This window comes from Gobio gobio (assembly GCF_949357685.1).
Source record: "Gobio gobio genome assembly, chromosome: 5".
Classification (NCBI taxonomy): domain Eukaryota; kingdom Metazoa; phylum Chordata; class Actinopteri; order Cypriniformes; family Gobionidae; genus Gobio; species Gobio gobio.
In genome coordinates, this window is record NC_137101.1 from 54,661,007 (window position 1) to 54,733,095 (window position 72,089).

At 41.3% G+C, this 72,089-nt stretch overlaps 2 protein-coding genes across 2 annotated transcripts; both read right to left on the minus strand.

Moving 5' to 3' along the window:
- Positions 1-9,302: 9,302 nt before the first annotated feature.
- Positions 9,303-10,328, minus strand: LOC307126657 (putative nuclease HARBI1; the record flags this gene model as incomplete). The annotated part of the gene is made up of 1 exon (XM_079817292.1): positions 9,303-10,328. One exon carries the CDS (start codon positions 10,326-10,328, stop codon positions 9,303-9,305), a length of 1,026 nt encoding a protein of 341 aa, XP_079673418.1.
- Positions 10,329-20,502: 10,174 nt separating this feature from the next.
- On the minus strand, positions 20,503-34,107 carry LOC307126476 (uncharacterized protein). Its single transcript, XM_079816993.1, has 3 exons — positions 34,046-34,107; positions 30,218-30,770; positions 20,503-23,865 (listed from the first exon to the last, which is right to left on the minus strand). The coding sequence occupies exons 2-3, from the start codon at positions 30,705-30,707 to the stop codon at positions 23,111-23,113; spliced, it is 1,245 nt and encodes a 414-aa protein (XP_079673119.1). The 5' UTR covers positions 30,708-30,770; positions 34,046-34,107; the 3' UTR covers positions 20,503-23,110.
- Positions 34,108-72,089: the final 37,982 nt, after the last annotated feature.

Genomic DNA, 72,089 nt, shown 5'->3' on the forward strand with positions numbered 1-72,089 from the left:
GTGGACCTGTCCAAAAATGTAACACGTCAATTCTACACAGTCTCACGCTGTCTGCTGTCTGACACACACACCTTGGTAATACATCACATAACAAATTTAAGTCTAATGTGATGTCTTGAAATAATTTCTATGCAAGTTTCCTAAACATCTCATTTATTTTAGGTCACCTCCCTGACCCTGCAGTACTGGCTGTTGGAGAAGCTGTGAAAGGACTCACTCCCCAACCTCTGATTTCCTGCGTACTTAATAACCTATCAGAACTGTCTTTGGTGGACTCCAGATTTGGTCCTGTGCCACGAGGTTCGGTGCTCTCCTACCAGTGCCCTCCTCTTGTGACCAAAAGCAACGTGAAACACCCAGCTGCTCCTGTGTTCCCAAAACTCCCTATTGATGGCTCTACATTTCCAGGGAGCTTGCACTTCGTCCCAAACTGCCACCAGTTCTTCCATTTGGAGAGCCTAAGTGTCACACAGGAGTTGGCAGCTATAATAGAGGAGCGTACTCAGGAGCAATCAGAGTGTCCACTGTGGAAGGAAATGCGCTAGCCTAGAGTGATTGCTAGCAGATTTTATGAGGTTTCTCATGTGCGAGGGGAGACATCTGGCCAGGCACTGGCAAGGCGGATACTCAAGGGCATAAAACAAACCAGGGCAATGAAAGCAGGCCTTGACAGGGAACCTGAGGTGCTGGAACGTTACTCTGAACTGTTCAATGTGAATGTCTCACCTTGTGGTTTTGTTGTACACTCAGATGCATCCTACCTTGGTGCCAGTCCTGATGCCAAAGTTTATGATCCTAATGCAGATCCCTGTTTCGGGCTTGCTGAGGTGAAATGCCCAGATGTTTCAACAGTTTCTGAGGCTGGGCATATTAACATTGTGGATGGACAGGCAACCCTGAAAAAATCTCACAAATATTACTGGCAAGTTCAAGGTCAGTTAGCCATAACTGGACTCAGTTGGTGTGACTTCATCACTAACACTGAAGAGGACATAACAGTTGAAAGAGTGTGGAGGGACAGTGCCATGATAAGTCAGATGAGAGTAAATCTTGATCTTTATTACTTTTGTACTTACATGGATGAATATCTTAGGGGTGGTATCTATTAGGCCTAATTGCAATATGTATAAATTGTTAATACTGTTAAAAAAGAGTCTGGAATTGTGTATATAATTAAATTTTTATTGTTCTAATGATTATACGTCTTATACAAATATAAAGTCTTAGTTTAAGTAACAATTGTTCCTTTATTTCAACCGTGCAAAAATATAATACAAGAGGTGTAACATAAAAGGTATAATTCATTATATTTCTAATTCACATATAAAGGTAGAATACATTATATTTCTAATTCACATATAAAGGTATAATACATTATATTTCTAATTCACATATAAAGGTATAATACATTATATTTCTAATTCACATATAAAGGTATAATACATTATATTTCTAATTCACATATAAAAGGTATAATACAATATATTACATAAAAGGCACTCACTAAAATAAAAGGACTATACTCCTTTGTGACCTTTAACATCAAGCGGCCACTGAAAATTACTCATCAAGCAGCAGTTAGTCCACAGCTGGTTAACCGTTCCAGACAAGGTTAAAGGTACAGTGGTGTACCAGATGTGAAACTCCTTCACTCTTCTGATGGCTCTCTCAACAAGAATTCGAAGACGAGCTATGGCTTGTGTTCTCTCTGCATTTTCTTTGCTGAATTGAGCTGCTGTTTTGAAAGGTGGTATAATGAGTCTGGCCCCATGTTCTGCCAGCAGCTTCTCAATGGTGAATCCTTTGTCAGCCATGCAAGCATCACCTGGCTCCAGCAAATCAAGAATCCCTGAGTGTTTCGTCAGCTCTTGATCAGAGATGGAACCTGTGTACAAGCTGGATACAAAAGTAACTGCACCACATGGAGCAATGCCGATCAACCCCTTGAATGTAATGGTGTTTTTATAGGAAGAGAAGATGGATTTTGGCACCTGATCTCTGTGCAGTCAATGATGACCCTCACCTCTGGACAAAACTGCCTAAATTTGTCTGGTATGGTAGAATTCACTTGCTCTCTGCTCATCCATATGGGCAATGATCCAAGGACGAGGTAAAAATAATTAGCCCAAGTTATGATGATGCGGCTAACAGTGGAGACACTTACTTTGAAAATGTCAGCTAACACTTTTTCTTTCAGTCCTGCAGCAACACGACAGCAGTACAAATAAAACTCGTCAATCAGTGGCAAGCTGCGGTGACGACATTGAGAAGCTTCCATTACAGTTGCCTGTCCTTTCTTCTGGGCCTTAGACCAGTAAACGAGCATGGACGCAGAGGGTTCAATCACCTTCCAGAATGCTTGGAAGACCTCTTCAGATGAAAACCTGGTGTAAAAGCGTATGTCTTCATCTGAAGTACAGAATCTCTGGAACTGGGACAGAGAGTGGCCTATTCTGAGCTGCATGAGCTCACTTTCCAGTTTTCTGACTTCAGCTTCCAATTCCTGTATACGTGCAGCTGCTGCATCCTGTGCACCTAGATTCACAAAAAAGTAACAGTTTAACATAATAGCAATACAATTAAAAATTTAGTTATATTACAATTATATTATAACATTATACCCAAATAAAATAACTTTCCCACTCAGACCCTGTGTCCATATCTCAACAATGCTTATATAATGACATTCAACTTGGTATGTCTCTATGGAAACGTGCAAAGTTGTGAGAGATATGCAATGATATAACCTGGCTGATTTACAAATTCATATGTATAATTATCTGTATTTTGATTAAAAACAAATTATATGAGTGAATATGATTAAAACATTTATTCTAATAGTCATTTTAAATAATGTTATGAATTTGTTAATCTTAATTTTATTATGCTCATTAATGGCAGCATTTAGGATATAAATGAAGTAAGATATGTTTTTGTTTCAAAATGAATTAAAATTATATTAAGACATGAAAGTGGACATAAATGTAATAAAGGCTTCAATAATAGATTTAATTAAGTATAAGGGAAATGTGTTTTCAGGAATGCATAAAAATACCTAGAAGAGGAGTGACTGCATAGTCATGATCTACTCCAGCTGCTACCTCAGGAACTATGTCGTCTTCTTGGGTGTCATCAGAGGAAAGGACAGGAAAAGTGTAAAGTGTGGATCGAGCTCTTACTCTTTCGTAAACCGACTCTAGTGAAGTTTCTCCCCAGTTGTTCCAAATAAATCGGGACGGGACGGTCCCTTTTTTGAGGCACTTACGACCAGTAGCGGCAGTGTAATCAGCGTCGCTGAAGTGTCGGCTACAAACAAATGTGCTACCTCTAAGGATCGTAAACGTCGGTCCTTCTTCACGTCGAATAACATGCACCCACTTCTTTCTCAGATAACCGTCTGTGCTACACGCTACAGTGACACTTCGATTTTGCTTCAGCCATTGTTGTTTAGACCGGAAGTCGCTTACAGCAACAGCGCTGAAACGGAAGTGCGTTCTGTGAAAAAGGCCTATAATGCTTTTATTGTCTTAGGTGAATCCCTCCATGCGACTCAGCCAGAAGCCCCTACAGCCATGGGTCATACTTACAGCATGTGGGGAAGTGGAGAGCGCTCACTGCACTTGTATGGCTGGCGTGGCAGAGAAGTGCGCACATGTGGCAGCCCTCCTGTACAAGATCGATACAGCTGTGTGTCTGCGGGGAAATGTGACCCCAACAGATGTTGAAGCGTACTGGGTGATGCCCTCCAATATAACCAAAGTGCAGGGAGTGCCTGGACATACATATTGACTTTACAACAAGCTCAGCCCAAAAAAAGGCGCTTGATCGGTCAGTCTGTGGAGACACCAGCACAGCACCCAAGATCCGGACCCGCTCAGGTGGCACATGTTTACCGCAGAAAACACTTGCCGATTTAAAACCCCTCACAGAGCTCATGCATGCACACAGGTCCGGACTGTGCTCTGTAATGGAGGAATTCTGCCACCTCTATGCTGATCCCATTCAGCCATGTGTCCTGCCGAAGTCACTGCTGCGTCTTCGCGACCCATGAATGGATGGCTGTGACTTGTCTGTCCTGCTTCAACACTGTGAGGGCCTGACACACCTTGTGGCAGTGACAGTCACAGAGGCAGCTGTACTGGAAAAGAACACAAGACAGCAGCACAAGTCTGACATGGCACAGCACACGGGCTGGAAGGATAACCGCCTCCATCATACACGCTGTTGTCTCCACCTCCATAACCAGACCAGCAAAGTCAACTGTGGAGAAGGTGTGCTATCCACAGAAACCTTCACTGAGACAGACTGACAATTGCCCAGAGGCCATTAAATGGGGGAGAGAAAAAGAGGATACGGCAAGGGTCTCCTACATCAAACAGACAGAGCTGCGGCACAGGGACATGAAAGTGGAACCCTGTGGATTCATAATCAACCCTTCTTTCTCTGAAATAGGCGCGATTCCTGATGCACTTGTCCATTGTGCATGTTGCGGGAAAGGATGTGTGGAGATTAAATGCCCTTTTAAGCACCAGGACCATAACATTCTGCAGGCATGTACTGACAAGGACTTTTGTCTGCTGTTCACAGAGGGAAGGATGGAGTTGAAGCAAACCCACAAGTACTACAAACAGGTACAAACTCAGATCTTTGTCACCGAGTCACAGTTCTGTGACTTTGTTGTTTGGACGACCAAAAGCCTTGTAACTGTCCGTGTCATGCCTGACATAGAACTTTGGGAGACACTTTTGCCAACCGCACAACATTTTTTTTACAAGGTTGTCCTACCTGAGCTTGTAGCCCGTCACTACACTCAACCCCCACCCCCTGTGCCTTCAGCTGAGATACCCGTGCCATCAGCCGATTTCCAGCCCACAGACAAACCCAGAAAACGAGCACAGAACACAGTCAGAAAAACATTGGCCACATTACAGCCAGGTAAATCACCCAAGCACAAGATTGTTCCACCAGCCCCCATCAGCACCCCCCCTTCAGCTGACCTACCTGTGCCATTATTTGATTCACAGCCCACCGACAAAAACAAAAAACGAGCACGATAAAACAATCAAAATACCATTGGCCACACTGCAGCCAGGTAACACCCCCCAGCCCAAAAGAAGGGCATGTGAAAAGGCTGTGTTGTGGTGTTTTTGCAGACAGCCTGAAGAAATTTCTCATCCAGGGCCTTTTTGGAGAGCTCTCCCTTCAGTTTTCAATTCTCCTTCTGCAAGCGTATTATTTCATTGAGTCTGAGGCCACACATGGTGCAGTTCTGCTATTCTTCTACATTCCCCATTGGAGCACCATCATCCCCTGATGTTTCAGTTTCCATATCTTCCTCTCTCCCTGAGTCTCTTGTCCTTCCATCTCTGCCACAGGTGCAGGTGTAGTCTAATTGTAATAACAATAATAAGAATAAACTGTACATTTCTGTATACTTGCCTGTTAGCCCTACTTGCCCAGGGCCCACTGTTTTCAAAACAGTCCAATCTGGTTATAAATGATCCCGATTTGAAAATTCCATGTTTGTCCAGTCAAAACTAGGATAAGGGATTAAGTCGGGATATCTTGGTGATCCTGGCTCAATTTATCCGTGATCCGGTTGCACTAAAGCTGGATAGGGTGGCAGTTGGATGTTATGGTATAAATTACCATGGAGATTTATTCTGTGGAGCTAGCCTGCTCCAGACCAGGCTAAATTCCAGGATCTATTTAATCTCATCCCTTATGTCAGTCAGCAGTCACCACAAACGGAAACCAATAGTTATTCTACTGCCCACTATACATTGTTATCACATATAACTAGACCCACTGTCATTATTTAAACGTTTGTGATCATAACTTTAATCATTTTGGATAAATTATGATTTTTAGATGATGTTGCTATCATTAGATAATTTACGATTTCCCATAGACTATAAGGCTATAAAAATGATAGAATATTAGGGCCACAGAGGAAAAAAAGAAAATTCACAGACTTCGATAAATTAAGTCATAATATTGTAACCCGTTGTTTTAGAGGAGGACGGTTGTTCAAATGACAGCTGTGGGGCATTTTGTGGAATTGTTCTTCAGTATGGTTTCACAAACAAGGAAATACTTAATCTTTTGGCACATCAGCGTCACATTGTCATAAGTATCAGGACTGTAAAAAGAATATGCATCTTTTCCGCAAAAAGAACCAGCCTCATAAATGTATGACTTTTTCCTTCTTCCTCAGTGTGGCCCTAATACTCTGTCGTGTAAAATACACATTCCATATAAATATAAAAACACAAAGTGTAACATTAGGTTCCTTTATTGAATAAGGATAAAACAAAGCAGGTAAACCATCAGCTCCTTTCGAAACTGATGTCACAGTGACTCTACAAGATGGAAAGCACAGAATCAAAGCATATTATACAACAAAAGGATAAATACACATTCAAAGGTCTGTATATAACACACCCCGCATATCTGCACACTGAAATAAATGCAGGACAAATCCATACACATCAACTGAACAGACAAATTAATGGATGCAGTAGCCTCCCTGCAAGCTTGTATTACACACAGTATACAGCACAAACAATAAAATCAATAAGCCAAATCAATAAAAAAAGGAACACAAAAAAACCCTAATTCCTCTGCCACCGCAGGACATATTTAACCAAAAATGAATGCACACATACTTAAAAAAATAATTCAACACATATTGGTCCCTTAGCAGCCGACCACTGTCGTCATCAGGGAAGATGGCTGGATTGTCCCAGTCCATGGCCTCTCCTTCCTCAGGCAGGCCACATTGTGGAGGACAGCACAAGCCACAGTAATGTCACATGCCCTCACAGGGCTGACCCTTTATTTGTGAAGACAGTGAAAGCGTGCCTTCAGGAGGCCAAAGGTCATTTCAACCCTAGCATGGGCATGGTTGTAGGCCTGCTGTGCTTCCTGGGGGTCCTTTGAAAGGCGCTATATAAATTAAAGTGATTATTATTATTAGCTCATCTATTCAATTCAATTCAATTTTATTTATATAGCGCTTTTCACAATTGTTTCATTGTTTCAAAGCAGCTTTACATTAATAAAAGCAGGAGAACACACAGAAAAATCGTTGGACAACATAAGAAGCAGAGTACAACGGCTAAGATTAAACCGTACTACTGAGCGTAGTAATAATGTAAGGCTTTGATAATAATTTATCAAAGCCTTATACAGTGTGATGGAGTTACTTTACACAATTTCACTCATATCTGCAGTCCATTTCAATTAAAAATTAAACTGTTTCATAATCAGAGTACAACTGCTTTTTTGGAGATGTGAATGAACTATTTGGATTGTAATTGTGATGTTTCAGCGGAGCGGTGAGTGTGTAATTGTGCACTACTTACGCATTCAGGCGGTCTGCAATACTTTGCCATGATTTTTCTCTTTGCTTTATCACTGTGAATAATATATTTGACGCAAATTAATGCAAATATTGTTTACAAATAGTCCCAAAAAGATTATTTCCCAACTAGAATTAGACCTAGAATTTCGCTCACTGTTCTGTTTGACCTGGTTACGGCCTTGCTGTGAATTAGTCTATTATTTAAAATAAAATTAAAATCATTCATCATTTCATTTTATATTATTTAATTTCTATAGGCTATATTTAGTTCAAATTCAGAGAAACAGTTCATGTTCAGAAGAAACATTCATGTTGAAGAACTGTTAATAATAAAGATTGAGAAGATTTGATGCGGCCCAGCCTGACCCAGAGTCTACCTCCAGCGGCCCCCAGGTAAAATGAGTTTGAGACCCCTGATATGGATTATTATTTATATGTTCACAGGAGCTTGTTGTACTCAGTGCAGTGTCAAGCCAGTTTAAGATCCCTCAAGCAGAGTATCATGCCCTTACAGAGTTACAACACCTAGGCCCGGTTTCACAGACATGGCTTAGCATAAGCCAGGAGTAGGCCTTAATGTGTACTAGTTAAACTGGGGCATTTAAGTACCTTTCATGAACGTGGCTTAAAATAAGCTTAGTTAGTCTGAGACTACAGAGTCCTGGAGTAAATTAAGTAAGCTTAAATGAGAACACCTGGGATAGGCCTGATTAAGTTGAGTATAAGCACATGCCGTTGGGCTGATGGTGCTCATAAAAACCTGGAATGGACCAGAAAACATTATTATCGGTGTACATTTTGACACAAAGCATTGGCAGATGCAAAAAGAATTCGTTCCAAAAACTTCAGTGAGTATGAAAAAACACTACTGAAACAAATTTTGACCAACCATCCAGTTATTGAAAGTAAAATCCACACTACTGCTAGTGAGCAAAAGAAAAGGAGTGCTTGGAATGCAATTTGCAATGAATTTAATGCAAATGAAAATGCAACCACTTCAGGTGAGATTTCTTCATTATTATCATTGCTCATTTCTCATATTCATATTTTTGGGACAATTTATAATGAATGATTTTTGCCTGTATAGACTCTGTGGAAGAACCTTAAACTGGCTTTAAAACGACAGAATGCAGAGATCAGAAGACAGCGATTTACTACTGGTGGTGGACCACCAAATAAAGACAAAACTGATGAATTGAGTGACTTGCTGTCTGGAATAATACAGCACTAGAAACCTCTGGATGGTATACCAGATGATGATCACTTGAACAGTTCAGATGAAGATCTGACCACAAATGGTATGTTAGAAAGAAATTGATTTCTTCCTTTGGTACATATATTCCACTCTGTCAATTTTTATTCTTCTTTCATTGTAAGGATCATGTGAATTTATTTGTGCCTCTGTTTTTCCCCACAGAAGAAAGGAATCTGAATGGGTTGGAAAAGCCAGAGCACAGTGAGTGTGTGCCTTCCACATCTGCTCCTGCATCCCTGAGAAAAGATGCTGCCACCACCTTTCAGCAGAGAACAAGCAAGATGACCATCCATGAAAAGTTAGCCAGAGAATTTCATGAGGAAAAAATTAAATATCTGAAGGAAGAACATGAAATGAAAATGAGAATTCTACAGGTTGAATTGGATATGAAGTTGGAAGAAAGAGGTATGATCCAAAAACGATACAGTAAGGAGGCAATTGTGATTACCAGCCATGGTGAACAATATGATGTATAAACAATAAAAACAAAAATAAACCTTTTGTCATTTAGATATTCATGACTGAGTGTATTTAAACAACCACAAACTACATTTTCAACCAGTATTGGTTTAGTAATTTTTTTTTAATTTTGCTGCACGCTATTTTAATTTTGTACAGAACAAAAATTATCATGGCAAAATAAGGCATAATGAATACATTCCATATTGAAATGCATCTCATCTAGCTGAAGTGCTGCAATGTGAAAGCAACTCTGTGTGCAAGTCCTCGTTGGTCACTGGCTGCCTCAGTCATGGGCACATCTGCTTCATCGTCATCTTCCATTGGAGGATCAGGACAGCAGCGCTGCTTCAGGTAGTTGTGCAGCACCGCTGTAGCAATGATGACCTTGCAGCATCTCCTTGGCCTGAAGCGAAGTGTATTACGTAAACACTGGAATCGATTTTTCCATATTCCAAACATGCGTTCAACCATGCCTCTTGTTCGGATATGAGCTCTGTTGTATCTTTGCTGCTCAGCTGTTGTGGGATTTATGTATGGAGTGAATAAAAAGTTACTCTGACCACATCCACTGTCACCAAGTAGAAGTCCACTATACTGTCCACTCTGAAACTGAGCACATAATGAAGAGTTGACAAAAATCCTTGAATCGTGAGTTGAACCTTTCCAGCGCGCAACAATGTTTGAAAACTCTAAATTAGGTGTGCATACACCCTGAACGTTGATAGAAAACCAGTTCTTACGGTTCCTGTACTCCTCAGCATCAGGGGTTGATGGACACTTGACAGGAACATGACATCCATCTATACAGCCAATGACACCTGGGAAGTGCCCATATTCATAGAATTGCACTTTATATTTGGCTTGGTCAGCAGCATCAGGAAACTTTATGTAAAGACTCCTCAGTTCACAAATGGCTCTGCTGACTTTGTGAACTATTCTACACACAGTTGCTTCACTGGCACCACACAAATCACCAGTTTCACGGTGAAAGGTCCCGGACGCAAAAAACCTCAGTGTGAGCAGAACTTGGAGAGAAATGGGTAAAGGCCTTCCTCTCAGAGACAGACAGGAAAGTTTAGGCTCAAGCAAAGATATTATCTCCACTGCATTTTCCTTGGACATACGAAAGCGGTCTTGAAAAGCTGTGTCATCAAAGTAATGTAATGGATCACTCCTATCCACAAGTACTCTGGCTGGCCTCTGTTGTGCATGTTGGTTTTCATTTAGATATTCCAAATATTCCATTCTCCCTCACAAACAGTACTAAGCAGGAGTTAAACCTGCCTCTTTGAAGGATTAATTTAAGATTCAATTTAGTCATAGACTAGCTATAATCCTACCTCTTGCAATCGGCTTTGTTTAATCCAGAACAGGCTAAATCTTTGACTATTTTAATATATATCTGTGTCGCTTTGAGTTAAGACAGCTCATATATTGCATTAACATACAGTACCATATAAAAAGTCATCACATAAATCATTTTAATATATGTATATATAATAATTATTTTATGGGTATTTCATACATGGTATAAACCTATATCTTCATATATCGTGAGGATGTATATATGTGCTATAATGTACTGGCTTATATGAAATGTATATATTCATTCAAATTTCTTAATTCAAATTTGGCTGGGTGGTTAATAACACATTTTTCTGTGGTGTGACAAACTCAGAACACATACTTCATTTTGACTTTACAGGGACTTTAAGGAAAATTTGATGTATTGTCACAAGGCCTCATTTAATCATTGTTACATTTCCTGAATTGGCATTAAGGTCTGGATGGTGTAAGAATATGGTGTATGAAATATACATATCTATTTAAATAGAATCCCCAAATCTTTTTATTGTAAACAGAAACAGGAGATGAGACGCCCATTTTTAGAGGCACAGGACAAGAGTTGACTACAGGTAAATGTTACTTTGAAAAATATAACACTTAATGACTTATTTGGTTGAAGTAAAACAATACTGCATTCATATAACCTTGGTTGCATTATAGGCAATTGAAGACAGACAGAAGAGGAACTGAATCACGAGGAACCCATTGATGGTGTGCCCATCAAATTCAAGTTTCCAAATGGAATGGAAAAAATTCGAAAATTCATCTTGTCAGAGACAATTCAAGTAAATGACTGAGGATATTTAATTAAAGAATAGACAATAATGATATAAAACACTATTGTTTTAAAATCTGTTTGGGAAATAATATAGTAAATAGCCTTGATGAAGAAAAATATTTGTATAATAATGTCACCAAGTGTAATCTACCTATATTTCATGTACTTCTTTTCAGATCTTGTTTGACTTTGTTGGTCAGGATGACCTGTCCAGTGAAGTGTTCAATGTTCAAGATGCGACATCATCTACACCTCTTGAAAATAACCTTTCAGGAACACTTAATGATTACAACATCCAGGGTCATTCAACACTTTATGTTGTTTGGGTGAGTAACCCTTAGATTTACCGATGTAAATGTTCTTTTAGGAGACTTCCTGTCAGCCTGGCAAGGGATGAAACAGTCACTGACACATCGACACTAGACTCCGATGATGAAAATAATGAAGTTGGTAGAGGCAAAAGAACACCTAAACCTATGTAAGAGAGAATCATGTTTATGATATTTGTCAGATTTAAATGGATATAATACAAGGATACAAGGATTTTATTTGTCACATACATAGAAATACTAATGTAAGACATGAATTAACATTTGAATGTTCAACTTTTCTGTACATGGGGTGAAAGAAAGAAGGATCAGGAAAGTAATTGAATAAGTAGCAAAATAGGGGCGTATAATTGTAAAGTGTTCACAGTGTTAGTGTAAGAGGTGCTAGTGTGTGAAAGTTCAAGTGCCAATTGATGTGATTTATGTAGTTTTGTGTGTGTTCTGTGTGAAAGTGCAAGTGTCAGTCTCAGTGAAATGTGCCCCACCATTATGGTGATACAGAAGACAGCGACAGAGATCCTGCACCCAAGATGGCACCAACACCATCAGATCAAAATCGCCTATCTTCAGGACCCTCATTAATGTCACGATGGTAAATATAACCAGTATTTGTCCGATTGTGGAAATCAATTGTTAAACTATTAAATTGCTGTTTTTTTTAGAACTCTTCTGTTCCAAATGTCACTAAAATATCTCCCTTACAACCCTTTCCTTATGTTTTATGATTATTGTTTAGCAACCGACCAGCTCGAGGGCCATCCTACTTTGCCCAACCTCCACTACCACCCCCTCCAGGGCCATCCTCCCTTTCTCAACCACCACTCACCCCTCAAGGGCCATCCTCCTGTTCTCCTCCTTCATCACTCGACCCTCCAGTGCCATCCCTCCACCATGCTCCCCTTCTAGGCCTCCCGCATTTTTCTATACCTCCTCAGCAGTTATTCCAATCTCCTTACACCTTTTCATCTCAGAACAACTACACAGATCTGTCTCTACGCCATCCACCTCCCTCTCCTCTGATGGTTTGGCAACTAGCTACAGAGAAAGAGCCACTGAAGTATTTGTGCCCAGCCTGAATATGGGGCGTTCTGGGAAGGATTCAAAGAAGAATTGTGCGCACATCCAAAAAACATTTAAAAGGTGCTAGATTAGATGAAGCATTTAACTTGGTGAACAAGAATCTGCACACTGCTGTTGCTGCTCCCAAAGATTTATTAAAGCTGGGTTTTCACTGCCTTTGACGTTTTATTGGAACCCACAGGTCTCATTGAGGTCTTTTAAGCCATATTAAAACCGATTCATGGTACAAAATATGTTTTGCTGTTATTATTACATCAGTAATACATTAAGTTAACAATGTTGAGAGAAATGACTCATTTACCAAGATCCTAACCCTAAGCATGACTGCACACTTCAATGAACTACAAATAGCAGCGCCATATTTTTCCGTTCCATCGTTAGAATGATAAAGGCTTATGGGTAATGTAGTTTAAAATGTTTAGCAAAGAAGTTAAATAAACACTATCTTTAATAAACAATGGGATGCTTAAATATGTTCATTGTGCAAACCTCTATGACATATTTGAGAGGCAGGCTGAAATTTGTTGTTTTACTGTGAGCACTGTTTGAAATTCCTTTATACCACATTTCATGTAAAAAAAAAAAATTGTCCAACATTATTTTGTAAACAGCAAAATTAGTTAAAGGGGCTATATGCAACTTTTTCCCCAAAATAAACGTAACAATAGCCTTTTTATTTTACCATTTATGACTCAAACATCTCCTGATGAGCATACTGACACCTGGGGCCCGTTCTTCGTACGTCGCTAACTCAGTTAGCTGGATTTGATTGTTGAGGATTTGACATGATCTCGGATTGTTCGGTTCTTCGAAGCTCATCCTGGACTTGCTGTCATAGTAACAGGTCCGTAAGCTTAAACCTGCTCATGAGCAGCTTATTTTATGTAAACAGGATTAGATTGCATCTTGAGGTGATACTTAAAATCTGTCCCAGCCACTGCTACTTTACAAGAGTTCATTACTGAACCAGGGGCAATAATAATAATTTTAAATAAGAATAATAATATAAAAATGTTATATTGTAGGCTATATGTATATGAGAATGTATATAATATTATAATGTTGTTTATAATAATATAGACACAGCCACTTGATTGAGCGATTTATTTGTGATGGAATAATTACTTTATAATTTTATTGGAGGTTTACACACATGTTGTACAGTTACTCTGAGCCATGCATTAATTTAAGTGATGACAGATATTATGGGATGGCTTGATGCAGCGCAAGAGATGTAGAGAATTTGACCCTTAAGAAACTTTAATACTGTCACGTTACAAATCTGCTCCAAATTGAAGTAAAAATTAAATTACAACATTTAAATAAAAATGTAAAGGGTGTGCAAATACTGTATAAAATCGTGAATATAATTAATTGGTAATCATGTTAAAAAAACAAAAAACATTTATCATTTATCTATCATAACTTTTATGTTGGTTTGGTGGTTTGGCTGTTTCCTTATAAAAGTCCAGAAATTCGTGGGGTTTTTAATGTATAATTTGTCAAGTTTTTTTGCCAGGTGGCTTTTTTAATTATATGATGTCATTGCTGTCTTGACGCCAGCCAATCGCTGCATTGCTGATCGTGGTTTCGAGTATCGATGCATCTGCCCTCTTCAGGGAACACAAGAACGCTCTGTGATCTTAGATCATTTAATCCAGATATTTTAATCCAATCCGCAAATTCGTCTGAAGAACCAAATTAGCCAGAGATCAGTTATCACAATTAAAAGATCTGGGATCTGTCAAATCATCTTAGATGTATTAAGCGAGGTACGAAGAACGGGCCCCTTGTCCGCTCACAGTGGGTGCACCTATAAGCCTGTATCCTATTTTTCCTATTTTCTGGCGGGTCGTTTTTTCCCGCGCTGTCTGCGGATGTGACGTCACCACCGCTGCGAGAGCGAGCAGAAAATAAGAGCAGTTCTGTTTTTTGGCCACAGGTGTCAGTCACGAGTTTAAATTTCAGAAAAACGCATATAGCCCCTTTAAACTTTGATTTAGAATAATTTGAAATGTGCCCTTGTTCTCCCTGGGGGTGTAAAGACAGTAAAACATATGCATACACAAACATCCCCCTTTTGCTGCCAAAACAGCCCTGACCCATCAGGTCAGGTGTGCCAAGGTGTGCTGTGGTATATGACACCAAGATGTTAGCAGCAGATCCTTTAAGTCCTGTAAGTTGCGAGGTGGGGCCTCCATGGATCAGACTTGTTTGTTCAGCTCGTCCCACAGATGCTCGATTGGATTGAGATCTGGGGAATCTACACCTCAAACTTAAAATTTTTATAGATTTGTAATTTTATCCAAACATTTTAATAAATATTGATTGTTTTGTTTGTTCAGAAAAGTGATGAAATTAAATGTTCACAGAAAAATTGTAACATTGAAAAAAAATGATGCTATACTATTTTTATTTTAAGAATTTTTGAAATTAAAAGTGAGAAAATAAATGGCATTTGTGACTGTGTCTTTATTTTACAGTACACAAAATTAATGCAGTAATCCCCATTACAGTAGTAGTTATGAAATACTTAACTTTCAACTGTTCAACTTTTTTTTCTACACTATTTAGACAAGGCAATCCTGATTTTAGCCACACAGCCTAGGACCCAGCAAGTAGTGATGGGCAGACCGAGGCTTCGTGAAGCACTGAAACAGTTGAAGCAAATGTGCCATATTGTGTCGAAGCTTTGAATCAATCTGACACCCGTCTCTACGGCGACACCTAGTGGTCACTTGCATGTGTTGATCTGAAATAACCTGACAATGATCCATGGAGAGAAATAGTTTTTAACATCTGTCTGACAACTACATGATCTTGGTTATGTAACCTGTAGCCTTCTCATTCTGAAGAACTATAGGTTTTTTTTTTTTTGGTCATGAAAAAGGAAGATTAATAAAATAAATAAAGCCACAATGTGTCACATTTGTTACATAACATTTGTATTCAAAAGTATTATTTTCTCTGCTGCTGAAGGACTTAGCTGACTTCTTTTTTTACATATAATTTCTCCAGCCTTTGAAAAAATGCTCTCACAAGGGACACTTGTTCCGTTTTTTTCAGCTACAGTAGACAACTGTAATTTAACTGTTAAATTACAGAGGTCTACTGTAGCTGAAAATACGGAATTTAGCTGTTAATTTCAAAAACAGTAGTGCTTCGTATTTTTACGGTATCATGCTGGCAACCACAGCTGCCAGTAGATTACCGTTTTTTTTTACAGGGAAATGTTTTACATTGATATCTGTTAAATGACATACTAGTCACAACCAAATAACTCAGCATTTTATATTTGTCTATGGGTATCAAAAAGGAATAAAGCTAAGTTAGTCTTTTTTTTATTATGATAAAAATGTAAAGGTATTCAAGTAATATTCAGTGCATATAAAAAATAAACACCCATCAACATATCAAAATACAAAAATGGCTAATGAAAAAGCAAACATACAAACAAAAACAAACAATATATAGACAATCTTCCAGTATATAAAATACAAATCGAATCAGGCTTCACCAAACATTACATAACTATTGAAAAAAAAAAAATTATTAAAAAAAAAAAAACACTCGAACAGGCTTTAACAAAGCATCAGCATTTTTAATACCTAAATAACTTGGTATAAACAAAGTATAACTCACCAGGCCAGCACATTTTTCAGAAACCAACCTGCAAGTCCCACTCAAAGTCCATGAGTCTCTTTAAAAGGTCTGACACTTTGGTGTTGACAGTTATGGTTTTCTTTTGCACCGTTTCCCCAGTTTTTTTGGATGTAACTTTTCCCCGTACAACCTTGGTCCCCTTTTCAGGATTTATTCCAACAAAACGTCTTTAAAATAAGAGAGAGATATTTTCAGTGAACAATGATTTTATATAGTATTATTTTGATTATCAAAGTTTTGGTAACACTTTACAATAAAATGTCATTTGTTAAAGGAACACACCGACTTTTGGGGACTTTATCTAATTCACTGTATCCCCCAGAGTTAGTCCATACATACCATTCTCATCTCCGCGCGTGCCATAACTCTTTCTTACGCACCCACCGCTAGCCTAGCTTAGCACAAAGACTGGACCGGCTCCAGCTAGCCTACTGCTCAATAAGTGACAAAATAACACCAACATTTTCCTATTTACATGTTGTGATGTGTGTAGTAACATCGTGTTCTATGGCTAGGAACTATACTCTCATTCCTGCGTAATGATCAAGGAACTTTGAGCCATCCCATGATTGCAGCGGCGCAATGATATTACATAGTGCCTGAAAATCCCCAGTAGAGGTCTTCTCGGGTCCTAAAAACTGTACCCGACCCGAATCGACCCGAATAACTACTTACCCGAACCCGACGTGCATAAATAATTTTTTTTTAAAGAAAAACCCGACCCGAGACAGACCCTATAAAATTAGACCCGAGTCCGACCCGACGCCATTTCCTTTAGAACCCAACTGGACCCGAACGTAAACGGCATTTACATTGTGCACAACTGTAAAGTAATTTTTTTTTAATCATGAATAAACTTAATGCATTTAACAAATAATAAAGCATTAATGCATTTAATCAAATAATCGAAATGTTGACTTTTTAAAGTTTAAAATAAATTAATTTAGGCTTGGTATTTAAACTAGGCTAAATGTTGTTTGTAATAAATGGCACAATATATAGACTATTTTTATGGGCTTCTGTGTATATTTTTTATTATATGGCTACTTATATTTTTCATTCTTCTTGTTTTCTGAATACCATTCATTTAAGGATGTCATACAGTGAGGAGAAGTATAATTTGCATAGCCTACATGTTAATAGTGTTAATAATGTTAATGTTGTATTTTATTTACCGGTGTTTTACACTAGCTACTTCTAAAAGAAGGCTAATAATAAAATGCAGATTTTACTACAATGCAACGTTCGCGTGTTTCTCTCTCAACATGACCCGATGTCATGTGAATTACACTCGGTCCGACTTTTCTGGCAAATATGGTCAATTATAAAAATGTGCTTTATTATTACAAAATGCATAGGAAGCATTATAGTTTTTTTCGTTTTCTGTTTTTTAATTGAAAACGGATTTGGAATGGACGGAAGATACCCTGATTATACATCAATCATTAGTTTAATATTTCATCTTAGAACGAACAGGGGTAATTTACTTTAATAAATCAATAAATAACTTTAAACATTTGATGATAATATTATGAAGCCAAATTTATGTCAACACAAAATCTTTGTTATCATCATATAATGCAAACAAATAGCCTACACCACAATGCATGCAAAACAGACACGCATCTTCCAAAAATCTTTTTTTTTTTTTTACATCATAGACCTATGGTCGCACTATATACATTTCATCGCAGAGTAATAAATTGGCCAAAACATTTTAAAATAACAATCCGAAGCCTAACTATTAGGCTAACTGTTATATTTAAAACTTGAACTTTTAACACCAAAGCATCAAAAATAATATTGCCTCGATTTACAGGCAGATTAGCGCAGAACAGAACAGAGATAACCCTATTTAACATGCTGGTTTATCCTATATAGGTTTTGAAATAAAGTCAGTTAAATGTCACAGTGTACACTGTACAGTTCTCATCTCAGCCTACTTGTCGTTGCTGTTCAGGAAGAGCAAAGCATTGACACTTGCTGTACCAAGACAGTTACGTCGGTTCTCCAGAGTGCGCCCAGACACACTGAAAGCACACTCGCAACTAACACTGGAGGCTGGAACACACAGAATCTTCCGTGCAAGAGTTGCCATCTTTGGGAAGAGGTGTTCTGTGTTTTTCCATACACCTAAAATGTCTCTGTCACTATCGTGCATGACCATTTTTTTATTCAAGTAGGCATTCAACTCATCCACTGCCATGTCTTGGTCATCCACATCCTCCCACTGGCTGAACTTCGCTGACGGACCAGCAACTACAGCACGTTCTGTGGCTGCGGTTGTAATATTTGGAACTGGAGGGTCCGTGTCTGTTGGGCTGGGAAGGCCGTCCCAACTTGTTCCAGGCACTTTGGTATATTTCGTCTCTCTCTTAGGCCACAAAAGCACTGCAAGCTTTGCTTGTTGGTCGAGTAGTATTCGTTCACTCAGAAGGTCTTTGGCTCTGCTTTTCAGAATCTCCAGTGCTTTAGGGTCGGCCGGTGTAACCACGCAGTGCTCAAGTAGTGTAGATTTCCATAAAGCCAGCAGATGGATTGTAGGATAGTTTGATTCGCTCAGTTCATCGCTTGCCATTTTGAATGGGGTCAAAAAATTTACTAGTATTTGGAGAACATCTTTTGAGATGTGACTCATTTTGTGTATTTCCCCTCTTGCCATAAGAAGTCTTTGCACATCATCGAAAGAACCGAGTACTGATTCAACCATAGCGAGCTAAGTGTTCCAGCGAGTCTCACATTCCTGTTTGAGGGTGCGTGTCAGGTGGAGCTGCAAACCAGAATGCTTAAAATATGTCGTCAGTGACTTACACTGATTAATACATTCTCTCACGGGCTGTAACGAATCTTCCTCCTCCTCATCAATTCCCTTCTTGAAAGTGTGTTTCAGCACAGTGTTGAGAACGTGTGCATTACAGCTTCTGTGTTTCCAGCTGCTGAGAGCAGCCTTTATATTAGCGCCTTGATCGCTAACAAACACAAGTTTGTCTATTTCAGCTTGTGATAGTCCGATAGTTCCAGGCATTTCCGTGTTGTAAATAAAATAATTTTTCAAATATTAAATGTGTCATTCTCTTTAAGTCACGCTCAGAAATGTGTCATTTGCATATTAAAATATAATATATTATTTCAGGTCTGCCCCAAAAACTTTTCCAATTGTCTATGAACCCTGTTATTCTGCGGACACCATTTCAACAACCAGCCATTGAGTGAGGAGAGTCTGATAAGTATTTCATCACTCCGGCGAACAGGAAGCAGGCCAGAGCAAATTTATGAGTCTGACATCATACTTGCTCATTTACACACTTCTTTAAATGTTAATTTTAGTGATCTCCAAACATCAGTAGTGCCGATGTGAATAATAATAATAATTTACGATTAGCATTAGCCAGCACTTTTGAATTTGCTTTGTCTAAGCGTTCGGCTCCTGGCAAACATCTGACTATGGACGGCTGGTGTCTCTATTTTTACGTTCCGTGTAATATAATCACCAGTCACTAGGGCACTTTCAACAGGATTCTCAGTGGGTGCGTCACTGAGCTGGGAGGAACATGATGTTCAACCATGTTTTGAACAGAACAGTGTTTTGTCCCGTGACTATGCCATCTCACAGTCACCCAGTTGCTCTACTGCATGGGCTTGTGAAGCCCTCGCCGCTGACAGAGTTGGCTATGCTAGGCAGTGCATGTGACAATAACAGGGGAAGATGACATGACTCAAATGTGGTGAGTTGGATCAGTCAACAAACACTGTGTTTTATGGACTCAACGCGATCGCACGGCAGAAAAAAAAAGACTGTAAGCATGGATGGCAGGTTAACAGGCTAGTGAACAGGCTAGGAAAGATAGAAAATAGAGCTTTATGGAGCTACAGACCCAATTCACTCATGCAGACAGGAAACCACTGTGCAACAGTGAAAATGGCCCATTTGTGTATTGTGTCTGTGTATTGTGTGTGTGTTGAGCCACGTTTCAGCCGCTATAGCAACGGACGCAACCCGGAAAATAAAATCTACCGCTGTTGTGCGTGCAGTTGTTTGCAAAAAAATTTTTGCAGTCTGTTTCAAATGTATTTTGTTTTAAGTAACGAATATGCTTTGGGGAAATGTATCAGAGTAAAAGTTGACAGAAATATAAAAACACAAGTACAGATTCTCTCCAAAAATAGTCATAAAGTATTATTTCTTCACTACATTACACAACTGCATGCATGCAAGTGTTTTAAAGAAGAGTAATTTATTTGTTTTCAAGTCGATAAACATTTATAAATGACTTGTAGTCAGGGGATTACAGTTGGTTAAAGGTGCTCTAGAATGGAAAACTGTATTTACTTTGGCACAGTTGAACACAGTTGGTAATTGGAAGAGGAGCTTTAAAGCGTTCATGATTGTGGTTGCCAGATTTTAGTCATTTAAATCCCCAATCAGGGCTTTTCTTTTAAAAGAATACGTATTATATACGGTGTTTAACTTAAAATGTGCAATCTGGCAACCATGTGCACGTTCTCTCTCTCTCTCGTGCGTGTAAGATCTGAAAACAGCAATAGACAAGTAAGCTGCATTTCAGCAATCTCCATTTGAGATTTTCTGCTTAAAGTGTCATTCAGTCGGTCTGTGTTATGTCACGAGTCACAAGCCGCTTGTGCTGTTTGCGATTGTGTTTGCTGAATAACTGCACTTGTGTGAGCTACTGAAATGAGCCAATCAGAGCAGAGCTCAACATTATTATTCGCTTCCAAATAAGGCAATAACAGCTCATTTCATTCTAGGGACAATTTCTTGGGTTGTAAATGGACATGTAAAACTGTATCATGTAAAACATGTAAAACTCTAAAATGGATACTGGATAAAAAAACATAATTAAAACAGTGCTGAACTTTGAAAATGCGCTAAATTAAAAACATATATAATATGAATATTAAAATGAGAAGTTCTAACAGAACAAATTCTTCAGAAAATAATTTAAACATTAAAATATTACAGGTCAAATTTGTTTCTTTACTAATAATCTAGAAACATGCATGTACATTTCATAGGTAACACTATGCAAGTCCCTATGCAACAAGGATGTATTAGCTTACATTAACTATAGGCATTGTGCATACATTTTTACAGCATGTATTAAAGCTACACTATGTAACTTTTCCGTCCACTAGAGGTCGCCTGTTCTAAACAAAGGCGTAGTTTGATGACGCCACGTTTGAGCGCAGAATCTTGGGACATGTGGTCTTCAGCTCACAGCCGGAGGAAAAGAGTCAGTAAAGGACTCGGGCAGAAATCATGGTCATGGATGCGATTATTAACATTACTGTAGTGAAGCAGAGCAAGACCGAGTGTTGTGGAGCTGAGCAAGGCCGCAGGAGCGATTGAAGAGCGGGACTGTTATTATTGCATAGGTCAACTTTTATTATGACACGGTCGCCGGCGCCACTTCCTCTTTTCCAGTCATGAGTATGAGGTAACGCAACTCTGTTTATCGTATTAGATATATCTGAGTGTATTGAAAAGGAAGTTATGACGTTCGCTCTGCGGCTGCTATGACACTTGTTTACACTGCAGTGAGAGTAAAGCGTTTCTGCTAAATAAAACCGGAAACCGAGGGTAACGCAGATATGACGCAATCGACAGGCGACTCCCTCAAACGCATAGCTCACACGTCCCGGTTCCTTGGTTAAAATAGCAATTTCTCACGATTTACAAATAGTTGGAAACATTTGGGATATTCTCAATACTCAACTGAGCAAAATATATAACACTGGCCTAGTGGTTTCTGGATATTTTAATGCAAAAATCTTACATAGTTCACCTTTAATATGAGCAATACAATTGTACCTTGATCATTCATGTTAGTTCATAGTGCATTAACCAAGGTTAACAGTTAAAAAATTCAAACAATTAAATGTTGAAATTAACATACTACAATGAACAATACTTCCACAGCATTTATTAACCTTAGTCAATGTTACAAATGGAATCTTATTATGTTACCATTTCATACAAATCCAAACAGTCTGCTTTTTTAGAAGGAGATTATCTACTGAAAAAACGAATGCTCTGCTTTGTTTATGTTTCTGTCTGCAGCATGACGATACAGTTTGCTTTCTCACATCACAAATTTTATATGTGCAACATTTGGGTCGGACTTGCATGTGTTTTTATCACATTGTTTTAAATGCTTGAGGTACTGCTATTAGCGTCCTCTCAGCCTCGTCGACAAACATACACACTGCTGTTATTTACCTGTTAATGCAGCATCTAGTCAAGAAATTAATTACTTTATAATGATTTGGCAACAAGTACTGTTGTGCTCTGTATTCATACCGTTTCGCTGGTGTTTTAAACATCTGAAGTGTTCATGCTCTCCGTTCAGCGTGCAGTCTCACGTGGTAATGTAAACAACACACGTGAGGTTTTTTTCGCCTCTAGGCCGCTCTCCTGCTATATCATGCCAACAGACCCTTCTCAGAGCTCCTAATGACAGCGCACCCTTCTCAGCCGCTCCAGCAATGGACGCAACACGGGAAAACTATCGGTGAGGATTTTTGCTGATAACCGATTGTTCCACCAAACAACTATCGGTGCCGATTAATCGGCAAAACCGATGAACCGGTCGACCTCTAGTCTAAACTATTCATCACACATAAACAAGTTTCATATCACTTAAAGATCTTCCTGTTACAAGTTATGCATCTAACATGATCTCATGAGCTTATTAGTACGCAAAGTCAGTCTGACACACTTGTGTTTGCATAAACACTAATGGGCGTATGTACAGCTTCTAAATCAGTTGTACATATAAATACTTTTGGAAAGTACAAATGTTTCCTTTATTCTACTTCTCCCCAGAATGAATTCTCATGTGGACTTTAAGGTTTCCATCTTGACTGAAACTGTCTCCACAGTGAGGGCAGGTGAAACGGTTATTTCCATTGTGAATATTCATGTGTATTTTAAGGGTTCCTTTCTGAGTGAAAGTTGTTCCACACTGTTGGCAGGTGTAAGGCTTCTCTCCAGTGTGAGTTTTCATGTGGTAATTAAGATGTTCTTTTTGCCTGAAACTCATTTCACACTGTTGGCAGGAGTAAGGCTTCTCTCCAGTGTGAATTCTCATATGGATGATAAGGGCTCCTTTTTGATTGAAAGTTACTCCACACTGTTGGCAGGTGTAGGGCTTCTCTCCAGTGTGAGATCTCATATGGTTTTTAAGATTTCCTTTTTGCCTGAAACTCATTCCACACAGTTGGCAGGTGAAAAGGCTCTCTCCAGTGTGAGTTCTCATGTGTTTTTTAAGGTTTTCTTTTTGATTGAAAGTTACTCCACACTGTTGGCAGGGGTAAAGCTTCCTTCTAGTGTGAACTCTCATGTGGACTTCACGGTATCCATGCTTTTTGAAACTTCGCCCACACAGATGGCAGGTGAAATTACCGACAGTCCCTGTCTTCTGAACCCTTTTTCCTGAAGTAGTTTTTTCAGTCTGCGAGACACTCAAAGATTTTACATCAATTATGAAATCATGATGTGTCTTGTCCTGATCTTTCTCTTCCATTTCATTCAGATCTTGACTCTCCTCTTTCAACGGCATCAGGTCTAAGGCGAAAAAATACATACAAGTTAAAAGTTAATCCCAGTTTAATGCCACAAAAAAAAAAAAAAAAAAACATTTTGACACACAAAACATTAATAACATGTATACTGGATCATATACACCAGGGGTGGCAAACTCAGTTCTTGGAGGGATTCCTGGTTGCATTCGCACCGCCATATATGAACGCTGAAGCGCCATCACAAAAGTCAGAGATTACTTAATAAGCACACAGTAACTTTAATTGATTTTATTGTAAAGCATGTTCAGGACTCTTACGTAAGGGAACTTTTTATTGATTTCACCTCAGCTTTTAATAGAATGCAGGTTCACTCGCTTCTATCACGTCTACAATGTGCATATAAATTCTGCTGTAGGTTGAGAAAATATGCCAACAAAGACACGTGGATACGTTTGCTGAGCCCTGGGGGTTATAAGCCACAGTAGCTCAGCAATCTGCCTCGCAAACACCTTTCTCGCGCATTCCGAGTGATTAAGGCGGTCATCCAGAATTCAATGACACATACTAACATAGTCATGAGGAATGCCCTCCACCTGATGTAAAATTGAGCAGTATATGGTCTAAATTGAGCAGTGGAGTTCACATAACACTTCAAGACATCCAGCAACCAACGCAAGCACAATTGGCAGGAAAGTGAGGATTCCGAGCAAGGTTCAGACAGTGTGCATCCTTCAGAAAACTGCAGTCAAGACTGCGAGATACAAGAGGACATCCACCAACTGGAACATGAGATGCAGAAATCACAGCATGTACACTCGTCCAGTAAACGTTGAAAAAAGTTGAAGATGCTCAGCATGTCACATTTTAGAAATCCTGTGTAATGTCTCCCATAACAGAGGGATAGGTGGAAACGCATATATAGGCATTTTGGCCATTCGTGAGATCCTGGCCCAAGGGACTGGACACTTCCATCCTTGCGAACCATAAGCGACAGTGAGTGGTCATCTCTGAAGCAAAAAGAGCCACACGGAGAACATGGAGGCCTGTCAGGACCAGCATGAAATACTTTAGAGAGAACACTGCACGCAGTTCCAGCCGGTTGATATGTTCTGTGGCCTGGGTCAGTGTCCAAATACCCCTCAGACTCCATGCTGTCCCCCATCCTGTGGGAAGCGTCTGTCGTGACCAACTCCCGACAAGAGGGAAAACAGGGCACACCTCCCTTCAGAAACGACCTGTCTCCACCACCTCGACGCACGTATGCAACGGTGAGAAACTACAATCAGTCAATGCCAATGTCTGGTGGGATCTAGCAACAAACCAGTGTTCCATAACTGGAGTGGTCTGAGGTGGAGTAAACCCAGGGGAATCACCACTGTAGCTGCCATTAGCATTCCTATTAGTTGTAGGACCACCTCATACGGCAAAGACACACCCGGGTGAAAGAGAATGTTTGTCACACATTCCTTAGACAGGGAGGCAGACATTAGGTGGGAATTCAGGGTCATTCCTATGAACGTAATGGTCTGTGTTGGAATCAGACAGCTCTTTTTTTCAGGTTCATGGAAAAGCACAACTTCTGCACGTCTCAAAAGCAGTCTGGAGTCTTGCTCAGCCTGCCGTCTCGTGGGGGCACAAGGAAGCCAGTTGGTAGCACTTTGAACTGGTAGGATTGATTCAGGAAACTGTTGTTCATCACAGAAAGTTTCTGTGTTTCAATCGTGACGTGAAAGTATGCATCTTTCAGGTCGATAGGTCGGAAACCACCATCCTTCTTGGGAGCAAGAAGATACATTGAATAGAACCCGTCTCCCTGAATGAGGGTATGAACTCTGTCTATGGTTCCCTTCTGTAACAGTGAACACATTTCCTGACAGAGAACCATTGCATGAACTGACAACCATAGGAACAATTCTTGAAAACCTGGGAGGCCGGTATTGAAACTGTAGAGTATATCCCCTGCTCAGAGTCGTCAAAGCCCAGGGGTCTGATGTGTTGGTCCTCCAGTACTCCAGCTCTATAGTTCTATAGTAAAACGATCGCCCACCGGCCTGAGTATCTCAGGCTTTATGTGTGCGCTTTTTAGTGGTTGCGCTGGGACGCTGACGGGATCCTCCTGGCAACTGTCGATGAGGTGGCCGGAAAACTGTAGCAGTAACATGAGGTCTTTGAGGGGGCTGTGTCTGAGGTGTAACATGCCACGGAAACGTTGCTCCCATGTGGCATAGTGAAGCCGTGTCTGAACTAGGCATCCTAAAAGGTTGGGTTTTGCTGCACCTGCGTCAGTTGACGAGTGGCTTCAGACTGCTGAGTAACCAGTGAAAACCGAGGGGCAGAGAGTATAACATTACTTTGAGGGGAAAAAACACTCAGAACAGCTAATGGATGATCAAGTCAATGAGAGACCATTAACTTATAAATGCTGAAAACACCAGCAACCAGATTGCACCGAGAGGCACAGAGTGTTAATTACATGAGCAATATAAACACATTAGTCTCACTGTGTTGTGCTTGGAAAACTGCCACATCACCAAAAAAAAAGAAAAAAAAAAGATTAATAATGTATAGGTATCTGCATCACCGAGTACCAGAAAAAAAATATCAGTACTCATACTCGGTCCTTAAAAAAATGGTGTCGGTACATCCCTAATATATATATATATATATTAGCTGCAAATTACTATATAAAAGTACATTTCTATAAATTCCCTTGTTTGAGGTGTAACATAAAGCTCACATTATAAATGTTAGTAATACGTATGTAACTTTCTGTCATAGATTAATTTGCCAAACAACGGCAATTTTCTTAAAATCTTCAGTTCTGGGTATGCCGACCCACAGCAGCTTTGGTTTCTCCGCTCTGTTGTTATGTATCGTCATCACTGTCCTGCGTTCTCATTGGTTCGCTGGCATATGAGGGATTTAATGAGCAGGGTAAGCTGTGAGCGAATCGCTCGCCCAAGAGGAAAAATGAGCTGTTACTGCCAGATACAGCAAATACTGTAAATATGTTCATAATCGGTAAATGTCTATTCTGACTAAACATAACTGTGACCTTATATTTTTTTATACTATTTTCATATTTTTATTCTTAGAATTTGTATTACTATGTTCTTGTTGTGTTTGTATTGTATATGTGCACTGGAAGCTTCAGCACCAAGAGAGCTAGAGGTCTTCACGGGTCCAAAAATTCATACCCGAACCCGAAGAGACCCGTAATGTGCTTAACGGAACCAACCCGGACCCGTCTATTATTTCAAAAGCTGGATCCGGACCCGTGCAGAACCGAGAAATGCCAAAAATGTAGTACCCGGAACCGACCTGGACCCGTCTATTATTTAAAAGCTGGAACCGAACCCGGCGCGAAGACACAGACCCGACTGGATCCGATTGTCACATATTCCACAATAACTGATATTAACAAGTCAATAAACAAGTTATGAAAAATATAACTTTTTGTCTTACCTATAGCCGTCGTCTCCCTTCCTTGTAACGTTACTTGACTTGATGTATTACATCCTTGCCAAAAAGTTAAATCCATGTTATTCCTCTCTTGTTATCCCAAGCATGCTTAATTCACTCATCATTTCAGCTTTAAAAGTCCACTTCATGTCACGGTGACGGATGACAAATGCGTCTTTGCAGATTTGCATTTCGCCAAGTTAACTCACTTAATAAATTTGACTGTTTACCTTTTTGAACTATAATAACGATTGCTCGTTCGGTGGCTGCTGACGTCAGCATTATTTATTTGCTATCATCCCTGTGAGCCGAGTCTGACCACCAAAACTTTAAGAAATAAGACGGTTCATTCATATTATTATTAAAGTCAATCACAGCGGAAGCTCGGGTTGCCATAGAAGCATGACACGCGCTTGAGACTGCACATGCACGGTGGCTGGAGCAACCTGAAATATGAGCTTTTTTACGCCTGATGGGGTTTTGGTTTCCTTGCCACTGTTGCCTCTGGCTTGGCGTACTCAGTTGGGGACACTCAATTTTTCAACCAAATATCGAAATAAATCTAATTATTAAACTAAATTAACCATATAAACTAAATTACTGATTTAATTACTGATCTAAAGCCCACACTGTCATTGTATGATAATTGAAATGAACTGATGACTTTTTTTCTCCAGAATGGCTAGACGGCTGAATAAAATTATGCTGCATTATTTTCCTGTTTAACACTGTAAAGCTGCTTTGAAACAATCTGTATTGTTAAAAGCGCTATATAAATAAAGTTGACTTGACTTGACTTACGCAATTTGAGCATCATAGAAAACGTTTGTGACAGTTCACCTGAGATTTTGTAGCCGATTTGAAATATATTATTTAAATATAAAGTTCAAATCAAACTTCAACAGTGCGTCACACGTAGGCTGTTTGTCCAAAATAGCCAAAAAATAGCCAATGCATGAAGGACGCCCAGACAGAAGAGGTGCCCGTGGGTTTAACTTCTTGATATTCGTTATTTTTTAGCTTTTTTCGCACATCACTCATGAAGGTAACCATTATTATTACCGTGCGCTTGCAAAGAGAGAGAGAGAGAGATAGAGAGCGTGAGGCGAGCGAGCGAGCAAGAGAGAGAGAGAGAGAGAGAGAGAGATCGCTCGTGTTTTTTCTTCTTTCTTTTTTTTTTAAACCTTATTTCCCGGCTCACACTTTTCTTATCCTAATTTTACAAGTTGCAAGTTACAAAAAAACACACAAGCAGTGCTGACTGACTCTAAACACCGGCAGTGTTGCACGTCCGGATCGACTCGGGTATTAGACACGCATGTTAAACAGACCCGGGACCCGAAGTAATAGATTGGGACCCGACCCGGACCCGGCTGATCATTTAAAATACAGACCCGAACCCGTATGAGTCCCGGGTCCACGGGTCTCAGGGGCTCCGTGAAGACCTCTAGTGCAAGCACACTTGGCAATAAAGCTCTTTCTGATTCAGATCTCAATCACTGAAAATCACATTGTGTTTGATACAAAACTAAATAGACTGAATCCAGTGAAAAAAAGTCATAACTGAAAATATTTTCATAGCATTTTATTTTGAATGAAAACTGTTAACTGTTAAAGACTGACCTCCTGTAAGCTGACCTGTAACTATCCGAGTTAATCGTAGTCTGTGTGTTTGTTAAAGTCATCAATTGCATTATTTCAACTTATTTAAAAGAATAAATATATTTTTACTACTTACATTTATTCTAGTGATATTTTACTTCATAATAGGCTACTATATTTATTATATAATTTTTTTAGACACTTCTGACACGCATTTAAATTGACACCTGTCATGGTGTCTCTGATTTAGATGTGTGTCCTCAGCCGATGTGCTGTACCGTTTAAAGGTGAAGCATTTAGTTTATGTGACATTAGTGCCACCTAGCAGAATTACACAAATACAGCATATTTTGCAAACGTTCTTTCTGTGCATCACGCCAGACTCAACTCAAACAACTCAACAGCTTTTACGTGTGCTTGTGAAGGAATCAACAGGTAAATGTAGGCCACTTTCAATAAATGGACAAATATATTAGGAAACTTTTAACTGTGAGATTAAGCAACTGATCAGCAAACACACTGACTAGAGCGACAGCGAACACGTTTATTTTAAACTCATCCAACGTACAGGTGCATTTTTGACACAACATGTCACTCAGCACACCCGGGTTAAAACCGCTCGCCACTGATCTATATATATGTACTTGCAACAAAAACATGTGAGAATACACATCCTTTCTGCTTAAAATAAACCTTAATTAGCCCAATGAAGGACAGTAAGAGTTTTTTTCAAGCACAAACGTAACAAAACATTTGAAGTAAAAAAAAGTAATTTATATAGTATAAACTTGTGAAAATTAAAATATTAAATACAATTATAAAATGTTAAAATATTTGTTGAATAGTTTTATTTATATTTATGTTGTTTTATTTTTGTAATGTGTTTTTGTTGAGTCGTGTTATAATATTGTTTTGAACTGCTTGTTATTTACAATGGTTAGGCTTCTATTAATTGTTTTCATTGTTTTGTTTTTTTGTTTTTACGGTTGCGTTGAATTGTATTAAATCCAGACCAAAAATCCTAATAATCAAACTTAAATCATAATAATTATTAATGTTAATAATAATAATACAGGGAGACCACAACAACAACTCAAATATATTGTCCCTGTTTTTTAATTAAAAGACAACAACAAATGAGATTTTGACCACTCAAATAGGAAATGTCCCCGGTTTCCATTTCAGAAATCTGGTCACCTTAAGGGGATTTTTAGTAAAATATTAAAGGGAAAATATTATTGAAATTCTTCAAAAATATCCTTAATTTCTGTAGAGCTGGAGATTTGAATAATGATCAAATGACTGAGTTCAGATTTGAGAATGAAACCAACCTGTTTGTTCCTCAGTTTCCTCAATCTTCAGTTCTTCTCTCTCCTCTTTCTCTGTTTGCTCCTCAGTTTCTTCATGTTTCAAACTGAATGTTTCTTCAATCTTCAGTTCTTCAGTCTCCTCTTTCTCTGTTTGTTCCTCAGTTTCCTCAATCTTCAGTTCTTCTCTCTCCTCTTTCTCTGTTTGTTCTTCAGTTTCTTCAATCTTCAGTTCTTCTCTCTCCTCTTTCTCTGTTTGTTCCTCAGTTTCTTCAATCTTCAGTTCTTCTCTCTCCTCTTTCTCTGTTTGCTCCTCAGTTTCTTCATGTTTCAAACTGAATGTTTCTTCAATCTTCAGTTCTTCAGTCTCCTCTTTCTCTGTTTGTTCCTCAGTTTCCTCAATCTTCAGTTCTTCTCTCTCCTCTTTCTCTGTTTGTTCTTCAGTTTCTTCATGTTTCAAACTGAATGTTTCTTCAATCTTCATGTCTTCACTCTCCTCTTTAATAAACGCCATCTTTATAATAGTGTGTCATGTGGATCTCAGTCACTCCAGCAGGAGTTTTTCTGTGTGTTTGTCCTGTTTAAGATGAGAATAATTAACAGAAAGAAAAATAAATCCACACTAAATAATTTCAGTAGTTCATCGCACAAGTAATGGAGTCAGTCAGAGGGATAGTTTTTTTTCAAAACTACAGAATTCAAATTATTATTCAACTCAGCTACCGATGTATCGGCCAATGATTGGTAGCGGCTGATAAAAGCTGTTATTTTCACCATTGGCCTCTGCTGACTGTTTAAAACAGATCAGGGATGCGGAAAAAAGGTGTCCGACTGCAAATCATACTGTGTGTGAATAAAATGCCTCGTGTTAAATTTAGGTCAAGATAACGCGACAATAACGCAGACAGTTAGAAATAGCAACATAAAAGCGTCTCTATTTGACCCTATGAATCACCCGTAGCTCAAGACAGGGTTGCAGGTCTGTGTTTTTCCCTACACTAAACATGATCTGTAGCGCCTCTCATCCAATAATCACAAATAAATTGCTTTGTTACTTATAAAAAGAATCAACATCATCTTTCCAATTCTGTCCATTTTATCAGGAAATTCAAAGAATAAATGCAGTTTTGTCGCTCCTACATGTGCCGTGACAGATCGCTGTAGCGCCTCAGTTCAAGCAGAGCACGAGTCCTCTCTAACACTTTAAAGAGGTCATGAACTGAGAAATCAACTTCCCCTTGAGCTTTTGATATATAAAAGGTAGGGGTGCACCGAAATTTCAGCCGCCGAAAATGTTCGGCCGAAAATGCATTATCGGTTTTGGGCCGAAATAAAAAAACAGCCGAAAACATAAACCGAAAATGAATGTCACCCGCCCCTCCCATCCGCGCTTAGGTTTCACTCACGTTCCAGCCGTTATCACGCGTATGCCTATCAAAGATTAAGCATGTCAGCGGTATGAGAACAAATAGAGACGTATTCAGCTGAACTACCCATTGCCAGAAGCGACAATCCCCTTGACTACTGGCGTGCGAACAAAGGCTGCTTTCCATTGCTTGCGCGGAAAAACCTTTACTTAAACTTAAAACTTTACTTTAAAAAAACCCTTGTACACATTCCTAGTGTATTGTATAATATATATATATATATATATATATATATATATATATATATATATATATATATATATATATATATATATATGATTTACACTGGCAGCTCAGAGCTTTGAGCAGCGTTTAAGTATGAAATTGAATGAATAAATGTAAAAATAAAACACTAGACTTCACTATAAAATATACACTGATTCATATTAAAGCTACAGTACTAAAGTTTTTCAGTAAAGAGCAGTAAGTGATTTTCTCTTTGTCTTTTTTTGTTGTATTAACATTAAATGGATAGTTCACTCAAAAATGAGAAATTAATACAGGTTTGGAACAATATTAGAGTGAGTAAATAATGACATAATTTTAGAGGTGAACTGTCCCTTTAAGGACCGCATGTTCACTATAGGCTGCGCTGCTGTCAATTTAAGACCTGCATCTGATATACAGACCCACCGATTTTACTTTCACTTTAGACATAACCGACTGTGTTTATGTTAACCTTGTGTGTATTTGACAGTATTAGCGCAGTAAGACGACTTAGTCCAGTAATCACGTGTTTGACAAGCGTTTAGTGCGCGCGCTCGGAAAAGCGCATGTTAAAACCGTGCACGCGAATGAACCGGCAAGGCTTTAAAACGCATGCAAATAATGAACGTTCGTGATTGTGAATAACTATAGTGTTCCGTGAGTATAACTCTACCACTAACATGTGATGTGAATGTATGTCGCGTTGTTCAGTATATTGGGATAGAGGCAAATTATTGAATTTGTAGAAAAATAATTAATTAAATGCGAAACCGAAAAAACCGCAATTCACAGGCGCGTATTGAACCGTGAATGCCGTACCGAACGGTTCAATATTATATTGAGAATTGTGGCATCCCTAGTATATATATATATATATATATATATATATATATATATATATATATATATATATATATGTTTTTAAAAGAAGCCATTTTCAGTTTCAGTTTCGGTTTTCGGCCAAGTGCATCCTAAATTTTTGGTTTCGGCCCAGAATTTTAATTTCGGTCCAGAATTTTAATTTCGGTCCAACACGTTTGTGTGTCACGTGAAAAATAGGCTTCGGTTCTATTTCTAGCACGTTCCCAGCTTTGCTATTGCCTGAGACATGATAATAATCAGGACAGTGTTGTGATCTGAGCACAGTGTTCATATCATTAGCTAGCGTATAAACAGTATATATATCTATAAGCTAAAACTGTTCTCTCTCCGACACCTGCCGTTCTCCACTGGTTCTCCTCACACAATGTGTCTCCTCTAATCGTTGATCCGTCTAATCCTGGCCTGTCCCTAATTGTGTGTCACTATTGTATGGCTGTGGTCTGCCATATGAGTATTAATAAACATTTATAATTTCCTCAGCGTTTTTTATTCAATTTTCCAACAAAACATACAATGACATTTCACATCAAACAAAAAACAGAAGGTTAATCAACAGAAGTTGGGGAATACGCACAACAGATCTTAAACATTACATTTTGCTAATTACTTTTTTCAATATGAGAGATGTTTTAATACACTTCTTATTTCTAGAAATTGAGTTCAATGAGTCATAAAATATTTTAAGTAATAAAAAGATATAAAAAAAAATAAATGCAGGTGTGATAGACATTACTTTATCTTTATGAATATGAAACTTCCCAAGAAGAAGAATTAACATTAATGTGTTATCAATTATTTTGTAAAATATTTCAAAAACCACCACAGATATCCGCTTCCAGAATATTTACAATTACAAAATAAATGTATAAGAGTTTCAGATTTGTTTCAGATAGTCTTCTTTAAACTGGTTAAGAAACACATTACATGGATAAGACATGTGCATTATTTTAACATTAATGACCTTTAGTTTATTTGGCAGTAAAAACATTACTTACTGACCAACTTTCTCAATTGAAAGTAAAGAGAAATATTGTTTCCATTTCAAAACTGCCTTTGGGCAACAACTGATATCTCGAGAAATGCAATTTCTGATGTAAGCGTTATTACACTTCATATCTTTATATTAACACATCAATAACAGTTTTGGAGTCTGCAGACAAACTGTAACTGAGATGATCTTTCATAAGAGCCGCTGCTTCTGTTACTCACGAGTTTATTCTGTTACTTTACTTACACAGCGCTGATACATGTTAGATAAAGCAATGCAGTGTTACATTTAATAATACATCATTCATTCTGCGTTGCTTTAAACACTTTAAACGCTTAAAACACAAACCTTTCTGCAGCTGAATCACAGCAGATGCACGAGCGCGGCGCAGCCTTATGACGTCATAAACCAAGACCAAAATAAAAGTCCTGCTCAACCAGGCCTGAGTCTAAAACCACAGAAGTGCAAACATTTATGTTCATAAAATATATTAATACAAATAAGATGACAAAATTCTGATTTTCAATGTATTGATGAAATATATTTAATAGCACAATGGTAAGTTAATAATACAGTTCACATTAAGTGTTAAAAAAAAAAATTAAAGCAATATAACTTTTTTTTTCTTAATGATGTACTTCTTATTACTTACTTTTCCATGTAGACTCACATCTAAAGTCACAGTATTTATGTTCATTGTCCAATCCAGACGCTTCAGCCACTACCCATACGGAAATATAATAAATATGTGTATGAAATATCAATATATAAAAACATGAAACCTATTAGAAATTGGAACAATTCCATATTTTTACATATAAATGTATCCCATATATTATATATGTTTATGTATGTATAATATATGTCTCATATATGAAATATCCTAATATGCTCATATAGAGTAAAATCATAAATGCACAGCTTTCAGAAATGCCATATATTGACATATAGCTCTATTCCACATATTATATATGTTTAAATTATATATGTGACAAATCACTATCACTGACAAATGTCGTAGAGTTTTAGTAAAGATTTTATATATAAAACAAATTATATTTTTAATGTTATTTTAATACTTCACAAACCTGTTAATCACAAACACTTTAATTTACTTAAGTTTATACATTTATAACATACTTATGTTAATGACATGAACGTTGCAAGTTGATATAAATAATAATAATAATAATAATAATAATAATAATAATGTGTGTGATATTCTTACCTTCCATAATATCGAGGCTGTGTGGCTACACGACCTTCCCAAACCTGTGATGCTGAGCCTCCAGTCGTCTCCACTGACCCCTGGTTACTAACTGGCCCCCACACCGAGGGGTTTGGCCTGCTCCACTGGCCCCTGGTTACTAACTGGCCCCCACACCGAGGGGTTTGGCCTGCTTCACTGGCCCCTGGTCACTAACTGGCCCCCACACCGAGGGGTTTGGCCTGCTCCACTGGCCCCTGGTTACTAACTGGCCCCCACACCGAGGGGTTTGGCCTGCTTCACTGGCCCCTGGTTACTAACTGGCCCCCACACCGAGGGGTTTGGCCTGCTCCACTGGCCCCTGGTTACTAACTGGCCCCCACACCGAGGGGTTTGGCCTGCTCCACTGACCCCTGGTTACTAACTGGCCCCCACACCGAGGGGTTTGGCCTGCTCCACTGGCCCCTGGTTACTAACTGGCCCCCACACCGAGGGGTTTGGCCTGCTTCACTGGCCCCTGGTTACTAACTGGCCCCCACACCGAGGGGTTTGGCCTGCTCCACTGGCCCCTGGTTACTAACTGGCCCCCACACCGAGGGGTTTGGCCTGCTCCACTGGCCCCTGGTTACTAACTGGCCCCCACACCGAGGGGTTTGGCCTGCTCCACTGGCCCCTGGTCACTAACTGGCCCCCACACCGAGGGGTTTAGCCTGCTCCACTGGCCCCTGGTCACTAACTGGCCCCCACACCGAGGGGTTTGGCCTGCTCCACTGACCCCTGGTCACTAACTGGCCCGCACACCGAGGGGTTTGGCCTGCTTCACTGGCCCCTGGTCACTAACTGGCCCCCACACAGAGGGGTTTGGCCTGCTCCACTGACCCCTGGTTACTAACTGGCCCCCACACCGAGGGGTTTGGCCTGCTCCACTGACCCCTGGTTACTAGCTGGCCCCCACACCGAGGGGTTTGGCCTGCTCCACTGGCCCCTGGTTACTAACTGGCCCCCACACCGAGGGGTTTGGCCTGCTCCACTGGCCCCTGGTTACTAACTGGCCCCCACACCGAGGGGTTTGGCCTGCTCCACTGGCCCCTGGTCACTAACTGGCCCCCACACCGAGGGGTTTAGCCTGCTCCACTGGCCCCTGGTCACTAACTGGCCCCCACACCGAGGGGTTTGGCCTGCTCCACTGACCCCTGGTTACTAACTGGCCCCAACACCGAGGGGTTTGGCCTGCTCCACTGGCCCCTGGTCACTAACTGGCCCCTACACCGAGGGGTTTGGCCTGCTCCACTGACCCCTGGTTACTAACTGGCCCCCACACCGAGGGGTTTGGCCTGCTCCACTGACCCCTGGTTACTAACTGGCCCCCACACCGAGGGGTTTGGCCTGCTCCACTGACCCCTGGTTACTAACTGGCCCCCACACCGAGGGGTTTGGCCTGCTCCACTGACCCCTGGTTACTAACTGGCCCCCACACCGAGGGGTTTGGCCTGCTCCACTGACCCCTGGTTACTAACTGGCCCCCACACCGAGGGGTTTGGCCTGCTCCACTGACCCCTGGTTACTAACTGGCCCCCACACCGAGGGGTTTGGCCTGCTCCACTGACCCCTGGTTACTAACTGGCCCCCACACCGAGGGGTTTGGCCTGCTCCACTGACCCCTGGTTACTAACTGGCCCCCACACCGAGGGGTTTAGCCTGCTCCACTGGCCCCTGGTCACTAACTGGCCCCCACACAGAGGGGTTTGGCCTGCTCCACTGGCCCCTGGTTATTAACTGGCCCCCACACCGAGGGGTTTGGCCTGCTCCACTGGCCCCTGGTTACTAACTGGCCCCCACACCGAGGGGTTTGGCCTGCTCCACTGGCCCCTGGTTACTAACTGGCCCCCACACCGAGGGGTTTGGCCTGCTCCACTGGCCCCTGGTCACTAACTGGCCCCCACACCGAGGGGTTTGGCCTGCTCCACTGACCCCTGGTTACTAACTGGCCCCCACACCGAGGGGTTTGGCCTGCTCCACTGACCCCTGGTTACTAACTGGCCCCCACACCGAGGGGTTTGGCCTGCTCCACTGACCCCTGGTTACTAACTGGCCCCCACACCGAGGGGTTTGGCCTGCTCCACTGACCCCTGGTTACTAACTGGCCCCCACACCGAGGGGTTTGGCCTGCTCCACTGACCCCTGGTTACTAACTGGCCCCCACACCGAGGGGTTTAGCCTGCTCCACTGGCCCCTGGTCACTAACTGGCCCCCACACCGAGGGGTTTGGCCTGCTCCACTGACCCCTGGTTACTAACTGGCCCCCACACCGAGGGGTTTGGCCTGCTCCACTGGCCCCTGGTTACTAACTGGCCCCCACACCGAGGGGTTTGGCCTGCTCCACTGGCCCCTGGTTACTAACTGGCCCCCACACCGAGGGGTTTGGCCTGCTCCACTGACCCCTGGTTACTAACTGGCCCCCACACCGAGGGGTTTGGCCTGCTCCACTGACCCCTGGTTACTAACTGGCCCCCACACCGAGGGGTTTGGCCTGCTCCACTGACCCCTGGTTACTAACTGGCCCCCACACCGAGGGGTTTAGCCTGCTCCACTGACCCCTGGTCACTAACTGGCCCCCACACCGAGGGGTTTGGCCTGCTCCACTGGCCCCTGGTCACTAACTGGCCCCCACACCGAGGGGTTTGGCCTGCTCCACTGACCCCTGGTTACTAACTGGCCCCCACACCGAGGGGTTTGGCCTGCTCCACTGGCCCCTGGTTACTAACTGGCCCCACACCGAGGGGTTTGGCCTGCTCCACTGATCCCTGGTTACTAACTGGCCCCCACACCGAGGGGTTTAGCCTGCTCCACTGACCCCTGGTTACTAACTGGCCCCCACACCGAGGGGTTTGGCCTGCTCCACTGACCCCTGGTTACTAACTGGCCCCCACACCGAGGGGTTTGGCCTGCTCCACTGACCCCTGGTTACTAACTGGCCCCCACACCGAGGGGTTTGGCCTGCTCCACTGGCCCCTGGTTACTAACTGGCCCCACACCGAGGGGTTTGGCCTGCTCCACTGACCCCTGGTTACTAACTGGCCCCCACACCGAGGGGTTTGGCCTGCTCCACTGGCCCCTGGTTACTAACTGGCCCCCACACCGAGGGGTTTGGCCTGCTCCACTGACCCCTGGTTACTAACTGGCCCCCACACCGAGGGGTTTGGCCTGCTCCACTGGCCCCTGGTTACTAACTGGCCCCCACACCGAGGGGTTTGGCCTGCTCCACTGACCCCTGGTTACTAACTGGCCCCCACACCGAGGGGTTTGGCCTGCTCCACTGACCCCTGGTTACTAACTGGCCCCCACACCGAGGGGTTTGGCCTGCTCCACTGACCCCTGGTTACTAACTGGCCCCCACACCGAGGGGTTTGGCCTGCTCCACTGACCCCTGGTTACTAACTGGCCCCCACACCGAGGGGTTTGGCCTGCTCCACTGACCCCTGGTTACTAACTGGCCCCCACACCGAGGGGTTTGGCCTGCTCCACTGACCCCTGGTTACTAACTGGCCCCCACACCGAGGGGTTTGGCCTGCTCCACTGACCCCTGGTTACTAACTGGCCCCCACACCGAGGGGTTTGGCCTGCTCCACTGACCCCTGGTTACTAACTGGCCCCCACACCGAGGGGTTTGGCCTGCTCCACTGACCCCTGGTTACTAACTGGCCCCCACACCGAGGGGTTTAGCCTGCTCCACTGGCCCCTGGTCACTAACTGGCCCCCACACAGAGGGGTTTGGCCTGCTCCACTGGCCCCTGGTTATTAACTGGCCCCCACACCGAGGGGTTTGGCCTGCTCCACTGGCCCCTGGTTACTAACTGGCCCCCACAGCGAGGGGTTTGGCCTGCTCCACTGGCCCCTGGTTACTAACTGGCCCCCACACCGAGGGGTTTGGCCTGCTCCACTGGCCCCTGGTCACTAACTGGCCCCCACACCGAGGGGTTTGGCCTGCTCCACTGACCCCTGGTTACTAACTGGCCCCCACACCGAGGGGTTTGGCCTGCTCCACTGACCCCTGGTTACTAACTGGCCCCCACACCGAGGGGTTTGGCCTGCTCCACTGACCCCTGGTTACTAACTGGCCCCCACACCGAGGGGTTTGGCCTGCTCCACTGACCCCTGGTTACTAACTGGCCCCCACACCGAGGGGTTTGGCCTGCTCCACTGACCCCTGGTTACTAACTGGCCCCCACACCGAGGGGTTTAGCCTGCTCCACTGGCCCCTGGTCACTAACTGGCCCCCACACCGAGGGGTTTGGCCTGCTCCACTGACCCCTGGTTACTAACTGGCCCCCACACCGAGGGGTTTGCCCTGCTCCACTGGCCCCTGGTTACTAACTGGCCCCCACACCGAGGGGTTTGGCCTGCTCCACTGGCCCCTGGTTACTAACTGGCCCCCACACCGAGGGGTTTGGCCTGCTCCACTGACCCCTGGTTACTAACTGGCCCCCACACCGAGGGGTTTGGCCTGCTCCACTGACCCCTGGTTACTAACTGGCCCCCACACCGAGGGGTTTGGCCTGCTCCACTGACCCCTGGTTACTAACTGGCCCCCACACCGAGGGGTTTAGCCTGCTCCACTGACCCCTGGTCACTAACTGGCCCCCACACCGAGGGGTTTGGCCTGCTCCACTGGCCCCTGGTCACTAACTGGCCCCCACACCGAGGGGTTTGGCCTGCTCCACTGACCCCTGGTTACTAACTGGCCCCCACACCGAGGGGTTTGGCCTGCTCCACTGGCCCCTGGTTACTAACTGGCCCCCACACCGAGGGGTTTGGCCTGCTCCACTGGCCCCTGGTTACTAACTGGCCCCACACCGAGGGGTTTGGCCTGCTCCACTGATCCCTGGTTACTAACTGGCCCCCACACCGAGGGGTTTAGCCTGCTCCACTGACCCCTGGTTACTAACTGGCCCCCACACCGAGGGGTTTGGCCTGCTCCACTGACCCCTGGTTACTAACTGGCCCCCACACCGAGGGGTTTGGCCTGCTCCACTGACCCCTGGTTACTAACTGGCCCCCACACCGAGGGGTTTGGCCTGCTCCACTGGCCCCTGGTTACTAACTGGCCCCACACCGAGGGGTTTGGCCTGCTCCACTGACCCCTGGTTACTAACTGGCCCCCACACCGAGGGGTTTGGCCTGCTCCACTGGCCCCTGGTTACTAACTGGCCCCCACACCGAGGGGTTTGGCCTGCTCCACTGACCCCTGGTTACTAACTGGCCCCCACACCGAGGGGTTTGGCCTGCTCCACTGGCCCCTGGTTACTAACTGGCCCCCACACCGAGGGGTTTGGCCTGCTCCACTGGCTGTGGTGCACATGTGCTTTAAAAAGACGAAGTCCCCCTCACTGTGTAACTGTACACGACACACTTTCCCACTGTGCAAATATTGGTAGGCCTCAGTACTTTTATAATTTTCCATCAACATCAACAAGTAGTTAAATATGTCCCCATAGGTTACCTCTGGCCACTTCTTCATATCGTCTACCCACGTTTACAATGACGATGATGGGACGATATGAGACCATCTGATCGTAAGTTTTCTCTGTGCTCCCAATTTAAAACATTTAAAGCATTAACATTATTCTTCATTTTGCTAAAGTTATAGCGAGCTGTAAACAATCCTCAAACTACTGAAATAGCTTCCGGATGAGCCGCGTCAGTTTAGCAGAAGTCAGATGACAAAAGAATAAACTCAAGTCATTTCAATGTTTAAATCTTGGGTTTCAATCGTCTAAATGCTTTCCTGTAGCTCAAACAGTAGAGCATGGCGCTAGCAACGACAAGGTCAGGGGTTCGATTCCCAGGGAAAGCAAGAACTGACAAAATGTAAAATGTGGACCTTGAATGCAATGTAAGTCGCTTTGGATAAAAGCGTCTGCCAAATGCATAAATGTAAATGTAAATCCAAACAATAATGGAATAATGGAAAGAGCCAGGCCATTATTTATTATATCTCTGATTGTGTTCATCTGAAAGAAGAAAGTCATTTACAGCTAGGATGGCTTGAGGGCAGCGGAGGTTCTACATTGAATTGCACCCTGGACAAGACCTCCTTCAAGAACTAATTTACTGAAGAAGGCTACCAGGAAAGCTAGGTAACTAAGTTTATTAAATTAATTCACAATATCCACACATTCATTACTAATCTTAAACCCAATACAGGTTGAAAAAACTGAGATTTTTTATCTACTGCTTGAGGGTGAGTAATTCATGGGATAATTTTCATTTTTGGGTGAATTAACCCTTTAAGTTGGTCAATGTCAGTCACGGTGCCTTTTGATTGCTGTTTTCGTTCCGGCAATTATTCATTTACAAAGTAAGAACTAACTGTGTGATGTATTTTTGTGAGTGCAGACACAAAAAAATGAATAGGCATTATTACTATAACGGATCAATGAGGCAGGATACAATAGCAAGTAAAACGTTTAGACAGAACAACGATTACAGGAGACAAATTGAGTTGTTGTGTGAGGAGAAACAGTGGAGAACAGCGGCAGGTGTCTCCGTTAGAGACCAGTGTTAGCTTATATATAAGCTAGCTAGCTAACAATATGAACACTGCTCAGATTACAATACTGTACTGATTATTATCATGTCTCAGGCAATAGCAAAGCTGGTAATGTTATTGTCATCAAGTATTGATACTTAACGTTACCAATAACAGAAACTAATAGGCTTTGACCATCAGGAAAAGTCACACTCGTTAATATCCGTCCACACTAAACGTTATGTGATATAACGTTAGCGGTTTCTCATCACGTCGACTGATTTGGTAATTAGCAAATGTTTAAAAAACAAGACTCACGTCACGGTGCACAGTTCACGTTTTCTCCGAGCTGCATCTCTGACGGATCCGTGACCGTCACATCTCCCGCTGGCGGCTGTACCACAGACAGTGTTATTGCAGTGTTATAAGCACATGCAGAAGTGAAGTCCCGTTTCTTCACCTTCACAAAACGCCACCATGCTGAATTCCTAACTTTTTTTTTTTTTTAGGAAACCTGAAGACTCGATGTCCAGACAGACTGGACACAATAATTTACCATGACAATGATAACTTGAAATAGAAAAACTACCGAAAATACACAGACTCGTACTGAATACCAACCTATTCTGCACTGAGCCAACGTAGAGCTGGGCGAACGACTCCCTCTCGTGACGAAATATGACGCCATGTTGAAAAAAAAAGAGCTTTTTCCAAGCGGCCAACAAAACAGTCACTTTATCTACTAAATTTGTGATCTTATGAAAAAAGTTTAAACTTTTTAAATCCTGCATTACCTTTTCATATGGTATTTTCATACAAGGTTATATATTAATCTCGAACAAAAAATTACCTGCAATATGCCCTTTAAAGATTTACTTCACCCAAAAATGAAAATTCTGGCATCATTTACTCACCCTCAAGTTGTTCCAAACCTGTATGAGTTTCTTTGTTCTGAAGATATTTTGAAGAATGTTTGTAACCAAGCAGATAGTGTTCTTACTTTGTAAATGAATAATTGCCGGAATAAAAACAGCAATCAAAAATCGCTGACTTTCTTCTTTCAGATGAACACAAGCAGAGTTATAATAAATAATGTCCTGGCTCTTCCAAGCTTTATAATGGCAGTGAATGGGGACATGATTTTGAAGCCCAGAAAGTGCATCCATTCATCATAATAGGCTTGTTCGACTTCACCCAGCGATGCGCAGACCGATCGGCGGCTGACTTGAAGCAGTGCATGCCAGTTAGAAATTTTGTCCGACTTGAGACAGCGCCGACGCCACGTGACAGTGACGTATGACGCATGCCAACAAAGCACAGCGAGCGATTCGAGAGCTGGTGCAGTTTCTCCAGAGCGGCTGCAGGGACTCTGATGAAGACACAGCTGTTCCACGATTGGCCAGATTCACCGCATGACAGCGATCACGTTTGTTTCGTGTTTATTCTAAAACCTACAGCTCCATTAATGCCACAAATCTGTTTTTTATAACAGTAAAACCTCCTTTCATGTAGTCGTGATGTTATATTGTCATGTTTATCAAAATAGAACTGATTAAAAACGTAGACCCCACTTCATTGATAGTGTAGGCTTATATGTTGAACTTTATTCTTGTAAAAACACACGCTGTATTAAGCAGTGCATAAAGTATTACATGACAATGTCTCTGAAACATCTGTGTATTGCCAAATACTGCATTTATTTCACTTCAGCTGATAAAGTATGCAAACACAGCGCGAGCGTCACTGCGGGAAGCAGAAAGTGTCCGACTTCACGTCTCTGTTTGCAGCTCCTCCCCGCCTGCACGAGCTACTCTGCCGATCAGTTGCATCCGGCCGCAGCCGATGTCCAACACACCTAATGTTACATATCTGTTTCTGTCGTGTTGTTTGCTTTGGTCACATGTTCTTTTGTCTATGTTTCCCGCCACTTTCTCTGTTTCCTTGGTTACCCTCGTTAGTCTAGTTCTGTTCAGCTGTGTTTAGTTATCCTCATCTGTATCACCTGTGCCCCTCGTTAGTCAGTCATCAGTGTTTGTATTTAGTTCCCTCTTGTTCCCTCTTGCTTTGTCCGTTCTACATTATGTTAGTGCTGTTTGGTGTTTTGTTCTACGTTTACTTTGAATAAAGCCATTCTTTGTGGAAGTCCCGAATCACCTCTTCTCTACTGCACCAGACATCCGTAACAGAAGAACGGACCAATACAGCAAAAGGACTTCTCTTTAAAGGGTTAGTTCACCCAAAAATGAAAATGATGTCATTAAATCCTCACCCTCATGTCGTTCGACACCCGTAAGATCTCTGTTAATCTTCGGAACACAAATGAAGATATTTTTGTTGAAAGCTGATGGCTGAAACCATTGAAACTACTTTGATTTTTTTTTTTTTTTTTTAACAATTAAATTGCATATTTACAAATAACTGAATAATCGTTAATGAAGAATGTTTCAAGTTGATTGTTTGGGTTTTAAAACAACACAATGCAATACAATTATGATAAGAGAATTTTTTTTTGTTGTAAACTATCCAAATATACAATACTCAAATGTAGTCTATATCTCAAACCAGGGGCGCGGCTAAGGGGTCGAACGTTAGGACGATTCTAAGGGCCCACACACTTTTGGGGCCCCCAGAGATTGGTTTATTAGTAGTAACAGTACTAGTAGTAATGTATTATAAATTTATAATCTACCAAAGAGTTACAAATATAAAAAAAGATGGGTTATTTCTGCATATCCGGCAAAATCCAGCAAAACGCTCCACTCATGAACTGCTCACGCTCAAATCCCACTCCGACATGAAGTTTCTCTGTACTTTAATTGTTGCAGCCATTATGGTATTTATTTTTATATTTATGTTGAAATATTATAATGTTATTTTTTTTATGTCCATGTTGTCAATCTGTTTCTATTATGAAAAGTGAACAGCCTGAAATAGGACACATAAGATGCGCAATGCCAGGAGACATTGAGTGGGTCAGACATGATTGTGACCACTTCATTAAAGCTACACTGTGTGATATTTTCCCCCATCTAGTGGTGAAAAGGTATATGACTATCCAGTGAATTTTAGTTTCTGTTCCTCTCAATTCCGATTTCGTTTAAAGGGGTGGTAAACCACGATTTCACTATTCTAACTTTAGCTAACGTGTAATGTTGCTGCTTGAGCATAAACAACATCTGCAAAGTTACAACGTTCAAAGTTTAAAGCAAAGGGAGATATTTGCTTTTAAAGAAATCAGTTTCTAAGGACTACAGCAAACGGCCGCTAGGGACTACTACACATTCACCCAGGTTTTGCTGACATCACCAGGCCCAATATTTACATAAACCCCTCCTCCGGGGAATATTAAATAAGGGGGGCGAGGCAATTTTGTATCGCCGCGGGGAAGCGTTAGTAGGCTGTGTTTTTGCCGCAATGTCGAAGAAACGCTGTTATTTTCATCCGGATTGCAGGTCTGGGGTACTTGCTCTGTTCAGCCTTCATAGGGACGGGGGTGCGTTGCAGAGCGTTTAACATACAGCATGTTATATGCACGTGTGTTTGAGTCAGCGGGGAATCAGGCGCGCGCAGGGCTTCTTGCAGAGGAGATCTAACATCTAAGCACATCTAACAGAGGAAAACATCCACCGTCTTCGCGATTTCAATGCCAGATTTGCACAACGTCAGCTGCGTGAAAAAAACACTGCCGGTGCGTGGATGTACGACGCGCGCGCTGCACATTTCACGGAGGACAACACAAACTTCCACAAACTTCGCGAGTTCAATACAGGATATGCACAACGGCTTGTCCTGAAAGCTGGATTTACAAACAGAAGCTGTTTACGGGCCACAACCTGTAAGTCTGATTTATTTTTCATCGATGTGTTTTCCTGTAATAGGTTGTAGCAAGGAAGTAAACAGATGACAACGCTGTTCTGCAAACCAGTCTGTTAAATGCTCATTCATACTTAACGTTATCCGACGAACACCTATCGTTATAAACACTAACGTTAAAATCTCAACAGCGAACCTGGCATTAGTGTAAATGATTCTTTGATTAGAGCTTTTATGTATTGTTTATCTACAGGCATGCTAAACATGGTTCTGTGTGTGATTTGGCTAACTTACTAGTTAAAGCCAGTGCTTAGTGTTTGTTTTGGGTTAATAGTTCTTGCGACAGATATTTGGCTATAATCGTTCTAAAAATACAAAAGTAACAGTGCCATTCAGTAGCGATCATTATAGATCTGCAGTCTTTACTCTCGAGGACTGAACAGGTTCTGCTCGATCATCTTCACTCAAATGTTCTGGGTCTGATTCGAGCTCATATGGTTTTATTGACGCCGTTGTTTCTAATACTGAACAGCCTCCGGTAAAGGTAAGGGGCGTGACGTTTCCGACGTGCACTGCGGTTAGCGAATCACAACACACTGGGCCAGCTAACCAATCTGAGCCCACTGCGTATTTTTGAGGGACTGGCTTCATACAACCCGGAAAGCATCAGACCGTTTTACAAGGAGGGACAGAGCAGTGTAGAATAAAGGTCAAATATATGAAAAATAAGGCAATTTTTTTTTAAACGAAGCATGAACACATGTTACAGTGCACCCCACAAACACAATCAAGCCTTCAAAAGAATGTGTTTTACCACCCCTTTAAACTCCTACGGTGGCCGATTTAGTCCAAGATTAACATGGCTTCCAGTTCGACCTCGTCCACATTCGAGACGGTGCCTGTGGGATATTCTGTGCGCAGTGGGATGGTTGGAACTCAACTGGCCTAATTATTCGGCTAGAAAGAACTGCAGCTAATCCAGAGTGAACTTTGATGATAGTAATGTTTATTCAGTCATCCAATTGCAAGGCATAAACAGGTTTGCGTGGATATGTACCTAAATGTGGTTTCTGTGAGAGAACAAATAAGGATGGTAAATATACATACACAGTTAAGAACTGTATAACTATACTTATAAGTTACATTTGTATAATGTAACCGTAAACCAGAGCTTATTGTACCATATATAGGCGCTAAATGCAGCTGCATTAAAAGGAGCGGAGCTGCCGCTGCTGCTGCTAACAAGCGGTGTCCGGTTACAAAAGTGTGTGCGCCGCTTTAACGTTAGCACTGCAGTGCGCTCTGTATAACAATTGTTAATATGCCGATCAGACCTGATACATATTTCCATCAACATACATTACAAGCAAATATTTTCTATAAACGAATAAACATTGTTCATAACAAAATAACTGAATGATTATTCAAATAGGTGAGCATTACGCTATTGTAGGCTATGTTGACACAAAAATACTTCTGAGGTGACATCAACTGAATTACGCGATGACACACTCTGAAACACATCTACAATGACAATAACTATTATTACTTACGGAGTTATTAACGCACAGAAATACCACACAAGGAAAAACAGACTTTTGAGGAATAAACAAGCCAGGAAAACTCCGTATAACTCTGTTACTGGACGCTGCTGAGATGAAAACTCTCTGCACATGCACCAGACAAGTCTGAACAAGTTGACGCGCACATGCGCGAGGCAGAGAATTTTGTACAGTGCCATCGAGTATTAAAACCGGTTAAAACGCGAAAAGCGAAGCTTGAATTTACGGGTATGTCCCTCTTTGGCTAATGTACTTTCAAGATGGAGGGGCAACATGGCGACCACCGTTAGATCCCATTACCTTATGTATTTTCAATGGCATATTATAAACTTACGAGAATACTTTATTACTTGAAAGAAGTAAATATACATTAATAAGCACATATATTTTTGAAAGAACTAAGTGTTTTTAGCTAAGAATAGACTAAAAAAGTTACACAGTGTAGCTTTAAGTTTTGTTTTGTAGAAATTGTATCTTAATTTTAATCAATGTTTAATCAGCCAATTGGGGCATTCTGGGTTGAGCAATCAGAGCTTAAACGGTCAGTATTATTAAATTGCGGACAGATTTTGGATAGCTAGGTTGCATTAACCCCGACCCAGAGCTTCCTGCTGGTGAAACAAAACAATTGCAAGAGTAAAAACAAGAAGAGCTGATTAAGATGTTCAAAAACAAAGATAAAGATGCAAAGAAAATGGAAAAATTGATGTTGGAATCGTTTCCCTCACAGAGAAGAGACATATTATCAGGACTGAAGGAGACTGAAGAGATTTTTAAGAAGTGGCCTTACCTCTTCGAGGAAGCTGGAATGAGGCTTAATTTCAGAGAACTAACTGGCATCGACATTGATACCTTTGAAGAGTCCGCAGCAACCAAATTCAAAAGAATCCAGCGATACTTTAGATTTGTGCAAACTGATCCATCAGGCAGAGTAGGCACTATTCTAAACCAAACTCTGGAAGGAGGAGATGGAACTTGTGCGGCTGTTTTGATGCTTCTAGCCTATTCCAAAGAGCAGCAAGACAAGATGTTTCTAAATGTCGATGACACTGCCGTTGCAACTGATGTTGACACCACTAAGCTTCCATGGACCCCCTGCATTGTGGTTTGTGGTAGGTTGTGCCTGGAAATTATTGTCATTTGTTGGTTCAATTATTTATTTTATAATTGTTTAATTATAAAGGTAATGGGTCATGGTACAAGGGTACTGTAAAGCTAAAGAAATAATATAACAGAATTTTTTGCTAGTTTTAATTTTTTTACTTGGCACAGCTTTTTGTTTATGAAAGCTGTTCAAGAATGAAAAAGAAATTAAAATAAATTCAAGCTAACTAAACAGATTGCAGTACAGTTTCTGGCTTGTTTAACACAATTGGATCTGTATGCAAGACTATTACTGGCCATTTTAATCATACTCTGATTGCACCATTCACAGGAAACATCCCACTCTCTGCCAAGATGTTCATGGTTGCAGTGGACCAGTTAATAGTTAATGATCAGCTTCCCAGCTTCAACAAAGCATTTCAGATGATGTTTTGCTCATACTACCTGCACAACATTGACTATCCAGTGGAAATTGCAGCTACACTGGAGTTCTTACAGAGGTATGTATTCAGTATACATTACACATTGATCATTTAGACTGGATTTTTTTTGCCCTGCTTGTGAAGGGTGCTGTCATGTATCTCAAAGTTAAAATTTATTTTATTTTTATATTTGGAAAATTGTCATCTTAAAGGGTTAGCTCACCCACAAATAAAATTTGTCATTAATTACTCATCCTTAAGTCATTCCAAACTCGTAAGACTTTCATTCATCTTCAGTACACAAATGAAAATCTTTTGATGACAGAATGCTGTCAGTTTTCCTTCCATTGCCTGCCAATGTAACTACCACTTTGACGCTTCAAAAAATCCATAAAGAGATTGTGAAACTAATCCATATAAATTGAGTGATTTAGTTCAAATTTTCTGAAGAGAATCGATCGCTTGTTTTGACAAAAATATTTAATTTAGGCTTTTACTCACATTTAAACATTGATCTAAGAAAATAAACGGAAACTCAACCAAACCTGCTACATGCACAAGAAAAAACTTCTTCCGGAAGCTCAAATGTGCTGTGTAACACACGAAAATGAATCTCATTGGTGTGTACCCGGTGTTTGGTTGAGCTTCTGTTTATGTTCACTGATCAATGTTTACATGTCTGGGTGGAACTCTGGAACTGGGGTCGCCCATACGGAAATGTAATATATGACATATATGTCCCTATATCGCAAATGACGCCGTCATATATGCTAAATATAAGACAATATATTGCTATCACATATATACATATCTCTAGATATATGTTGATATAAGTTTATAACATATATACATATTCCATATTAAATTAGTATATTGACATATATTAATACGATATATATGACTATTGTTAATATAATATTGTATGTTATGACCACATATGTCACCGATATGTTTAATTTATATATGCCCATTTATTTAAACAACATACATACATTTTATATGCCTATGGTTTCCTTATTAATTCATTCCTTCTTTTCCTTATTTGAACAGCTTGAACTTTTAACAAGTCTACACAATCCACATTTCATTAAAAAAGGTTTTTTTATATACATATATACAACCCCAAATTAAGTTGGGACAGTATGAAAAACGCAAAAAAAAAAAAAAAAAAAGTGATTTCTAAATTTAATTTGACTTCTATTTCATTGCAGACAATATGAACACAAAATATTTCATGTTTTGTCTGGTCAACGACAACTTCATGTCATTCAGACCTGCAACACATTTCAAAAAAAGTTGGGACAGGAGCAATTTTGGGCTAGTAATGAGGTGAGGGGTAACCATAAACTGTTGGGGTAACAGCTTAGGACCCAGGACCAGTAGTGAAAAATGAAGACCAGGAGTCAGGAGTCAGATTAATTAAAGAAAATTTACTGAAGAATAGTTTGCAGTTTCATCAGCAGAAGCCAGCTTCAAGAGGAGTTTGTAGGCCGCGCTCCCTCTAACAGTCTCCCCGCCTCCGTCTAACGTACATACAATTTTCTGAACAGTTATACGGTTTTCAAGGTCTAGACACGTCATTACTGCCATGTGGAATGATTCTGATTGGTTCTAACAACATGCAATGTAAGCAACTTTCCACACGTAGACAGATAGGAGCATATATCACTAAAAATGCGTAGACTCCGTGTCGCCCAGGCCCAGATTAATCCTCAATGACCTCGGAGGTCACAGAAAAGACGCCTCAAAGTCTGGAATCGTTTGCAGAAAGGACCATCTCCAATACTGGATCTGCACAGAATCAGGAGACGCACACACAAAGTTTCCCAGAAAAACAGTTTCCATCAAGGTCGGGACATCTTAACTAACTATCAACAAAGCTGAATCTGCAAAACATGCTGATACTACATTTAGTACAGAAGTGACTTTATTCTATAAAGAAAGAAAAGTATCAGAGAGGTACATTTCTCCCCAAAAGAGTCACATAGCTGTTACATGGATGACCCCAGGGGTCACCTCAGTAAGACATATAGTTAACACATGCTGATCTCTTCTCACTTCAAACACCAAGGACATTTGCCTGTCAGCACGTCTTGACACAGACATCAGAGCAGCTCCTGAATAATCTGGATTCAAAAGCACAGAGCAACTAAAACGCTACAATATCCAAAATCACTCCTTGAATATAGAGAACTGATTTATCAAATGTAGGGAATGGTTATAACTTGATTATCATTAATTCTTATTTTAATATTGAACATAAAATCATTCTTGAAGGATATGTGTCTGATGAAGAGACAAGTGATGTTTGGCTTGACCCTTGACCCTTCATTCCCCCCTTTTAGACCATATGTGGGGGTCCCATACCGCCACGTCTGGTCTACAAGTGAGGTCACTACAGAAGGTCAAGTGGTGACGCATGTTTCCCGTTAGGGTCACAATTGTCTCTTCACCTCATCACGGACATGCTGGCCACTAAAAAGCCCAGTCCCCGTTTTGAGGCTCTTTACCCCTTCCACTCACAAACAGGGCCCCAATGTTCTTCTTTTCTCAAAACTCCTGATCAACATACTGATAACGTGCTTTCTCTCATTGAGAGGGGAACAGACAATATAGTACAATAGTATTCATACAATTCTTTAGGGTTTCAGTAAAAGGAAATATAAAATAAAATAAAATAAAATAAAAAGACAAATCCATATTTAATCTCTGGAAGCCGGGCTAAATGAGCAATCTCTGTTGCTGCATTCCCATCAAGTTAGAGGTGTGTGATGCCTCTAAAATCTGAACACATGACTGAAATTTGCAAGGTTAAAGTGACCAGAATGATCTCAGCTGACCCTTGAATGCCAATCTTTAAGGTGTTTCCTGGCTCTCAATTATGCGGTATTTGATGAGCGGTATAGAGGGGCCAATATTAGGGCAGGGGCTGCTGTGTCCAGTCTTGACCTTGGCCCCTACGAAACACAGCTTCCCCTCCCACAGTGATGCTGCTGGCCTCACAGACATCTGCCTCACCTCTCATACACACCTCACATAAAAACACCCCCCTTCTTGGAGGTGCCCCAATGGCGGTGACCCCCATTGGCTTAGGTTGTCCTCCGCTGGCCAACAGAAGAGCTTACCCGTCATCGGCGAATCACCTCATGCTCATTGGTCATCGCTTAAGATCGTTGACCCTCAACAGGATCCGATATTCTCTGGAACCTTTTGGAAAGTGCATTCAAGAGTCAGCAGAGCCCCGGGTCTGCTTTCAAATGAGTAAAAACATGGAGACAGGTTAATAATAGTTCCTGATCACACAGTTTTCCTGATACGAGTGTTCTCGTGAGACATCACACACGCCTAGGACAGACCCTCAGTCACCACTCAGAGAGCAAATACAAACTTTAGAAAATATAGAGGAAGAAACAAAATCATACCTAGGGAGGATCATTCAATTCATGATAATAATATAGAAAGATAAATATTGACTGAGTCTTTGATTATAAATTTAATTAAGATATATATACAATTATATTTTAGAGGCAGTGGATTCTAGAACCCACGCTTTAAGTTTCTGAGGCTGATGTTGGGGTATTAATGGTTTACCAATTTAGGCTGGTTCCTAATTTCCAATGCAAAAATAGGATTGTAATTACTTTTTCAACACAGACCTTTTCAGGTATAAAACTCAATAGTGGCCTGAAATCAAAAATAAAAAGTAAATAAATAAAAACAAACAACATAATAGTCCATCCAATTGCATTCAGTCTCATATAGCATGCTCCACCTCAAAGGAATAGAAAATAAAAGAAAACATTCACATCATCCATCTCATTATTTCCACTTAAAACATAAACTTGTTCCTAATTTTTACTCAAGAACCCTTTTGCTAAATTTACTTTTCCCAACAGACCCATGTTCTCCCCTCATAGCCCACATAACTGTTGATGGACTTGATGGAGAAAATCGTTAATGTTAAAGCCTTTTAATCAAAATGACTTAATTATCAATTGGTATTCCATTCAATAAGCTTGTTCACTCATCTTTATCTTGTTGACATTATGCTTAATCATACTAAATACCAAATTATTAATCATCATGTTATTAGTAAAACATTTAAGATCTTTTTTTTTTTTTTTTTGTAAAAACATCTCATACCTTTTTAAACACTATGTTTTCCCTAAAACATGTCTTATTATTTTCAAGTGATGCCATGTGCTTTTACTCATCAATATCTTCTATCATCTGTGGCGCAGGCTCAGATATCAGCCTTGAGCTGGTTTCGATAGAGAGAGACTTCTATGCATTCTTTTAACTTGTCACTCTAACACAGCATAAGACTTGGCTAGAGATTACATTTATCTTCCAATAAACATCAGACTTCACACTAGCTCAGCGTAAGACCTGGCTAGAAATTAAAATTGTTTTCAAATAAGCGACAGACATTTTCCTTTTAACTCTATCTTTTGCCAGAATTGACGGTTCCAAATAACCATAATTTTATATTTGTCTTTTGCCCATACAATAAATTTAAACTTCAAACATCCAAATTGAGTCTGAGTTACTCTTCCAATTTTAGCCACAGCACCAGAAATGACATGGTGGGGCAGATTCAGATAAGCGAATTGTTTTATTACAGCTCAGCAGGAGCTTATCTTTTGAAAACAAAACATCAGCTTCTAGGGTTTTTAGCTTTTAACCATATTCTCCTACAGTGTTTTTACCAACATCCAGTCAAATAAACTTTATCAGAATTTTTCACGAATCATTTTAACATTTTTATCATTTAAACCCTCTATGTCTCTAATTATATAGTTATGTCGTTATTCAAAATTTATAGTTATGTCGTTATTCTTTTAACCATAATTTATTTTAAAATGATCATAGATCTTTCCTTTTAAAAGGAATTCCTTAAGGCTTCAATTTATTGAACTTATTCCTTATTTCCTTATTTTCAATCTGTGCACTCTGTTTAAAATCCCTCCGTGACTATATCTGCTTTTTCCTTTTTCTTTTCAAAAACAACTTCAAGTCCTTTTACTCACACTACACAAACCAAATCCTACATACTTTTCAGTGATTTCTGCCAATTTATCTCACAAACAGTTAGGAATTAAAAATTTTCCAGTCTTTTAGCTTTTAGCCAGTCAAGTTTCTGATTAACTTTTCCAATAAGAATGAAAACTTTTGCTGCCCATTTACTTGATAATTCTTTCAAATTTCTTTGACGTCAGGGCTTCAGAGCAGCGCTGCTTATAGCGTTTGCTGTCTTTTGTCTCAAAATCTTTATCTGGACTGATTATGTCACTCAAATTGTTAGCCATCATTTTAGTCAAAGTTCATACTCACCTGAAATTATACCAGCAGAGATGGAGGCGGCGATCTTTAACCAACACAGCTGTGGCTTCTGCGTGATGAAACTGCAAAGTACACTTATACGAAAAAGTCACTTACTGGTCCATTCCAATTTGGGTCATACCTTAAATTTTTACTCGGGATCGTTCCTGATTCATCCCTGGCAAACAACCCTGAATCTATTTTTATTTTGTTTAACTAATAACTTAATCCCTAACTGTCTATTGTCCTAAATTCGGGGGCCCCCTGTCTGAGTTGGAAGAGACGGAGAAGGTTTGCGGTGTGCACTGGCCCCCTTTGTCCAGTGCCGCATGCCCCTGAGGAGTGGTGACCTCACCTTAGCTTCAACAATCAGCTCTCCTTCCGCATGCCACTATTTCACTCTGGTAACAGTTCTACTGGCAACCCAGAGCGCCCGCTTATACCCTTTTGTGTTTCTTAACAAAGCTTCTTGACTCACTCGAGATAGCTGAACACAACCCGTAGTATAAGTAATCCTTATTTCCTCTCGAAATTAAAGGCTCTCCCGTACCCCCAACCCAGTCTCTTCCAGTCAGACAAGTCTAATAATAAAAATATACTACCTTATCTACTTGTTTGCCAGAGGTGTACCAAGGAATGATTGCTCGCCAAATTCTCCACCGTAAACAGGTGATTGTAATTATGATTTGGTACAAAAGCAGCATCCAAGAAAGGTCTAATCCTTTAGGAGCAAAGATGGGCCGAGGATCGCCAGTTTGCCAACAAATACGTGAGAAAATTATTGAAATGTTTAAAAACAATGTTCCTCAAAGAAAGATAGGAAGAGATTTGGATATTTCACATTCAACAGTGCATAACATAATTAAAAGATTCAAGGAATCTGGAGGAATTTCAGTGCGTAAAGGACAAGGGCGCAAGCCTAAGCTGAATAACCGTGATCGGTGATCCAGAAATTTCCTGGAACCACTAGGGGTAGCTATAAATCAAAAGATCACTGAGCTGAGGACATCCAAAAAGACTCTAACTTAAAAAAAATTACAGGCTGTATCATATACCTGTTGGTGGATTTTCATGTTCTGTGCTGTTTTATTTGTTACTTGTTTTGTTGTAATATTGTATTTATATATATAATAAAGTTGTGTGTTCAGTAGTTTTCTAATTTTGCGCAGCTTAATTTTTCTTTTTATATTAAAACTGTTTTAATAAAGTTTAAATGTTTTACTGTATTACTTATTTTTTGCTAACTGCACCGTTTAACATTTAAGGCTTAGGCATGTCATATGTATTGCATTGCAAGTGTGTAAGTACACATCCATAACCTATATTTAAAAAATATTTACGAAATTAATGAAAGCATGTTTTTTTTACATTTGTTTAGTTTACACCATTAATTCAAAATATTTAGCAATTGATATACATAATATAAGAACATAACATATATTTAAAATATATGTGCACACTGTTTATATATATATGTCATTTATATATTCCATATACATTTATCAAAAATATATTTTATATATTTCATTTGAAATGTAAAATATATAATAAGACTATATAAAAACATATATTAGGGTCATACATGTAACATGTATGCAAGCAATATGCTATGCATATATGTGTAGTTTGTATATTGAACATATATACAAAGAATATATGAAATTGTTCCATTTTCTAATAGGTTTTATATATGGGCAGATATATATGTACATATATGTTTTCACTTTCTATGTGGATATATTTAATATATGTATATTTCATATATGTACATATATTACACAGAAGATCGCAGGCAGAAACCAGAAGGAACTAGAATCCAGAGTGATGAGGTGGCAGAAGATCGCAGGCAGAAACCAGAAGGCACTAGGATCCAGAGTGATGAGGTGGCAGAAGATCGCAGGCAGAAACCAGAAGGCAGTAGGATCCAGAGTGATGAGGTGGCAGAAGATCGCAGGCAGAAACCAGAAGGCACTAGGATCCAGAGTGATGAGGTGGCAGAAGATCGCAGGCAGAAACCAGAAGGCACTAGGATCCAGAGTGATGAGGTGGCAGAAGATCGCAGGCAGAAACCAGAAGGCACTAGGATCCAGAGTGATGAGGTGGCAGAAGATCGCAGGCAGAAACCAGAAGGCAGTAGGATCCAGAGTGATGAGGTGGCAGAAGATCGCAGGCAGAAACCAGAAGGCACTAGGATCCAGAGTGATGAGGTGGCAGAAGATTGCAGGCAGAAACCAGAAGGCACAAGGATCCAGAGCGATGAGGTGGCAAAAGATCGCAGGCAGAAACCAGAAGGCACTAGAATCCAGAGCGATGAGGTGGCAGAAGATCGCAGGCAGAAACCAGAAGGCACCAGGATCCAGAGTGATGAGGTGGCAGAAGATCGCAGGCAGAAACCAGAAGGCACTAAAATCCAGAGCGATGAGGTGACAGAAGATCGCAGGCAGAAACCAGAAGGCACTAGAATCCAGAGTGATGAGGTGGCAGAAGATCGCAGGCAGAAACCAGAAGGCACTAGAATCCAGAGCGATGAGGTGGCAGAAGATCGCAGGCAGAAACCAGAAGGCACTAGAATCCAGAGCGATGAGGTGACAGAAGATCGCAGGCAGAAACCAGAAGGCACTAGGATCCAGAGCGATGAGGTGGCAGAAGATCGCAGGCAGAAACCAGAAGGCACTAGGATCCAGAGCGATGAGGTGGCAGAAGATCGCAGGCAGAAACCAGAAGGCACTAGAATCCAGAGCGATGAGGTGGCAGAAGATCGCAGGCAGAAACCAGAAGGCACTAGAATCCAGAGCGATGAGGTGGCAGAAGATCGCAGGCAGAAACCAGAAGGCACTAGAATCCAGAGCGATGAGGTGGCAGAAGATCGCAGGCAGAAACCAGAAGGCACTAGGATCCAGAGCGATGAGGTGGCAGAAGATCGCAGGCAGAAACCAGAAGGCACTCGAATCCAGAGCGATGAGGTGGCAGAAGATCGCAGGCAGAAACCAGAAGGCACTACAATCCAGAGCGATGAGGTGGCAGAAGATCGCAGGCAGAAACCAGAAGGCACTACAATCCAGAGTGATGAGGTGGCAGAAGATCGCAGGCAGAAACCAGAAGGCACTAGAATCCAGAGTGATGAGGTGGCAGAAGATCGCAGGCAGAAACCAGAAGGCACTAGAATCCAGAGTGATGAGGTGGCAGAAGATCGCAGGCAGAAACCAGAAGGCACTACAATCCAGAGTGATGAGGTGGCAGAAGATCGCAGGCAGAAACCAGAAGGCACTAGAATCCAGAGTGATGAGGTGGCAGAAGATCGTAGGCAGAAACCAGAAGGCACTAGGATCCAGAGCGATGAGGTGGCAGAAGATCGTAGGCAGAAACCAGAAGGCACTAGAATCCAGAGCGATGAGGTGGCAGAAGATCGCAGGCAGAAACCAGAAGGCACTAGGATCCAGAGAGATGAGGTGGCAGATGGTCCTTGGTAGCACAGGGACGCTGAAACAACCCAGTCTGGTGAAGACGGTGACGGTGGAACTCCGGGAAAGCACATGAAACACAGGAACAGGCAACGCAGGAACACAACGGGCACAGGCGGGAGAAACACACGACACATCCAACAACGCTCTAACAAAGAGAACACAGAGAGACTAAATAGGTGTGCTGATGATCTGCAGCTGGCGCGATGATCAGCTGCAACAGGAGGTGAACCCTGTTTCTCAATACCAAGTACGCGAACTTCTGACTTGCGTCCTTGGTTGTTCAGACTTGCAAGTTCGACTCTGGAGAACGAACTCCAGAGGACGGGAGGAATCGTCATCAATCGTCAATTGTGAAACGTCATCAGTTGCTGCCCAAATACTGTTCCAATTCAAAGTTCACATCTAGCCAAGTCCAGTTCAAATCCCCGGATGTGTCCTTGATCCGCCCCTTTTATCGAGGATGCATCAGAGGAGACTTGTGGACTTCAGACAGACCGGTATCCCAGAATGCATCTCGCACCAACGAGCCAATGTCAATAGCGGATGAGAAACCCCTCGTAATTTAAAAATACTGTTAATGTTTCACCAAATGTAGTTTTAAGACTTTTTCAGGCGAGAATGTACTTGTTTAAAGCTCAAATCTGTGGTTTATTTATAAAGAGAGCGCCTTTTTGAAAATTTTATCTGGCGTTTTCGGAGTTGTGAGATCCAGTCAATCAACGGCGATCAGCGGCCGAGAGCAGCCTTAACACGGCTAGTCCTTCTAACGTCTGCCGCTGGCTCTGATGTCTTCAGATATAATTAGTCTTCTAACGGGCGATCTTTGGTCTCATTAATCTATAATTTGTTCCCTGGCAAATCGTTTTGACTGAGGGCAAAGTTAAGTTTCATAACTTTATATTTTTAGGCTATTAAACACATTAACTGACATTTAACAAAAATAGACTGGGTTGTGTTTTATGTCATAATTCATTTTATTACAGTGATAATCACACTTGTCTGAACCACATATTAATGTTTTTTTTTATGTAAACGAAAAGAGGCAGGGTTTTTAAAAATTTCGTTTTGTTATAAATATACATGCAATAACATTGCCTGCACTTCATGTTTTAATGAAAATGAAAAGAGGCAGAGTGGTGTTTAATCATATATTTCGTTTAATTGTAGCTTAAAATATACCGTAAATCCTCTAATATTGGCCTGTATTCCATTAGCGGCCGGGTCTCCAACATTAGCCGGTCTCGCTGTCACCGAAGGTAAATAAAGGCCGGTCTCTAATAGCGTCCGGGGCTATTATTAGAACCAATGTTTTTCTGGGCAGGCCTCAACATTATGCTTGTGATAGTAACATGCAAGTGCCACAGGGTACTGGTCATGTCAATCACCTCACTCTTGACTCGCACGTGACTCACCAGGTCCGGTAGGCTAACGTTTACGGCGCGAGGATGAGAACAGACGAACATGAGGAGGACGAAGAGGAGCTGTACAATAATTAGCTTGTTGTAGAGGCTGGCGCGAGTGATGAGGAGTTTACAGGGAGAGATGAAAAGGAGGAGGAAACTGAGGAGGACGAGGATTAAACAGAATTGGAGGATTTTTTTTTATAACTTCAAACCAAACGAGACAGGAATGGTTAAACTTTGGAGCAGTAAGGTGTCTGTTGCCTTTTGTTATGAATCAATAACCTAATTATCAGCGTGTATGGTTAAGTGTTTACAATGCACTACCGGTAGCCTATGTTTGCTACGTTTTTGTTACCATATTTCTACACTGGAATTTAGCCTGAATTACCTGTATTTGTTGTTAATGTGTTCTGTATGCATACCATAATGTTATGGTAACTGTACGTTTTCAATAAATGAACCTAGTATTTTATAGGTTGAAATAGACGCAAAATCTCATTTTTAGTCATTCTACTGGTAGTTTGATTTGCTCAAATAGAAATTGAGGCCTGCCTCTAATTCTGGCCTCCTTCCAATAAAGGCCTGGACCGCGATGCGCTTGAGTAAAATAAAGGCCCGGGCCTAAATTAGAGGATTTACGGTACATATATACACTGAATAACACTATCAAGAACGCTGCTGTTCCATTAGCAGAGTACCGGACTATTGTCCTCCCGTCCTTTGGAGTTCGTTCTCCGGAGTTGAACTTGGCGAGCCTGAATTAACCACGGACGCAAGTCAGAAGTTCGCGTAGGCCTACTTGGTGAAACGTATATTTTAGGCTACAATAAAACGAAATATGTCATAAAACACCACTGCCTCTTTTCATTTTTTGCATATTAGCCACACAAATGTTGTTCAGGCAGCTACATTGATTATCTTATATACTAGGCTACTATATAAGTAATAAATAAATAAAAACTTTTTTACTTCAAATGTTTTATTAGGCTTGTGCTTAAAAATAACTCTATCCTAAATTGGTCTTGTTTTGCATTTTAGGCTTATTTTAAGCAAAAATTATGTGTATTCTGGATGTGACAAAACAATGCCGTTCCCCGTTGAGACTCTGTTATAAAGCACATGCAAACAGTATTACTTTAATTGATGATAATGTCGCTCTGCTCTCGGTTACGTTCTTAGTAGTAGAGGCTCACGCACGACCAAGTTCAGCTTATCATGCGGGGGTGTTGGGGGGCATTACCATAGGGGCTTTACTGATCGTTGCGTCGGTCGGTGCAAGATGCATTCTGGGATACCGGTCTCTCTGAAGTCTCCTCTCGATGCATCCTCAATAAAAGTGGCAGATCAAGGACACATCCGGGGATTTTAACTGTACTTGTCTATGACTAGATGTGAACTTTGAATTGGAACAGTACTTGGGCAGTGACTGATGACGTTTCACAAGTCCACGAGAACACAAGTACAGAAAAGAACGCATATTGAAAAACGGGGAGTACCGATCATCAGCACACCAGCGGCTCCGCCCCATACGAACACACATACACACACGCACAAGAATGAGACGGTGAATTCATGAACCGTGACAATTACTACAAGTGTCCTAATCCACAACCCTCTCATGGACTTCTAGTGCAGTGGTTCTCAAAGTGTGGTACGCGTACCACTAGTGGTACTCAGGCTCCCTCTAGTGGTACGCAGAGGAATCACTAAATTAAAGTCGATGTAAAAATGATTCTAAAATTTGTTTCTATTCTAAACACATTATAAATGTTAGAAATGTATTGCTGAAACATGTTACAAAGACTGTGAACTGTGTAGTACTAAAACGGTGGCTCGATGACGCACTGGAGCCACTGAGCCTGGCCCCTCCCCTAACACTATAACAACTAACATTAGAGTAACCTACATTCACATCAGTTCGCCCGTTCAATCGTGCGTTGCTGTCACTACCGTTAGTTACTACAGCCTACAGTTAGCTAGCTACTTATGCCTTCGTCACGTAAATGCATATTACCTAATTGTAAAACGTATAAAAAAGATTATAAAACAAAATTGCTGATATCAAAAAGAGGTAGATTAATTTTGTGAACAGCTACCTTGAACACCACCAACACCTGCCTCTGCAGTGATCGTTTTACACCAGATAGTTTTACTAACGTTCATCGGACACAGCTGGGATTCACTAACCCACTGCTGGACCGACACGGGACTTCATCCGCCCGTCCCGCCAACATCTGGTGCCATCGTTGCAGTCCGTGCCACTGCCCAGTTGTCTTGTGTGCTTACTGCTGCTTTCCCGCTAGTGGGCAGGGTTTCAGAGCAGACAGTGTTTGAGGGCGGAGAATGCTGCTTATTTTTTCAAGATTTTACTTGGCTTTTATATAAATTTGCCACACATTTAATAACACATTTTTATGTGGTGTGACAAACTCAGAACAAATATTTAATTTTGACTTTAAATATAAATTAATGTTGAAACAATACATTTTAATTTCATCTTTATTTGAGTAAAGTTTTTTTTTACATTTAAGTGCACTACAGTTTTAATTTAACTTTTAGATACAACACATTTTAATTGAATCATTATTTAATTAGTTTACATACCTGTATGTAAGCACAGTGCACTGTTAATGTACAATCTGTGTATTTACAATGTTAAATTGGCTGTCAACAAAAAAAATATAAATAATATAAAAAAATAAACTGCCTCGTTTTTGAACTGTGCAGAGCTGTAGCTGAATAGTTAGGCCTACTACGCTACTGTATTTTAATGTTGGTCATTATGGTGGTACTTGGAGAGCCAAATATTTTGTGACTTGGTATAAAAAGTTTGAGAACCACTGCTCTAGTGGAAACCATAGAAACAGTCACTTCAGTTTAAATCATAACAATAATGGACTGCATTCTATTGATGACATCACAGCACTGGAGCTCCAGAGGCTCTGTGTTCTTCTCACTCAGACTCACTTTCACTGAACATCTCTCAGTGCTCTTGACTGAGAGCTGTAATACAGAAGCTTTAATAAGAATAGATGTATAACACAATGAAGTGTGTAAGAAAGAAATGAATACAGGATTGGGACAACATGAGAGTGAGTAATGACAGAACTTCTTTTGGTGAATTGGGTGAACATGTTTATTATGGGCTGCGGTCACTTTAAGACCTGCACGCATCGAGATTCTAGCCTGGTGTTACCAGACTCTCGTACATTTCATTTGTACATAGAGTCTGGCCACTCTCCATTGACAACTGTTTACTTCCTTGAAGGCGGTACTCTGTTGAAGTATAAAACTATTGGATCAGCCATAACCAATCGCTAACGTCTAGTCGTGACGTATGTCATGCGCCGGAACCTGCAGCCGCGCAGGCTGTAAACAACAACCATCCCCCATTGGAATGAGCAGAGCAGTGTATAAAGATGTCTGTCAACGATAGCTGCAGGTTATGTTCGTTGAATTTAAAAATAAGAGGAACAATTGTAAATTCTACATTAATATTTGACACTAAGAACAGTGACAATGTTTACAGTAAACTGTCGAAGCTGGGTCTAATCATTCCAAATACGCCGCTTCGGTCGTGTCGGATCTGCCGCAAATGTTGTTCCGTGATTACCAGGCTACTGCACGATACGGACATTTTTCAGAAGTGGAAGAACGATGAGACGATGGAGACATGCCAGGGGGTAGATGCCAGTTCCGCTGACAAGAGACACAGAGATCCCACACCTTCGAAAATGCCAAGGGCCGTAAAAAAGTCCAAGAAATCATCTGAAATGCCACCGAGAAGCAGTGTGACCGAGGCAGGGAAACTAAACCATATGTTGTTTATCTGTAAGTCTCTGTCATGCTGTTTTGTCTTTCGTTGTATTGCCTCAGATACGCATCCATGTAATTGGTATCAACAGTAGCTGCTAGCCTAGTTGAAAACGTAGCCTAACTACATCTGGAGTCTCCGACCTCCCCCCTCAGCCAAAGCTAGCGTTACTTTGGCCAAATGAATGATCCTTTTCTGTCTTGTGTCACCGTGAGATTAGCCTGGTCCTGCCAGGCTAGCCGTGGGACACACTCAGGACTAATGTCTTATTTACATTTGCAACGTTAAACGTTGCGGATCTGTATTGTCTTGTTTATTAGTTTGGTGTTAGAGCAAGTCAGATAGGAGGAGAGCTAGAGCCTCTAAAGCTAACTGCTGTTGTAGACCCTCCCCCATTCAGCATTTCATGCAAGATTCTCCTTTTGTTGTTATTTCAGGTTGTGATCAACTATGACTACCAGAAAAAGACACTGACATGCCAACATGACACAGCTGGCATTGTTGAAAATTTGGCAAAGAGGAATTTTTCTACAGCTGCAAAGCTCATTTCGAGAAATAAAGATGTAATGGACCATTTACAAGCCAGTGTGTTGGATTTAGTGGAGGCTGACTGTGTGACCCTGTGTAACCAACAGAACCATTTTATCCTGTGGAGGTCAAGTGCTCTCGAGCTTCAATCATTTTCATTTCAACAGTTAAACGAAGACCTGAAGCGGCTGTCCCCTTTCCTGTTCAGCATAATTTCCAAAATCACAAAAGACTCTCTCCCTCACATTTGTGCTGCAGCCTCAGTGGCTTTGAGAGGAAGAGAACCCCGCTTATCAGCCCTATCATACTACATAAATTCTGTTTTATTGTATGGTGGGGCTAAAAAGGTGGTTTTCCAGCGACTGGCCAAACTGGGCATCTCTACTGTACACTCAAATGCAGTTGGCAAACAAAAAGAAATGGCCCAGTACTGTATGCTTCCGATGATGTCCTTAAAACAGGACTTGGAGACATTCCTGAATCAGCCAAGCACAGATGAAAGGATAATTCAAAGAAGCCTTGAAGACCTGTCCTTATCAGGTGAGTTTGTTTAACATAACCTTTAAGAAAACATTGGATGTATGCATTTATTGTACTATAATGACTAACTTGATTTATTTGTTCACTACCACAGAAACCACTGTCCAACCAATCAAGGAGGTGGACGCCGTATTCACATTCAGTACACTGTCAGACCAAGACATGGCTGATTTAGGTGTTGCTCCATTGTCTACCTCAGCACTTCCAACCATATCGGCACCTCAAACATATTCAATTATATTTGACAACCTGGACTTTTACATTCAGACGCATCATCAGTCTACCATCCAAACAAACAAGTCAATACACTGGATCAACCACATGTGTGTCATAAACAGAGTGACATCACTACACCTTGACAAGTTTAAACCACCAAATTCTTTGATTGACTATGATCTCGGGAATTCACTTCCTGGACCAAACACCCAAGCCAGAATGCTTCGGGAATTTGTTGTTTTGGGTAGCCGAATCCTGACAACTTATTTAGACTCATTCAAGACCCTCTCCAGTGTGGTTGTTCATCACATCCCCCACCAGTTCTCTAAAGAAATGGACCAGCCATCCACTCATGTAAGTTTCATGTCCTTAAAAAATTAAACAAATCAATGTTTAATTTCACAGTGCAAGTTGTAGATGAAATGCACTTATTAGAATGATTTAACCTTTTCACACACTGACACATAATTGTAATATTACACTTTTATTTTTAGTACCCACTTGGACTTCTACTGAAGGATGAAACCAAAACTGCAGACTTGGTGGATGTGCTACAGCACCTTCAAAAGGAGTAAATATCATGAAAGATCAATAATTGCTTTGTGTGCCCTGGGACGGTTTCTCTTACATGGATTAGACTTACCCATTGATTAAAAGCATTAGCGAAAATCAAGCGTTTGGTCCGGGATTAGTCTAAACCCATGTAAAAGAATAGGACCTATTGTGTTAAATTGATATTCTAACTTTACGTCTTCTCTAGGTATGTGCCAAGAGGTCCTGATGGGCTTGAGAAGATTTTGGTTGGTGGTGACAGACTCACAGAGGGCAATTGCCGGAATGTATAGTTGGCGTTTGCTGATGGAGAAACAGAGGAGGACCGTCTGGAAGGCCTCGTTTTCAAATTTGAAGACTGGCATGCAATTAGAAATCTCTTTGAGGTCAGTATACTGTAATCATTAAATACATGCTCCCTGATACACTATTGTCATTTAATAAAAATAGACTTTAAATAATGCTTTCCATGTCTTAGAAAATAAATGATGTCTTCAGGTTTCTAAGGACTGGTTAAAATATTGTTTTTGATATGCATTACAGATATATCATCAGATCTTCTTTAATGAAGCATCTGCCAAAGACCATGGCACACTCCTCGCCAACATGAATCTCTCGAGGTACTCAGTCACTTATCAACAGAAACCATGAGTCTCCAGATTAACGTCATATTGTCATTCATTTTTATGTATCATATTCTAAAATGCATTTCTCTCTACAAGTTTCCCAAGGAGTCTTCCCCTAAAGATGATCTTTGCTAATCATGAAGTTGGCGTGGATGAATGAACTATGTGCATGTTTCCAAGAAAGCACAGCCACCATGAATTCGGCTGTTTTCCGTTGGGGCTTTAAGGGAAAAAGGGGTTTTTGGTATTAATAACAAACACACGCCTCCATGAATTTATGAACTATGAATTGAATCTAACAAGCAGATGTTTCATATAGTCTTTTAATAACTGCTATGTGATTCACAGGTGCAGCAATGCTAAAAAAGGCCCACATGCTGCATACAACGCTTACAAACAGTTTGTGCAGATTGACACAACAGCACTTTTCCTTGCGGCAGCAATGGAACATTTCCATTTGGATGATGTCACAGGTTTGTATCTGTTCAATTGTGTCTAAAGACTTACATCAAGGAATTAAAAATTATTTTTGGCTTGCATTTTTGTTCAATGTATGATTTTAAAGACTTTTTTTTTTTTGTCATAGCCACTCCTGACGGGGTAGTACCAGACCACATCCAGCAAGGCTCTGCTGAACAGAAGAGGACCTGGCTCCATGACGCTGTGGCAGAGGTTGTTGACAATTTTTTGATGTCTTCAGACATTTCTGGACTGTCAGCTGGCATAACTGAAGCAGCAAGGACACAACGCACTGAAAAGGAGATGCTCCCTTGTGGTGAGCCAGGTTGCCCCAAAGTGTTCATATATAAGAAAGCCAGAGAGACCCACGAAAAGAAAGTCCACAATCTTGTGGTGGCATCTATGCCAGTTGCTGAGCCTGCTTCCTCTGGTTTGAGTGACTACAAAAAAGAGCACACTGAGGCCAGGCTTAGCTTTGGATTTCTGCTTTTTGATATGTTGGATGCGGTCAAAGAGGGAGATGGGGAGCGCTTGATAAGACTGTACAAAGTGGCACTACTTATTTACAAGGCATACGGACACACTCAATATGCCTACAGCACTTTCCTATTAACAGTACAAGTCAATGCAACACTGTCCCCTCGAGTTGCACATGATGTAACCTGGAACCGATTCTGGAATAGCAGGGGTGGGAAAGGGAAAAACATACCTCTTGATCTGCACCTCGAGCATCTCAACAACTTTCTTAAATCATTTTTGAGGAACAAAGGCACTAACCTTACAGAGCAAACAGCTGACAGGGTCAGCAGATCTGCTGGTGTTTTGAAAACCCTGATGGACACAGCAGACCGAGAGCTGCAGCTATCCCAGCCTAGTGGCATCCACTATGCAGCTGATCTCAGAAACAACATTTTAACTGTACTTGAGGTATTTAGGAAGACAGAAGTTTTCAAGCACCAACCAGGAAGACACTTCTCTGCATTCCCTAACTTTGACAGAAACATTCTGTCCAAGCTAAATTATAAGGACTTATGGCAATGGATGCGTTCCAGGCTGAAAGAGTGGAGGGCTGTAGCACTTTAATCAGTTACATATCTGATTTGTAATGGTCCAGCTTTGAAGCTCTGTCATAGAATGCCTACTTGGAATGTTGGTTAAATATTTTTTGTAATTTACAGATAATGAGTAAATATTTTAATGTATATATACTAAGTGTCCTTGTATATAATGTTAGTACTTTTTGGTTAAAGAATATCCTAACTGCATTTGCAGAGGTATAATAAACAACACTTTTTCATAGTATGTCTTATTATTTATTTTATACCTTAATTATGGTCATACAAGTATTTGTTTGAACACTTTTATTTAGTAAATTTTTGTAGAAAAACACAAATTACAACCAAACCCACATTTACAACAATATTTACAACTGACACACCAAACATGTTCAAGCACAAGCACACAAAGGGGTTCAAAGTGTTCTGTTCATCACAAGAATCACTGTATTTATAGTTCGGACTCTGAGCTACTGACATGGCTTCTGAGTACATCTTCAACAACATAATCATCATCATCATCATCGTCAAAGTAGTTACTATAATAGAGATCTGGGTCAGTTAAATAACCACCTGAATCATACTGCAGATCCACATCAATATCCCCAAAAACATCACTAATGATAATTAAAATCTCCTTAGCATGGTCCAATCTAAACACAGGAAGGTTAGCAATAATGTATGACAGGTCAAATATGCATTGACAATGGGTCAACACTGCATCCACCAGTTGCTGACTGAATCCAGTGCAAGCTGCATGTGAGGTGTACAGTCGATTAGAGGAATTGATTAAACTACCCCTGTAGTCATTCAGCAAATCTGCAATCAAAGATTTGTCATTTGCATCCACATGCCTAGTTCTATGATTAATAGGTTCATCTTCAACCTGTTCATAATTTGGCGTAGGTTCTGTACATGTGTCAGATGAACACGAGCAAACAGTCTTACAGTATGTACAACAGAGATGGCGTGGCTCTACATGGCTGGGTTCAGCTTCAAAATGTGCATAGAGAGATTTCCTAAAACATGTGTTTTTTCCAACAGCAAGCAGTTGTTTTACTTCTTCATCCGTCTTGAAATACTGTCCGGTGTTGTAGAGGATGGCATGTGATGGCTGACCATGCCTTCCAGCCCTGCCCACCTGTTGTAAAATTGACTCTAAGTCCCCTGGAGCTCCGTACATTACCACATGTGAAACATTAGGAAAATTCAACCCCATCCCCAAAGCTGTAGTTGCAACAATTACCCGGCACTTCCCTTCCCCCCTCAGTGAAGCCAACACTCTCTCTTTGTTTTGGGGGAGGGTTTTGCCGTGGTACATGCCAATCAGGAGGTTGTCACTTTTACAGTCCGGATCACAGCCTACCCAGGCATGTCCTTGCAGTTCTGCCTTTAAGTATGAGAAAACTCGCCCCACTAATTTCAGCGTTTGGCAGTAAATTAATACAGGTTGCATGGTTGAGCCCTTTTCTTTTACATGTTGAACTATCCAGTCTAGGCAGTTCAAGTGATGGCTGGGCACCTTGCACAATCCAAGACGGATGTTTGTCTTATTGGGACTAGCGATGATTTGAACGGCATTGTCCATATGGAGCAGTCTGATGACTCTGCTTCTGGACTTGATGTCAGCTGAGGCAGTCAGCGCCAAAACAGGTGTACCTGGGAGTATGAAAAAATTACAAGATAAACACTTGCCCTCTTTTATAGCATAAACAAGATGTCAAATGTTTGTTTTATAGGCTATGGCAGGAAGGACTTAATGAACAGCACTATGAACATGAGTGCCAAAAATCCAGGTAATAACGCAATTATGTTTCATTACAGGGACAGTAACTAATCATTACAATAGAGAGTATCCATAGACAGAATATTGACGTTATAATAGCATACAAATTATATTCCACAACACGTTAGGTAAACACAAAGGGCAGTGCATTCAACTCACCCTCCTTGGTGATAGATCTCAGCTCTCCGAGCTTGGCAAAACTGTCTCGGAATGCCGACTCGCCTTTGGAAGCCTCGCCCCTTGAGTGAAACGAAAAAGGGAGTATAATATTCCGCATGAATCTAATATCATAAGTTTGAATGAAAACATTTAAACATTAGCCTAAGCTATCGAGTATGCAATAACAGCCCTACTTATGTTATTTAACCTTATTGAGTGCTAACTTACCATTTGTATGTAACATGGACCTCGTCCACGACGATACCAATGAGGTTGTCCTGGTATATGGTCGAGGCTAGCATTCGTCTCCATTTGTTGTTCAGCAACCAGGACTCGGGGCTCCCGAACACCAGGCTCAAGCGTCCATCCAAAATGTCACGGTCATCATGCACGCCGAGCTGCCCAGCACGAACTCCCAACTTTTCTGCCTCCTTCACTTGGTCCTCCATTAGTGCAACAAGAGGGGAGACGACAACAACTATCGGCTTAGCATCTCTTGCGTTCGCCTTTGCCAACTCCTTCACCACTAACGGAGCGAGCTGGAAAATCAAACTTTTCCCGAACCCCGTGGGGAGGAGGGCCACAACATCGTGGCCACCAACAAAACTCAGCAAAGCTTTCTCTTGCTCCGGCTTTAACTTTTGGATATTCGGCAGCGTTGCCACAACTGACCGAATAGCTTCGCTCGCATCTTTCTCCGCCGCCATTACTGAACCACAACTTTAGCGCACGAGATCAACGTCATCGCTCTCAACCACTCCCTCTGTTCGCTGATTGGACCGGTAAAAATTTGTTCGGAGAAATTGCAAGTCTCAACCGCAGTCCCAGACGTAGTACTGAAGGAAAATGAAAATTGAGCGGAAGTACGTAGGAGGGCGGAGCCAGGCTAGCGGTCATCCACCATGAGCGCCATTGTGACTGCAAAAACTCACGTGTCAAGGTTGATGTGTTACCATGGAAATTAGAACGCATGTCATTACATAATAACGGTCGCATTAAAAAACTCACGCCAGGCTGCCAGTCGGAATATTCATAACGTACGTGCGAAAGGGTTAAATTGATTCTGTAGCCTAATATAATGTTATATTAAAGATAATCCAATCACAGCCATGCCGGTGCTATGCATCCAATGACAACCGAGGCGCCACACTTACCTGTCCATATATGGTCATTTTTGACAGGATCTTCCAGAGGCATAACGTATATGTTCCTATAAATATATTTATTCCCATTAAATATAAACTAACATTTAAAAAAAAAAAAAGTGTGGTTAAACCAATGCACAGTTAGGTTTATGTTAAAACATGGTTTCCATTGTACACACCAGGGAATATAATTTAGACAGTACAAGCATTTTACTGCATAAATATCTAACCCATTACACAAACTCTGCATCACACCCATCCAGGATCTCTATGTCTAAATATATTATAATGTAGTCATTTTTATTTGTGACAGAGTATATGAATATAAAACATTTTGGTAAAACATTGTCCAAAAGGGTCATGCATTATAGATTACATATTTGTTCAATCAAAAAGCAATTTAATTGAGTAAAATATAAGTAATATGAGTATAAACAACAAGTACACTAGTAATGTTTTACAATTTTAATATACATTACAAACATAAGAGCTTTACTGTAGGATTACATATTTGCAAGGGGCCATTTTCAGTGAGATGGTAAAATCAATTAAAAACCATCTTGTTCTGACTGATATAAAAAAAAAAAAAAAATATCAGCGAACAAACACTTCATTCTGCTGTCACCTGTCTGTAAAGACTTTAGTTACAAAGGTCCAAATGATGGTTCATTACACTTTAACAGTGTGTGAAATCCACACACACATAATGCAGTTATGCAGCCACTGCCCAAATGGTGAAAACATTGGAGCAACTTCACCAGAGTGGACACTTTTTATACTGACTCGGGAAAATAGTCTTCATCTTCATCCTCTTCCTCATCGTACTCCAAACCATACTCGATATCCTCCTCATCCATGTAATCATCTTCTTTCAGATCACAATTGTCTATTACACTACTGTACAGCTGTCGAACAGAGGAGATGTGACTTTTGAGGCAGCATAGGCTTTTCTTCAGTAGAGAGTGAAGTCCTAGAATTCCACTCTCAGAAAGTCCACAGTCCTGTTCTGTAAATAACACAAAAAATATTATGTAATTTCAAGCAAGCTGTGTTCTGCTGTAATTTTCTGCACAATTTATAGCATCAGTTAACTTATAACTTAATTACCAGAAATATTCCGAATATTCCGAGGAGATTTCCTCCTTCAGAACGTGGGCAGTGCTCTCTTCTGTGTGTGAAAAGAGAACACTGCTGAACCGCGGGGGTTTCATAGCAAACTGCAGACGATAGCCCTGCACTATTGTGCGCATCACCCATTCTGGTGCCGCTGCAGCTCGCCAAACTGCCGCACGGCTCGTGAGCGTACCCACCTGAGCGATGCCGGCTTCGTGTGTGCCCAGCTGGCTTATTTGTGACGCAATGGCGCCCTCTAGTGGGGAAACTAGGAACTGCATGCATGGGTTCAGAGAGCTGTCCACCCTTTGCAGAGAAAAGTGATTTCCCTGCAGAGGGAGGACATCCCTCTGTAACGAATTCATTTGATTCGTTTGATTTAATGTGTTTGTGTTTTTTTGTGTGTTTTGTTTTCGGGGAAACAATGGGGCCGAAGCCTTTATTAGCTGAGTGAGGGGAACACAACATGTGCGGTGTGGTGACACTGCTTTCGAACACATCCTCACAACAGACCCCTTGAACGGGGGAGAACACACAACGTCCACTGAACACATGGGCTGGGCAGCCATGGGAGGGGGGGACCCTCCAGAAGTGACCCGTCGTCTTTTGGACGGGGGCTCTAGTGCGGGAAGCGAGTCCAGAGAGCTTGTCGCTCGAGAACATGGACCCCAAACCCTCATCGGCCAAACCTCAGGCAGGCCGCTTGCGTTTGGAGTCGCTGGGGGTAGAGCTTGGGGGTTTTCCCGCGGCGGCAGCAGCAGTAGGTTTCCCCCAGGGCTTGGTCGAGGGTGGGTTGCTCTGCCGTTGCGGGCCGGGCTTGTTGCGGGGCCTTTCCTTGCCCTGATGAAAGTGACGCGCCGGGGCCGGCGGGTTAGGCAAACGCGCAGGGGGCGCCTGGCGTGGAGCCGCCTTCCTAGGAAGACATAACTTAAAAGCCTCGTCCTCCTTCTTTTTGTCGTCGCACCGCTGTTGCATTAGTGCGACGGCGGGCCCAAAAGAGAGCCCGGCCGGGCTCTACCGGGGCGCCTGCGATGCGCCTCTTCTCGCTGTCCGGGAGGCCTGACAGATTGAGCCAGAGCGCGCGCTCCCCTACAACAGAAAGCGCCATGGAGCGCCCGCAGGCTTGGACGGCCTGACGAGCGTTGCGGAGGACGAGATCGTTCACCGTGATGATCTCCTTCCACAGTGAAGGGGAGGGAGATCCCTTGTCGAGCTGTTGGCCCAGGTCCTCTAGGATTTCCGCCTGGTAGGCAGAAAGGAGCGAAGAGACGTTAAGTGCTCTAACAGCCAAGGCCGATGATTTGTAGGCGGCCTGGTGCACCGAGGCAGAAAAACGGTCCATCTTACTAGGAAGAACCGGTTTAGGGGGGGCGAGCAGCCCTCCCTGGGCTGGAATGAGGTGCCTGGCGATAGAGGGCTCTATAGCGGGCGGCTCACCCATGCCAAGAGCCGCCATGTCTTTAACCTCCAGGCCCGCGAGAACATGTTTGAAGTCGAGCGGATCCTTCCAGTAATGTTTCATGTGCTTAGCACATGCTGGAACGGCGGGAAAGAGTTGCATCCTTGGGCCAGG

Bases quoted from the DNA above. Each gene is read 5' to 3' on its own strand.
- LOC307126476 (XM_079816993.1), bottom strand. From the start codon at position 30,707: ATGGCGTTTATTAAAGAGGAGAGTGAAGACATGAAGATTGAAGAAACA. The intron at 23,866-30,217 runs GTTGGTTTCATT...TTTTCGCCTTAG, and splicing joins GGAAACTGAGGAACAAACAG to ACCTGATGCCGTTGAAAGAG.